General features: G+C 36.8%; 2 protein-coding genes and 1 long non-coding RNA gene across 6 annotated transcripts; 2 read left to right on the top strand and 1 right to left on the bottom strand.

Moving 5' to 3' along the window:
- Positions 1–21,849: 21,849 nt before the first annotated feature.
- On the top strand, positions 21,850–33,121 carry LOC110878727 (probable WRKY transcription factor 13). Its single transcript, XM_022127083.2, has 3 exons — positions 21,850–22,292; positions 22,662–22,889; positions 32,798–33,121. Exons 1-3 carry the CDS (start codon positions 22,078–22,080, stop codon positions 32,973–32,975), a joined length of 621 nt encoding a protein of 206 aa, XP_021982775.1. The 5' UTR covers positions 21,850–22,077; the 3' UTR covers positions 32,976–33,121.
- On the bottom strand, positions 25,517–28,808 carry LOC110878728. 4 transcript variants are annotated; one of them, XR_004867267.1, is made up of 4 exons: positions 28,595–28,808; positions 27,467–27,510; positions 26,810–27,095; positions 25,517–25,795 (listed from the first exon to the last, which is right to left on the bottom strand). It is a non-coding gene; the product is annotated as an uncharacterized LOC110878728 (long non-coding RNA). The 4 variants fall into 4 exon arrangements; XR_002558171.2 differs by lacking the exon at positions 28,595–28,808 and adding an exon at positions 28,262–28,335; XR_002558170.2 differs by lacking the exon at positions 28,595–28,808 and adding an exon at positions 28,262–28,335 and having other exon boundaries at positions 25,517–25,809.
- A 37,057-nt stretch (positions 33,122–70,178) lies between the features above and the next one.
- On the top strand, positions 70,179–71,635 carry LOC110876381. The gene is made up of 3 exons (XM_022124554.1): positions 70,179–70,302; positions 70,348–71,334; positions 71,538–71,635. Exons 1-3 carry the CDS (start codon positions 70,179–70,181, stop codon positions 71,633–71,635), a joined length of 1,209 nt encoding a protein of 402 aa, XP_021980246.1.
- Positions 71,636–72,089: the final 454 nt, after the last annotated feature.

Genomic DNA, 72,089 nt, shown 5'->3' on the forward strand with positions numbered 1-72,089 from the left:
TTGCCTTTAAATCCTGGTACATCTTATCAGCTCCAAGATGGACGGAATACATGGAACTGTGGGCTTCCTTGAGGATAACATCACGAAGTCCTCCATATACAGGAACCCATATTCGTCCATTTAACCTCAACATTCCATCCTTATCGTAGGACAACTGTTCTTCAGTCACTCCTAATTTTTCCTCAGGATAGTTAGCTTCCAACACAGCTTCCTTTTGTGCAGCTAACAACCTTTCATTCAAACTATTCTTAATTTCAATGCTCTTGGCATTGATCCTTATCGGCTTCACCCTTTCCTTCCTGCTCAAGGCATCTGCGACTACATTGGCCTTGCCTGGATGGTATCTTATTTCACAATCATAATCGTTCAAGGTTTCCATCCATCGTCGCTGCCTCATGTTCAAATCCTTCTGATTGAACAGGTGTTGAAGGCTATTGTGATCAGAGTAGATCACACATTTAGTCCCATACAGGTAATGCCTCCAGAGCTTAAGTGCAAATACAACGGCACCCAATTCCAAGTCGTGGGTGGTGTAATTCTTCTCGTGCACCTTTAGTTGACGTGAAGCATAGGCAATGACCTTGCCCTTTTGCATTAACACACAACCCATTCCGGTGTGTGATGCATCACAATACACCACAAATTCTTCAATGCCTTCAGGTAGAGTCAGCACTGGAGCGTTACTCAACTTCTGCTTCAAGATGTTAAAAGATTCTTGCTGCTTAGGCCCCCAATTAAACTTAATGTTCTTACGTGTTAACGAAGTTAAGGGTGCAGCAATTCTTGAGAAGTTTTCAATAAAACGCCTATAGTATCCAGCCAAACCTAGGAAGCTACGAATCTCTGAAGGCGTCTTTGGCTCTTTCCAGTTCATAATAGCTTCTATCTTTGCGGGATCCACTTGAATTCCACGTTCGCTCACAACATGTCTGAGAAACTGGACTTCGCGAAGCCAAAATTCACACTTTGAAAACTTGGCATAGAGCTTCTCTTGATGGAGCAGCTTAAGAATGCACCGAAGATGCTTTTCATGGTCAGCTTGGTTCTTCGAGTAGATGAGGATGTCGTCGATGAAGACAATGACAAATTTATCCAGATAAGGCTTGCACACGCGATTCATGAGATCCATGAATGCGGCAGGTGCGTTAGTGAGCCCAAAAGGCATCACTAGGAACTCGTAATGACCATAACGAGTCCTAAACGCGGTCTTATGTACATCCTCCTCTTTGACCTTCAGTTGATGATAGCCTGACCTGAGATCTATCTTGGAGAAGTAACTCGCTCCCTGTAGCTGATCGAATAGATCATCGATTCTAGGCAAAGGATATCTGTTCTTGATAGTAACCTTGTTTAGCTCACGGTAATCAATGCATAGACGCATTGATCCATCCTTCTTTTTAACGAACAGAATTGGTGCTCCCCATGGAGACGAACTAGGTCTAATAAAACCTTTAGCTAGTAAATCATCTAGCTGTGTCCTTAATTCCTTCATCTCCATCGGTGCTAATCTATATGGTGCTCTGGCCACTGGTGCAGCTCCGGGGATGATGTCAATCCTAAATTCCACCTGCCTATCTGGTGGCAACCCAGGTAGTTCTTCCGGAAATACCTCGGGATAATCAGAAATGACTGGTATGTCTTCGATCCTGGGCTTCTTCTCGTCAATGGTCACTTGTGCCATATAAATGACACAACCCTTACTCATGCATCTAGATGCCTTAAGCATGGCCACTTGTTCTGGCAATCCATGTTGAGTATCTCCCTGAATTGTGAGTGGCTCACCAGATGGGGTCTTGATTACTATCTGCTTCTTGTTGCACATTATCTGGGCTTGGTTATGCGATAACCAATCCATTCCTATTACTATATCAAAGCCTGCTAGTTTAAAGGGTAACAAGGACAAAGGAAAAGAGTGGTTCCTAATGGATAGGACACATCCATCTAATACAGTCGAAACTGTTTCTATTGTTCCATCAGCTAATTCCACATCATATTTCATACTTAAAACCTTAACAGGTAATTTCAATAATTCACAGAACTTATTATCTACAAAGGATCTATCCGCCCCAGAGTCAAATAATATCCTGGCATAGACATTATTAATGAGAAAAGTACCTGTTATGACATTATCATCCTGAATGGCTTCCTTTGCATCCATGCGGAAAACCCTTGCATTAGTCTTCTTTCCCTCCTCTGCTTTCTTGGCAAGCTTCGGGCAGTTGGGTCTAATATGCCCCTTCTCATTACAATGGAAGCATGTGGCATCCTTTAGTTTCTTACAATCTATTGCCTTGTGATCCGGGGACTTACAGATTCCACATACTTTTGGTTGGGACTGCGACCTTGACTCTTGCCTGCACTTCCCAAAGTGGTGCTTCTTACAAACCTTGCACCGGGTTTTTTCACTTGACTGATGGTCACCCTTTTTAGTTTCCGACCCTTTCTTCTGGTCGTTGTTTCCCTTACGCTTCTTATCTGAGCGTCGCGAACCATCATCTTCGCGTTTTCGTTTCTCGGCATCTGCAGCTCTCAGAGATCTCTGTCTAACTGCGTCTAGTGTAAGGGACAGAGAAATGTCAGCCACTGATCGAAAAGTAGTGGGCCGAGAGGCCTTGACGCTTGCTTTAATTTCTGGGGCCAGACCCCCAATGAAACGGGCTATCCTCTTTGGTTCAGGTGTTACAAGATAAGAAACTAGCCTTGACAAGGTGTTGAAGGTTGTGAGGTAAGCCTGGCAGTCCAGGTTCTTCATCACCAGAGACAGGAAATCGGACTCTATTCTTTCGACCTCGTGCTGAGGGCAATAATTCTCCTTGATCAGGGCAACAAATTGTTCCCAAGACATGTTGTATAGAGGTACCTTTCCGGTGGCTTGAATCAACGACTTCCACCATGATAGGGCATCACCCTTGAAAGATTGTGACACAAACTTCACAATATCTCTTTCAGCACATCCACTTATATCTACCACCGTTTCCATTTCATCAAGCCAAGTCATACAGTCCACTGCCCCCTTCTCCCCAGTAAAATCCCAGGGTTTACAAGACACGAAGTATTTATACGTGCAACCCTTGGCACGTGGGGTATCATCAAACATGATCTTCTTGGAATGATCACCATTCTCATTCGAAGAATGTCTATCATCATCCTTCTTAGTTTCTTCCTTTTTAGACTTGGGTTGGACAGAAGGTGGCTTGCTGTGAGACTCTGAATGAGTCTTGGGTCTGTTATGCGGTGTAGACAAGGTCCTACTATGAGTCCCACTGTACTCACTGTACTGTCTTTCTAATGCCTTTGTAACCGCATCATCAACAAGTGTTTTCAGCTCTGCGCCAGTTAACTGTATTTTTGCATTATCGTGATTCTCTACCGGACGACTGTTCACTTCGTCCGACCCCGCCATGTAGCTTCAATTGCTACATATAGACAATAATAGGCAAGGTTTTATTTAGAAGTTATTACAGCATTTTATGTATTTTATTAACCATATTTTTTTTTAAATAGCCATTGCAGGTTAATTTATTAATCAAGTATTAATTCAGGATCTATATCATAATCCTATATTATAGTTAAGAATTAACATATAACTTAGTCACAAGGACAGTGTTAGTTTATAACCCGGATTCTTACAGAATCTAGGTATTAGGGTCTGAACCAAGGTTCATTACCCTATTCTAGACAGTGAGTCGCAGACTCTAACTGTCTCTTAGCCCCAGAGGACATTTAGTCATTACCCGCAGGCAGTTCATCCCCAAGGAATGGTTATTTAAATACAGGGAATTTTAAAAATTAACCCAATTTAAAGATGGCTTATGTGATTTATAACGTATCACAATTCGCCTGATATAGTAACATACATACAGATGTCAACAGAATTTGGAATCTTTTAGACAGGTTCTACCATTTTGGCCATGTCTGCGATGACACGTGGCTAGGTTTTACCCCTAAGATTCTCTTTATAACGCAGATCAATCCTAAGTTGAGACGTTAATTACGGACCTGAATCTAATTATGGAGATACCATCTTGGCCTTGTCTTATAATGACATGTGGCTAGGTCTTGTCCCTTTTTAGATTTTGCCATTCTATATTAATGGTAGGTCTTCTTTATTTTAGGAAATGTTATTTTCATTTTTACCTTTTTATTTTAAGTTTTATTCATATACTTATTTATAACAATAATTATAAAAATTTAAATGCAACATTTTACTAAATAAAGATTTAACAGTACAATACTTGCCCTAAACGGGACTTCTACAAATAACATGCCCACGCAGGGGCGAATTACAATAAACAACAAACAAACAAACCCACGCAGGGGTCAACTGAAAGACATGCCCACGCAGGGGCAGAATACAAAAAGACAAGCTCGCGCAGGAGCTGAATACTGAAACAACAAGTCCACGCAGGGACTGACTACAACAAAGTAAATAAAGATCTTCACTAATCCCTTCTTTTGGACTTTCCTTTGATCAAATCTGATAGTCCTTTGAAGAAACCTCTGTTGTGTCTACGCTCAGTTTGGATTTCCCGTTCACAACGGTCCAGTCTCTCAAGGACCTCCTGCTGGCGCTCTGGTGGGATAAGCTGCTGCTGCGGCGGTTGGTACAATGGTTGAGGAGGTGGTGGCTGCTGGTACACATATGGAGGGTACCCGGTAGTCCCAGGACCACCATAGGGCCCTTCAGGGTGTCGAGCGTTGTAATCCCACGCCTCCTGATATGGGTCCACGTTAGCATAGTTAAAGCTGTTGTGGCCCGGCATTTCAAACGGGTTGTATGCCGCGGAACCGGCATAAGCAGGGATTGGGTTGTCAAAACCCGACGGAGGTGCCACAGGTACTGAGTTGACCTCTGGAATGGGGTTTGATGGACCCCCCATTTGTGGTTCTTCTTCTTCCTCTTGGAGTGGCGGATAATGGCTGCCACTTGATGGTTGGGGAGTGCTGATGCGGACACCACCTCGCACGGACATCCGTGCGTTTGACCTCCTCCGCCTCGGTGGCTCCGGAGGCGGCTGCTGTTCCACTGGTAGTGGTGGTGGTGGTGGCGGAGTGACTGCCACAAATCGTTGATCCTCACAAGGATCCTCTGCTGCTGATGCTGCTGTTGCTGATATGGGGACGAGTGCTCAGAGGGCGTGAAGTAACAGTCCCACTACTTGAACCTCTCCTGGTAACTATCCGGACCGCGGTACGGTGATCCGTGGAAAGATGACCCATCCGAGATTTCGATGGGGTGGTTCGGCGTTCCTGTAGCAGGCTCCATGGGATCAGTATCCTCGTCCATGTCATTTTCCCCAGAGAAGTGGTCTTCCGGTCTGAGTGCGTTAAAACCCCCGGGTTCTGGAAAAATGTTGGCCGGGTTGAACCGGCTTTGGAAGACTGGGGTTGGGTCACCAAAGGAATGGTGAGAGTTGGATCTCTGCAACGGTATGAAAGAGGGTGGTTGCTCGTTGGGCTCATTTTCCGATTGAGGCCCAAAGGAATGCTGGTAAGAAGGTGAAGAGCTGAGGGAGACTGACCGCCTCCCGGGTTCAACATAGAGCCTCCACGGCTCTTGTGGGCTCGTGCTCATGGTAATGGATGGGGTACGCCGGTGCGAAGGCCCGGCTTCGTGATCGTGACCCGTGACTGGTCCTTTGCCTCGACCGCGGAGAAATCTTGGTGGCATTTTGACATGCATACAAGTTTTAGATAACAATAACAATATATAATAATAAGACCCAAAAATAAAACAACACAGAGTTTGTCCTATGTTCTTTGTCTAGACTCGGAACTCGTGGAATGTGCATTTATTTAACTGAGATTAAACACAGAAGGCTAGTGTTTAATTCACTCAGCGTTGGCTCTGATACCAACCTGTCACATCCCTAAATTCCACGTGTCACCGGTGGGCCCGGTGGGGGTTCCATGACGTAGTTGATATCGTCATAGTCAACCATACAATAATATAAATGCACAGCGGAAGCAAAAGAAAGATTTATTTCAACATAAATTATTGTAATATTCAAGTATCACAAAATGTCGAAATAGATCCACAGGCAGATTCAAATAAAAAGGAGACTTCATTTCAACAGACATCATGCATCCTAAGCTTGCAAGACTTCTACGGATGCTTAAGGAGTGACCAGCCTATTACGCGTAGTACCTGCACTTAGCCTTTTTGGAAAATACGTCAGTTTACACTAGTAAATACAATTTAACTGACTCATTTTGAAAATGTTTAAAATTGATTTAAATGCCCGTGGCATAAAACTTTTTATAACTTGGGATAATTATTTTGCTTAATAATCTTGTAAAAGAATTACATGTTCGTTATGCGTTCAGTGGCCCGGGTCGTGCCGGGTTAAAGTTCAATAGACACACCACTTAATATAATTCCGTCGCAAGACTTCTCTCGGCCGACGATTATACAATAATGAAATGCACAACGGGTGTACGCCTACACCCGTGTACTAAGGTCGTGGCCATTCTTCGAATGATGCCAGGGATATCCGGGACATGGTCATTAAACCCCCAAAGGCGTTAAACAAACAAAACAGCATTTTTAAACGGGTTAATATGACAACACTTAGCCATCAACTGGTTAAGGTCAATTCCCCGACCAAGCGGTATTTTATATACCGTACCCCAAGCCCGTATAGGGAAAATAAGTTAAACGTATTTACCTGAGCAAAGTATAAATCAAAAACAGTGAGTGCACGTAGCTTTTACTGGGCTCCTAGATCTGGAAATTAAGGTTTTAATAACCTATTAGAATTCTAACGGGTCTTAAACTTAGACCGGTTAGTTAAAAAGGAAGATTACGGTTTTAAACGCACAATAAGGCGAAGACCGTTTTAGAATGTGGTTTTGACCCAACAAGCTTGCATACTTGTTTAATATGGGTAATATAATCACATTCTGGATTTGAGACCGAAAAAGATATGGTTTGACCCGTTTCGGCTAAAATGGCCAAACTAGTCACATAAGCCGATCCGAACGCATACAGTGCGTAACGAGTAACCATAAGAGTCAAATACAAGTTTCTGAAGTCAATATGCTTAAAATATGTTGTGATATCAGAATGATACCTTCCATTATGCCCCAAATGATTTTAAACCAAAACTATGCCTCATAAGGGCGTTTTGGTCATTTTATAAGGTGTAAAAAGGGGTAAAATAATAACCTGAGTTACAGGTCTGATTAAATTAGTAAATATACTTAATTTACTAAGTTATAACAGTAGGGTAGCAAGTCTATGTGAATTTTATTATCTTTAACCTTACTATGCACCGTAGGGGCATTTTGGTAAATTCACATGTGCCTAAAAGGTCAATTCTGGAACTAGGAGTTCAAAACATTTGCCTACTGTTTAAAATATAAAAAAATTCACTAATTACATCAGTAGGTTCAATCCCTTAAGCTTAATAAGGTTCTAGAGCACACTTATGCGTTAAAAATGCCTAAAAAGGCGATTTGGGGCCATTTCCGGGTTTTCTGTAAAAAGCCGATATTTTTAATATTCCAGAAGGCTCAAAATAATTTATTTATCATAAAAAATCAGTAGAAATTGGTTTGAGGTCAAAAGGTTTTGTAAAACTCATTTTATGGCTAAAAAGGGTAAAACTGGCATAAACCGAATTAATCTTAGAACACTAAGTTATGCTCAGCCTAAAAATAAATAAAAATCACCAAAAATCCCAAAATATTATTTTATAACAGTGGGTAAAGAGTTTGGTATAAAAATTTGGGTTTTGATAGGCTATACGTAATTTACGCCATTTAATTAATAAAGAAGCTCTTAATTACGCTATTGAGCATAACTCCTAATCTAGACCTCAAACTGACTTCAAATTTTGGGTGCAAGTTTATAAATCAGTAGCTAAGGTGCCTACCCTTTTACATTTTCAAAAATCACGTTTTAAGGTCAAATGGGCATAATGGTCAACTTATAAGCGATTAACGGAAACATGCATGTGAATAGGATATCTAATGAACCAAGTTGTATAATCTCAGAGAGTTATACTAACATGTAAATAGGTTCAAAAGAAGCTCTAAGGAAATCCTAAACTTGGCTTAAACGGGTCAGAACTGATAGTCAAAGCAATAGTCAAACTTTGCGACTTTCGGTTCCAAACCGAGCCTAAACTAAAAATTGTCGAGTTGAACATGTTGGAACATGTTCTTACATTAATTACCAAGTTATTTTAATGATCAAACAGGTTGCATGTACCCTACATTGCTAATTATGCATTAATTCGTAAATAAGTATTCTGTTGACTTTTTATAATAAGCTTTGACTCGACAATTAGCATAGTTAGAGTGGGAATCTGGAAATAACCTTTTAAGGGTTTGTTACCCACACAATTACCTACTTAAAGGTACTTTTAATTCGTGATTTGACAGAGCACAATTTAATTAATCATGAAGTCAAACCTTAATTACGACGGTTTGACTTTTAGCTAATTAACTAAGCTAAAACGAATTAAGGGGACACTTACAAGAGTCCTAAGAAGGATTAGAGGCTTAAGGGAATCTTGGTTGATGTCCAGAGAAGCTCCAAGAGTGCCTTGAGTGTAATGTGAATGAGCAAGTCCAAATGGTCACCACTCAAGTCCCTTTTATAGTGAACCAAGAGGCTCAAGATCATGCCAAGGTAGTCTAGGATAGTTACAAGATCATCCCAGATGTCCCAAGAGGGCTAAATACTGCCTAGCAAGGCCATTGTTTCGAAAACCACCTTTCTAAGTCGGTGTAACAGGCTGAACAGGCAGCTGTCCAAATCCTGCTGTCAGCGACAGGCTTACGGACCGTAAGCCTAAACTCTTGCGGTCAGTATGCAGCCTTTGCGGACCGTATGCTCAGATTGTTGCGGTCCGTAACCGACCTTTGCTGAAAACGCCCAGGTACCCTCCTTACGGACCGTAAGCCTAGGGTCTTGCGGTCCGTAACCGGTGGCCAGAGGACAAAAATTTGTAAACTTTCCAAGTCTTGACCATGCAATCAACAAACCCGAATCCAAGCCATCTTTTTCAGTTGTGGGACCATCTGTTCAGCCATTGCATGCTTGCATGGTTCTTACATGTCCCCTTTTCAAATTGGATTCTTGTAGGACTTGCAAAGTGACGGAAGTTACAAGGAAAGATTGAATTCTCATCAACTCCCAATTCTCACTATATTAGGATTTAAAATCGGAATTTATTGTAGTAACACTTATTAATAGTCCAACTTCCATATAAAAGATGGAATTTTTATTTATTTAGAATCAACCGGTAAAAATATATAAGATGTTTATCAAATAATTTATGGATCTTGGGATTTAAAAATTCGGGTCGCTCAGAGGTGTTTTAATAACATGTCGCCCTTGGGTCGTTCAGAGGTATTTTGATAACATGACGCCCTCTTAAAAATCCTACCACGCATCTCTATTTTTTTTACCCGGTTTCTTACACATTTGTCCCACATGACACGTGTCTTTATTTCGTTGGACAGGAATTTTCAAGGTGTTACACATTGAAACATAGCCGTTGGGCCATCTTCTCCAGTGAATTCCTTTGGACCGCAAGCCTTGAACTGCTTGAAGCTGAAAGCAGTCTTGGTAGCAACTTTAGGAGCTTCGGTTCTAGACTCCTCAGACGACTTGCTAACGTTCTCGTAAATTTCACTCACGATCTGGGGCACAACCTTGGCCACTTGTTTAGCGAGGATGGACCAGTCGACATTGTCCGCAACAGACATCGTCATAGGTCTCAGACACGTCATAATCGAATCTCACCTCACATGTCTACTACTAAAGCTTAGGAACACGTTCAAGCATGTAAGCATATAATCACGTAATCACAGATTCACATAGAGACACGTAAGCACATAAAAACGTGAACACGTAGGGCACAGAAACACAGAAGCACATACACATGTAGTCACAGAGGCAGTCAGAATATAGAAACTTATCATTTAAAGTCCGCGATTGTCGAATATAGCGATCGCGTTTGGCATAGCGATTAGTATAGCATATGCGTGTGGTATAGCAAGCTTCGTACAGTGGTTCCTTATAGTAGCAGCGATTTGTTAGCGTTTTGAGGTAAAAAAAAAAAAGCAATGTGGGTCATGTGTGTTGATCGAAGTGAAAGCAAAAATCGAATAAGACACCAAAATTTAAACAATAAGCAGGTAAATACACATATAAACACATAAAATCGACGAATCATCAGAGTCAGCAGTCATAATCGAAACACATAAAATCGAGAAATAGATCGTCTGCGGCTATTAGACATTGACTATCCAAAGTGGTTCGACTATCCTCAAGGACTTGTCGTACACATTTTGACTTTCAGGATCGTGCTTCTGCCTCGATTCTTGGGCGTTCAGCACGCATCCTTTTTGTCATTTAGTGTCTTCAGGTCGTTGGAGTCCGTCGAGACTTTGGTGAGAGTTTTGGAAAAACAAGTAAAAGTCGGAACAAGTCGTCAATGTTAGGGTTTCACCCCTAGCTTAACAACTTCTTTCCTATTTTAACAAAATAGCGACGAAAATCCGCACTAAAGTATGGATTTCACTCCTGGTTAAACGCGAATTCTCGCGTTTTATAGATAAATACAGATCAAATAAGCAATTTAATCGAGAGTTTGCGGTTTTCACACCTAATCTCGACTTAATCGCCTATCCAAAATTGAAATTTCGCATGAAGTGATCGTGTAGCGTAGGTGAGAATAGCGAGAGATAGCAGTAAGTAGTTCGAGTTTTTCTCCCAAACTAGTGTTGCTGGAAAAAACTATTTACCAAAATGGTGTTCCTAGAAAACAATTTACCAAAGTAGTGTTCCTTGTTTATTTTGTATTTCCCTTCTCTTTTTTAACGAACATATTAAACTTTTTTTTATATTTCTATTAAATTAATCTGAATGATTTATATTTTTTTCATTTCAATATTTTTTAAAAATTTAATCAAGTATATAAATTTAATATAAATTAACAAAATAAATAAGTAACCACAAATTTGATATGTATGATTAAAATTTTTACCCCAAATCAATTCTAAAGATAAAAAGAAGAAATTCACAAAAGCTTAGTAATTAGCATACTATTATATTAGTACCTTTATAAGTTTTATTAAACATGGATTTCTTTTGTCCAACAATTTTTTTTATTAAATCAAAAGTTGACTTGCAGGTATCTAGCCCAGGAACAATACACAAAAGCAAACAATGCACCAGCACAAACAAACAGAGCCTACACCATATTTCTACCATCACATCTTTTATAAATTAACGTCTTCACTTCTCCAATAACATAATTTAAGAATAAAATATAAAAATCATTCAAGAATCAAAGAATAGATATGTCACACCCCGAAAATACCACATGCGGAAACCCCGCAGGAAGTGTGACGTTCCAGAATCCAGCCACCAATCACATTGAACTATAAAGAGATAGTAAATAAAAGTTTCCATTTATTACTTAACGTATTTCCAAAACATAGCATGAAACCAATACGTTCAGCGGAAGCATAAAGTAAACTGTTATTCAATTGTTTCAAACCAATGTACTAAACCAATAAACATATCATGTGTAACCAAGAGACTAGACCTATGACCACTCCAGCACTCCCAGATAGCAACTTCCAAGTCCATGTACCTAACTGTCACACCCCAACCGATGGCGGAAACATCAGGGCGCGGCAGTGTGCGAAACAGATTGTCCAGAAGTTTCCATAACAATTACATTTACCAAATATTTGAAGTAACACTTCCCATACCATGTCATATAAGATAATATAATTATTACAGTACAAATATACGCAAATTGTTCTGTTCCGACAACTCAGGTTTCATTAGTATAGACAACTATTTGTTGGTCTCTAAGACTCTTTCCTAGCCTTGATTTCCAAGCAAATAGACACCTTAAGCACCTGTCACATACGTTAAAATAAAAGTCAATACACATAGTGTAAAGGCGAGCATACAAGTTTGATAATAGCATATAGAGTTCGAAATAGTTTACGCATAACTAGCACGTACACTGAGTAAAATGAAGCATGTTAGTTATCGACATGAAACTATCGATACCAATGACTGCGGGTTGACTGCCCAAGGCAGTTCGTAATACATGATCACCACTGTAATCCATGCAAATAATTGTCCTTAACAAACCCCGTGTGAACGGGTGCTGAGTCCAAACTATAGTACTATCGTTGCTAAGGCAGGTAGACAGCATTCCATGTGTAAACATAGCAAACAAGCATTCATTAAGTCATGTATAACATGCGGTAACGGTTAGCGTTAAAAGTATTGCGTAGTGTGTTCGATGTGATTTCGTATAAGTAACGTATGTAACACCCAAAAGTTCGTAAAGCAAAAAAAAGGGGATCGAGTATACTCACAGCGGTTGATGGATTAAAGGGAGCGCTTGGGAGTAAGGTTAGCCTGAATAGTTTGATAGCATAATGATAAGTGACGCGTAAAACGAAAACAAGTGTTGGTGGGTCGAACAGCTGGTCGATCGGATGGTAGTCTGATTGGACAGCTGATCGTGCGGGTGACAGTCCGTTCGGACGGCGGCCAGGTCGGTTGGTCGTTCGAGTGGATTGTTTCTTTCTTTAGGAAGGATGTGTTTGTGTATGATGGTTTGACTTTTGAAGTTTTTGTTGTAGCATTTTAAAACATTGAAATATCTCTACCTTTCTGGTCGGTCGATCGGACGGTCGTTCGATCGGCCAGCAACCCGTTTGGTTGGGTACTTCAGTGAGAGCAAGTTCGCAGCAGGTTGTCACTCGATCGGACAGCAGTTCGATCGGGTGGCATTCCTAGTGCATTGAACATGTTGAAAATTGTTTAAGTGTTGAAGTTTAATTGTCACATGTTCGAGCGGTTAACCCGATCGGATGGTAGTTCGATCGGACAACAACTCGTTCAACAATCAGACTTCAAATGTTGGTGAATAGTTTAAGTGTGGGACCCAAGATGTAAGTCGTTCGGTTTGGCCAGTCGATCGGATTGGCTGTTCGATCGGACAGCAGTCCGATCGGACGGCACTCCGTCCTGGTCGACCTATTCGTCTTACACTTGGTTGTTTTTTATTGTTTGTCGTTTTTTCTATCGAGACGTTTAACGTGTTAAGCAACAGAAACCTTGTCAATACTTGGTACCCCTGATCGGACAGGAATCACCCAAACCGGTCAGTTAACGGTTCGAGACAGTGTTCCATGTTTAACCTGGAATCGGTGGTCTCTAGGATAGAATCCAGATCTTGAATCAACATAACCACAAGAATGAGTAGTGAGTCGGCACAAGCTCTGATTCTATCGATTTTGAGTGCATTGAGTGTAAAAGAGTTGAAAGAAAATTTTAAAACCATCTTTCAATCCTTTTTATTGTGAATATGTTTAGATCTATGAAAGATCTTTCTTAGTTTATGTGGAAATCGGTTAGATCTAAGTTGTTCTTGGTGGATTGTGGCCAAAACATGAAGTTCTTCAAGAACACATGATGACGTCATCCTAGAACACCTTGAATCTTGGTGATTTCACGGTTAAAAGTTAAGATTTAAAAGATAGAATGGTGTAGGAGTGCGTGTAGATCAAGGAAGTACAAGATTTAGGACGAGATCTTACCAGAATTGAGAGAAATCTGAAGAAAAGTGAGGAGAATGCGCTGGTCGGACAGAGAGTTGCCAAAAGTAGAAAGTGTGAAAGTGACAGGAGGTATTTATAGAGTTCCCAAAGAGGAAAGGGCTGGTCGATCGGCCAGGCAGCTCAATCGGACAGCCTATCCGATCGGACGGTAGTCCGATCAAACGGCTGGTCGATCGGCTGGTTGCCTGATCGATCGGTCGCTTAGTTTGAGCGTTCGGTGCGACGAGTATTGCCGTTTCGATTTCGATTTGCGAGCGTTGCGATGCGATAGAGTTTCCTAGTCAAATTACTTTTAATCCCAACTACTCATATCTCGCGCTATCTCTTCTCCACCAATTATCATACTATATCTACATACAAGCATCCTTATTTCGTATTCGTTTAGCGTTTGCGATTCGATTGCGATTGAGTTCGATTGCGTTTCGATTGATTACCACACATAACATAAGTTAAACATGCACAAGTAACACGTAAGGCACACACACACCTATAACAATAACCAAAATGCGAATTTCGAGTTGCGAGTGCGATGTTGATTAGATTAGTTCGATTAGCATTTAGTTGACTTTATCGCATTGTTACTTTCTATTGTTCACAGTCGTAAGGCGATTCATAGCGATAAGTATACATCGATTACTGCGATTCTTTATAGATACTCCCCATAATACAACTAAAACGAAAATAAAATAGACTAATCTACGAGTCAAAGAAGTCAAAACATGAATTGAGCAAGGAGAGACAGATTGCAATTAACAATCTTTTCTTCCTTTGACTTCAATTTTGACTTTGACTTTAACTTTCGAAACACGGGGTGTTACACTAACATTCTGCAAGCATGCAGACACTGTATCAGCTTAACGCTGGCGAGTTCAGAGTTTGTTAAAACGTTTAGTTACCCAGTATGAGTTTAAAGCATTTCAAAAATACAATGTTGTTAATAACTCGAGTACCGCAAGATGGCTCCAGATTGCTTGCCCTTCCCCAATGCTCTATCAAACATTGGTCGAGTGGTTAAGGTAATTAGTTCACGCTCGTCCTCCCCGGTACGGTGTGAGGGTGCCAAACCTAATAGCGCTATCAACTAATAACCCCGTTGCCTCCCCGACAACTAATTTGGTATATGATGGGACTTAAGTTATAGATATGAGTGTATTAACCAACATCCCAAGTTTAACATTCCAGTTAAACCCCTTTACCCAGTATTCCTCCCCGGAATATTTACCAGATGACCCTTCCCGGGACGCATGCTTGAAAAAGAGCAGTGAACTCACCTTAGATTGCTCGGTAAGACAAATTATGCGTTCAAGTTAATCAATCAGAGCCTATAACGTTTACACATACTCAATCAGTTTGTATGCAAATTACTTATCCATGCACGTATTCTAGTATTTTACACCAAGTATACATGATTCACAATCCATACGCATATAAGCAAACAGTATTCCAATCGTACACTCCCTACGGTGCAATCCCATAGCATGTAATCCAATTCCTAACATTGTGCGGCCCATTTGATTTAACAGGCCCGCGTAACATAAGGAAAAAAGGACTTGTGCGATCAGCCTAACTTGTGCGATCAGACCCTGAACCGCGGCCCAAGACCATTCAGGCCCAATGCACTTGTGCGATTGGCCTGAACTTGTGCGATCAGGCCCTGATCCGTGGCCCAAGACCATTCAGGCCCAATGCACTTGTGCGACTCCTCTACAGTTGTGCGATCCGGAACCGCTTGTGCGATTGGGTTTGGGCAATGCGTTTGGTGTGCGGCCCAAACAACTCGTGATGCCCAACTGTTTGTGCGATCAGGCCCAAACTCAGGTGTGGCCCGGTTATGTTGTGCGATTGGGCTCGAAATGTGCGATCCCACTCCCCTTGTGCGACTACAGATTTGTGTGATCCAAGCTTTCGGCAATTATCCATCCTCATTTACGACACAGTAGTTACCCTAATTTATGTTTTCCATATTCAACACAATTCTTATGACCGTTTCTTCACATAAAAAAATCATTAATCGCCGATGGAATATCATACAGGGTTCATTGGTTCGCACAAGCACAGATCATTATTCCTAGATTTGTTTGTAATTACACTACATTAAGCTACATGTTCCTGCTCGACTTAATTTGAACACATAACATCAATTAATCATGCAACTCATTTGAACATATAACAATTTCCAACCCATTAAACCCTAATAACATGCAAGAACCATCAGCCCTCCATCGAGCCCCTTAACATCGAACAACACAGGTTTCATACCATATCATTCCATATTGAATTAAACTTATATTTTGGTTCCCAAAGAAAACCCTACATCATTCCTATAACCCATTCATATCATATTAGAGAAACACCCAAGAGCAAGTTCATCTAATAATTGAAAACAACAAGGAATACATGTTAATAAGGGTGATATAGGTAGAGTGCCTATAACAAGAGACTGAAGTGCTTCAAAGGTGATGATGATGGCTGCCGTCGAACCCAAGAGAAGAAGAAAGGATACTAGGGTTTGATATTACGATTTGTGTGGTGATAATGATTGAGATTTACACACAAATCATGTGTGTATTCTCTAAGTGTGGGCCAAACCTATTTTCGGGTTTCTTTGGGCCGTGGGCTAGTCCACAACACAAAAGAAAGTGCGGCCATGAGTGAGAGTGTGCGATTCGGGGAACCATGTGCGACTAGCCTTAACGTATTCATTCATACACATTTTCAATTATTCATATAACGCATAAACTCATAATCGTTCACATTTAATCAAACACTTCAATTAGCGTAAATACATCAAAGCACCACACATAATAAAAACCAGTACAAGGAAGAATTCTTGAAATTACGGGTTGTCACATCATCCCCAACTTGAAAGAAATTTCGTCCCGAGATTTGGATAGCAGTCGCATAGAAGTGAAGTGATAGCTCAGGATGACTGTGGATTTTCCTCAGGTGCCACAAGATACTTTATTAATTTAACACAAATATAAAAAAAGTTTAATATGTTGGTTAAAAAAGAAAAGGCAAATATAAAATAAATAAGAAACACCATTTTGGTAAATAGTTTTCAAGGAACACCATTTTAGTAAATAGTTTTTTTTTCACCAACACTAGTTTGGGAAAAAAAACTCTAAGGGGTTGTTTGTTTAGCTCGTAATGAGGCTCTTAATGGTTCAGACCTCTTACTGGTTTAGCACTTAATGGTTTAGACTGTTTGTTTCACGAGCAGATGTCCGAATGGTTCAGACATTTGCCTCTGAATGGTTAAGCATTATACAAAGTCTGAATGGTTAAGACCTCTAATCTAAATTGGTCCGACATTTGTCTCTGAACGATTAAGCATTATACAAGCTATTAATGGTTCAGACCTCTTACTAGTTCAACACTTAATGGTTCAAACATCTTACTAGTTCAGCACTTAACCATTCAGATATTGCCAAACAGCTTCTAAGTAGTTCTAAACCTATGACAACCTATCCAAATCAAATACCTCAATCTAGCAATCAGCAACAGGTTTACCATTCTTCCCAGATACCCCTAGACCTAGTGTTCAAAACACTGCAAATTTTGCTCAAGCCTTACACCATGTCCCTGTGTAATATGTCCAAACCACTGTTCTTCAAGTCTAATATGTTCAAGTACCTGTTTCAGAGGTTCAAGCACCTCCGGCTACTCCAGCCCCTACACCTGTAGAGGCCAAACAACAAAGTTTCTAAATTTACTCAAGGCTTTGTTGACTGGGGTAGTTTTCCTGAAGAACTCTCAGATGAAAATTTTGCTCCTTTGGCAAAACTTGTGGAGGAACCTATGAATTTTTGTTTCATTGCACTTGAATCTATTGAAGAAGAAGAAGAAAATGAACTTGAAGAAGAAATGATTAAGACTGAAGATTTAATTGGTGATGTTGAGAAGGCAGTCAACTTGGTACAAACACTTGTTTATGAAAAAGTTGATGTAGCAGTTGTGACAAACAATGATCCCCGGAATTCCATTGATTGTGTAATGATGGCTGCTACTAAGGTATCTACTCAGATTCTTAAAGAATTATGTCTTAATATATATATCATTGCATTTGCTAACATTAAAGAGGTGAATGAAATCTTAGGAAAAAGGTCTTAGATGGTAAAAATCAATTTGAAAAGATAACTAAAGAGTTTATGTCTAAAATTACTGAAAAAGACTAGGAAATTAGCAAACTCAAACATGAAGCAACCATTAACAAAGACCAGCTTCAGACCATGATAGAAAAATATCAAGATTGTAAAAAGGAGCTTGAGTCTATCGAAATCACTTATGAAAATGGATAGAATCATGTGCTGGGTTTGAGATGCTTCTCAACCAAAATGAATAAAGTCATACCAACAAATTCAAGTGAAAAAGAAATTAAAATCATTAAACCAAGTAATAAAAAAGATTATTCTTGAAAAACGTCAAAGCTCATCAACAAGTTCTGAAACAGAAAAATATGGATTTTAACTAACTTGGTTTGATGAGTGTGATGTTCTTGAAAATTTTAAACCAATTGAATTCACAACCATTGATGGTGTCAAAGATTCATTGGTATAAATCATTCCTATTACTCAAATGTTCAAACTTGAACATCTGTCACTTGAACATCTGTTTCAACAAAAAAAGACAAAAGTAAAAAAGAAAGATAAGATCACCAACCTATTTTGTGAGTTTTGTGAAAAGTAAAATCATGTGATTATATATATTTTTTCTTTTAAAAGCATATATTATAAACAAAGTTAATAGTGTTCGTGAAGCAAAATTAATGTGTACCATCTATGGAAAGAAAAACCATTCAACTCAAAAATGTTATTTTCTTAAAAATTATGACATCAAAAGAAATGAATCCAAAGTTAAACCATCTATTTTTCAAGGAATAAAAAAAACACAACCAACTCCTGAAAATTTTGAATCTGTCCAAACACATGTTACCAGGGCATTGAATCAAGCCCTATTTATAGGGAGGTTCAAGGTCACTGATGCTCCTCCCTCAAACAAATATCCAAATGGCTATGTGCAACCAACTTGTCACAAAATACCTCAAAGGTATGAAGAGCCTGCCAAAATGCCTCAAAAGCCAAGGGTAAATAGGCACCCTCATGGATATAATTAACTCATTGGAAATGGTCAAACCGCTATTGACCCAAGTGTTAACATTCAAGCACTTGCAACTGGCCAACAACAATTGATGGAGATGGTTCAAAGACTAATCCTCACAAAAGATCATTCTCAAAGGATTGATTCTGAGGAAGGAATGATCACAACCAAAACCAATATGGCTTTGGACCCTCACCAGAACTAATTCATTAGTGTGCAGGAAATTTCTACATGCTTTGATAGTTTGTGGTATATAGACAGTGGAGTCTCCAGACACATGACAGGATGTAAAGCCCTACTCTTAAACTTTTTTGCTCATGGATGGGATGATATATCATTTGGTAATGGTTCAAAAAGTAATATGTTAGGTTCAAGAATTGTCCAAACTGATAAGTTAAAATTTGAAAATATCGATCTTGTTGACAATATGAAGTTTAATTTGCTTAGTGTTTCATAAATGAGTAACAAAAGGATTACACAAAAATTATAGCTACAACACTGTTCTTTTCTATTGCAAGTGTGAAAAGAATCTATTCAGTGAAAATTACGAATCTGTTGGTTGACCAAGAGGGTTTTCAATTTTGTCACTCTCATGCGTCCTTGGAAGGACCACTGAGCTTCGGAAGAGTCTGCATGTTATGTTGATGCGTCCATATCCCTAGAAGCTGTCACGTGTCGGACGCGTGTCCCACATGTTTATGCGTCCTTGGAAGGACCATTCCGGTGCGTCGGCCTGACTCATTAATTATTTATTTTTTTTGAGTTTTTTTACTATTAAACAAATATATTTTACTAATATAATTTTAAAACTTTTATTAAAATTTTGTCAGGTATACATACCGGTGTCAAGAGACGAAGAATATTGGACCATTATTAAGATTGAAATGCCGTCACTAACTATTACTGTAGGTTATACAAACAATTACGATGCAATTAATTGTGGTGATTCGTTTTGCGTCCACCGGAGAATATACCAAACTCTTATTGAATTCGAATCGGCATTCCTATGGTTTCTAGAACGTATAGGTTACTGGGAAAATATTGGACTCAGCGAGCCTGACACATTAGAATATGCTGGGGATGTTGTATAGCCTACGTGTGTTCGTCACGTTCGACGAAATTCTGGGGTTATCGTATGTATATTACTACAAAATCTAGTTCAAAACCGTTCACTCAAATGGGAAGAAGGAAACATTAAAGACAAAATTTCAATCTTAATAACGGTCCAATATTCTTCGTCTCTTAATAACGATATGTATACCTGACAAAATTTTAATAAAAGTTTTAAAATTATATTAGTAAAATATATTTGTTTAATAGTAAAAAAAGTTCAAAAAATATAAATAATTAATGAGTCAGGCCGACGCACTAGAATGGTCCTTTCAAGGACACACCGGAATGGTCCTTCCCAGGACGCATAAACATATGGGACACGTGTCGGATACGTGTCAGCTTCTAGGGACATGGACGCATCAACATAACATGCGGACTCTTCCGAAGCTCAGTGGCCCTTCCAAAAACGCAGGAGAGTGACAAAATTGAAAACCCTCTTGATCAACCAACAATTTCGTAATTTTCCCATCTATTTATTCCATAATCATTTTTTACTTTCGAAATAAATCTTTTTTCACGGATTACACAAATTAATTCTAATTTATTCTAGTTGCAACAACTAACAATAATGATTATTCATAAAATGTAACAAGCAAAAGCTCCATTTGTATGTTTTTTTCTTGGTTTTTACGATAACATAATATAAATTATTTTTGTTTTCCCATAAAATAGAAATGATGTCAACCCGAAAAGGTAAAATGCTTTTTTTTTTGTATTTCTTGTTTGAACCTTTAGGTGAAATCCTTTTAGTTGCTCCTTTTCCATGTATACCGCTTTGATTTTAACTTTTCGAAACCAAGTGGAAGCAACCATAATATATATATATATATATATATATATATATATATATATATATATATATATATATATATATATATATATTTATATTGGAGAGTTCAAATGAGAAGAATTTTTTTGTAAGAAGAAATTTCAACCAATAAGAATCTTTTATTTTACTTCATTTAATATAAGTATTTAATGTTACTATAAAGGTACATTGGTAAATCTACATATGTCATTCATTTGTAGTCTTCCTCTTTAATAACTAACTACATTAAATAATTTGTAACTTATCTTCAAAATATATATTTTTTCAAAAAAATAAAATAAAGTAATATAAAGTGTAGGATAAATTACGAATTATGTAAGATAAATTACGATTTATGTAGGATAAATTTCAACGTGTAGGATGAATTTCGAAATATGTAGGATAACTTTTGATGTGTGTAGGCAAAAAAAGTTAGTGTGGGGGATAATAGTCTTTATAACTAATTAATTAGTTAAAAATGATAATAAATGAGATAAGTGAAAAAACTATTTAATGTTTTACAAAATTACCCTTTGTTCTTTTTCTTCTCAATTAAATTTTCTTCTCAAATGAATCTTCCCCTATATATATATACTATATGAAATGATCCTGACCCTATATATATGTGTGTACTGGTTTTCATACAATGTCCGTATTTTTATCATAAAAAGTGTAAGATCAAAGCCATACGAGTGGGGAATTTGTACTTGCAAGAGGTTTATGGGTGATAGGCATTTAGGTCCATGTATGTATACATGTTTTTGACACATTACACCGATTGATCTGAGGTCAATACGGATCTTTCACTAAAATTGTGAAGAATACATGATCACATGTATATAAGTGGCCTACATTTCCATATTGCCTTGTTATACATATGAACGATCTAATTTCTGAAACCACCAAATCCAACAAAGTGTCACACAACATTTGCACATATGGCAAACTATATTTTCGAAACGAGCTATTCCAACATTAATCAACCACCACTTGAAGAAAATGCGCGTGTAGACCAAGTGACCACCCTTATTCCTTTCGCACCTGTATGAGCGAGTGCTGGAACATGCGTTCACACACAAGTAAACTTATGTTGTATAGAAACTGGGGAGAGAGTCGCAATTATTTTCAACCGACAACGACTGAACATATCAATTTTTATATGACACAACTACGACTGTATATATCATTAGGGTTGTCCCTCTTAAACTTTCATATGTTGATACCTAAGATGTATATATCAATTTTAAAAGTATTTATATCAAATTTTGTCATAAATATATTTACAAAATTATTTTGATGGGAATAAAAGATTATTAAACGGTTTTCTAGAAGTCAGTCTGTGTACCCATGCTTTCTTCATAAAGCATCAAACAACCAACCTTTTTCTTTGATAAATTCGATCTTTTTACAGCATTTTTTTCCTTTGCAATTCTAAAGCTATAACCATGCTCAACCAAGGGTTTTTAGAAGATCATGAAATGGGTTTGTTTCCATTTCCTGCAAACATGATCTCCTTTCCCTTAGATTCCAGCAGTCAAACCCTAAAATCCCTGTCCCCTTCTAACCCACTTCCACAACACTCTAAACCAGAACAAGATTGCACTTCTCACTTTCAAGCTTCTCATCTTCTTCCTTTGCAAACTTCAAATACAAACTACTGGTAAAGATCACATCTTTTCGGTTTAAAATAAAAAAAGATTTTGATCAAACGTTAAAGGGTGTGTGAAGAGATCCTCTTTTCTATTATTTAATACATAGAAAATATTATTCACCAATACAATTTTCACAATCTTTTGAATCATTTCATGGTATCATAGTATTATTGCTTGCTTCTGAGAACCTAATCATTTTGCAATTTTTTCACTTCTTTCATCTCTGATATTTCCATATCATTCTGCAAAGATCTTGGAGATCATAGGTGAAAGGATTTAGGTCTAGTTGATGGTATTTTTTTTGGTTATATTATAACTTTGTAACCATAACTTTTGGTTCTAGTTTAATGGTTTTGTTGGTCTGGTTTTGTTGTTAGGGCATGGGGTGAAGTGAGTGAACTAATAAGCAATAAGATATTAGGGATGAGTAGAGATGATCATCATCTAGGGGTTTCAGGAATGAAGATGAAGAAGTTCAAATCAAGAAGAAAGGTAAGAGAGCCAAGGTTTTGCTTCAAAACCATGAGTGATGTTGATGTACTGGATGATGGTTACAGATGGAGGAAATATGGCCAAAAAGTTGTCAAGAACACACAACATCCCAGGTACATGTGCTGCTTCTATCCTTCATAAACTTACAATATATGCATATACATATACATATACATCCAATATACACACACATATAACAGAATGATCATTCAAATTGTGTAGATCTTAACATTAGCTGATTACTTAATTATCACAGAATAAAAAGAAACATGTAACTATTTTAATCATTGGCATAAAGAACACATTATGATGCCATTTACGGTGATTTTTTTTAATATAAAAAGATGTCAAGATATAATATACTTTTTGGGCTAAGATCATCATCATACCTACCAGTAAATCTCAACGATAGCAAAGCTAAAGTAGGGTTTAAGAAAGGTAAGATGTAGACAACCTTACTTCTACCCCGTAGGAATAGAGAGGCTGCCTCCGGTGACACCCCAGCTCGATAGTAGCTTTGCATCAAGTCATGGACATAAGACACATGACATCAGCAACCGAGACAAAGGCCGATTAGTACATGTGGATGTCTTTCGGCTATCAACACCACCACACGATGCATTATTAACCGCATGTCATTTTTAACGTTATTTTCACTAAATTAGTAAAATAACGTTAAAATTAGTGTAATTTCACTTTTGTCACGAGCGCCCCCACAAATATAAATTTCACTTTTTGGGCTAAGATGCCATTTCTAATTTCTGTAGAAAGCTGATAATGGGTGTTTCATTAGATGATAAACAGCTCGAGTGATTATAAATAGTTTCATCGCATATATATATTTTCTATATAAATTTAAATAAACTAAGGTAACTTTTGTTTAAACAACAATCATACCTAGTGAATCTAATAATTAACAAAAGTATCCGTAGGATCTAAGGATGACTTTTATTTAAAAAAAAATATGTGTTACAATTACTTCTTAATTGATATAATAAACGCATTTTATCGTTTTTCCTTTTTATTGATTTCTATCAATAAATTTATAAAAAAATCATATTAATTATATATATTTAGGAAGGGTGCTACTTTGTACCAGTACTCATTGCTCGATATGTAATCAAAACTTGTGTTAATTATTAACTGAAAAAGCTTACACTTATGCAATTCAAATGGTAAAAAGGACTGTATTGAACTCAAATCAAATCATACCAATAAATAATTTTACAATTGCTCAAACACTTTTGAATTAGTGTCATGATTAACTTTTTAAGATATACAAAACATTGAGACATATTTTATTTTTTAAGGGCCAATATCATTGCGAACTAGTAAAAAGTTAGATTAACAGGATTATATATCTTTTTTAATTTACAAATTATCTTGCAATAAACACCGCTTCTAGAAACTGATTTTACACAGAACAGCCACTAGTAATGTTTCCACTATAGGGGAGTCAAATAAGCTGACTTTCCTCAAACTTCAAAAAAATAGATAAATTGATACCTCCTATCAAATTTATAAAATACATTTTTTTAATAGCAATGTTTAGTTACTCTTACTTACTCCTAATTTACATCAATTTAATATTAAACTACTCTTTGCTTAGGATTGAACCCAAGACCTTCATTAAAAGACAAAAGTCTCTACTAAACGGGTTGGGCCCACATTGGCATTTATAAGATACATAGTTACGTAAATGGGTGTACACAGTAAGCATAAAAACACAATCAAGCAACCGGTTGTACCTAGAATTCTGAGCCTTCTAGGTCAAATTTGCTACTTGATGATGCGTGGCGAAATGACACAAACTAACTAACAATTAATTGCATCTGCAAGGCATAAGCATCTTCATGTAAGAGCATTCACAGCCACTCCACCATATTTTCACCCTAAATTACATTAAAAAAACATTACATTTTTTCTCTTATTTTCAATTAAATAATATTTTTTATACCTTTATCATTACCTTTTCTCTCTCCTTCACTCACAACCACTTTCAAAATATATTAAAAAATTATAGGGGGTGAACAGTATCCCCCCAAATATACAGATAAACAGTAACATTTTCTCTCTCCTCTACTCACAACCACTTTTTATACTTTTTATATTTTAAAAACACCACACACACAATTTGATTATTTGGATGCACTACCAGAAAATTGGGTTATTGCCACCACATTTTCGGTCACAAATTGGTCACAACTGCCATCTTGACACCGTTTTGCAACCGAAAATGCGGTGGCAAAAACACCCGTGTCAATTGCCCTAATGCCACCAAATTGCCACCATTTTATATTTTGCCACCAGATTTTTGCCACCACAAAAACCGTCAAAATAATTTGTGACCGCTCATTGTTCACCACATGACCGGGACTTTTTGCTACCAAGTTGCTACGGTTTTTTCAATGGTTTTGGTACCATTTAGCCACCAATATTGCTACCATTTAGCCACCATTTTCATAAAAAAATTGCTACCATTTAGCCGTGGTATTGAACATTTGCTACCAATTAGCTACCGCTTGCATTGACTATTTGTTACCATTTAGCGACCATATTGAGTATTTGCTACCATACCAGTTTCCACATTTCCTATTTTTTTCCCTGCTTTTTTCATCACAATTATAATTATAATTCAATAAAATTGCAAATTATACAAATACTCCAATCAAATTACAAAAACCCAAAACTAAATAAAACATTTCTGTCATAGTTTTTCCTGTTTCAAAATCATATAAAGTATTCTTATAAAAAAAATACCAACTAAAATATCAAATAACTGAAATTATCCTAATATGATAAACATAGAAACATTAAAAACCAAGTGTTTATAGCCTATCTTAGAACAATAGCTGTTAACAAAGCTTCAATTTATGACATTCTATTGAGCATCGTATGTTTATCCACGTTATCTTTTTCTTTTTCAGCCAATAGCCCCGTAATAATTCCACATAACCTTTCATTTTCTTCATCCTTTTCCTTAACGAGCTCTCCTTGATAACCAAGTTTACATTTCAATCTACAAAACAACCACTAAATAGAATCAAGAGTCAGAATTAAAAAAAAGTAAAACTGATAACGAGTCAGGTAGGTTGTTGGTTGAGGAAGAACACAATCCAGTCATAGTTATACACTTCTCTCTCAGAGTCTGTATAACTAGTTTATCAAATTAAACTACTTATTCCTACAGGGAATAAAGAATAAAGAGAAGTACAAAGTATTTATTTTATTTATTTTAAGGCAACTCAACAACCCATATAACATACCCTATTGATCACCTACAATATTTTTCTATCATTTAGCATGCGAGAAACTGAGTAGCACATATTGAAATAAAAAAATTCTGTCTTTTCTTCCACAACAAAGAAACTAACATACCCATTATTAGACCATGTGTAGTGGTAGTGGGTTATAATACCCCCACCATGGGGCATTATCCGACACGTGGCGTCCTAGTCAGCGTTGGGGCATTATAGCAAAAGTGGCGTAGTCGGGCATTATGCCAATAACGCCCATATTATTTTTAATGAAAAAAAAAAAGAAAAGGGATGTAGGTTGAAAAGTAAAGTGGCATGTGTTTTGTCATAATGTGTCAGCCATATTGGTCCCTTCCTATTGGTAAGTCAAAGTCCCTTTACACTTGGACCCCTTTGATTGGCCACATGCAAAATTCCTTTTCCTCACTTGAGCGTTTTATTTAAAACGCCAGAATGCAAAATTGTGATTTATAACGCCCAAAAACGCCTGGTGTAGGGGGGGGGGGGGGGACGGCATTTTGGGCCGTTTTTTTTGAATTTTTTTTTAAAAAACACGCCCCACTACGGGTGGTCTTATAGTTATAACGAATGTTTTTGTCCTAAATATAATTAGCAAAACAAATAAACAAACATACGTGTTATTTTAGTTATAACTAACTAGATGGAAACTTTGACATACCAATTATCTTCTTGTAATCTACAAAAACATTAAAAAAAATTCAACATTACCATTTGCAATGGTTTTTTAAGTTTGTCTCAAAGCAATAAAAACTTACTATTGACCTATGGATCGACTACGAGGCTGCTCGCAGCACCGTTGCCATCCACCATTGCAGCCATCGCAGCATGTTGCCATCCACCATCCCATCTTTAGTTGTAAAAGTAATAAATAACTCAACATTATCATTCGCTAATTATATCGACTATGTGGCTGCTCGGGCATGGCTGCTTCTTTTGGTTGACCAACAAAACTTCTCATCCATTTATCTATTTTTATATATAGTTAATTAACTAGAGTGTTCCAATAGCTTTTGAGAGACCCCAATGATAAGAACTCAGTGACTTGATCAAACATGCAAAAACAATAATATTAGTTTATTACTATGAATATTTGAATGAATGCCTTTAGAAGATCGTAATATTTAATTGCTATTTATATTAAAAAAAATCCCTATTATCGCTACAACCCTAATAGCGAGCCTAGACTATACGCTATGTAGCGTGCTATAGCGATCGCTACGCTAGCTATTGACAACTATGGTTTATCTAGCTTATTTTCTCAGATTTGGAAATACCTATCAAACTTATAATTTCCTATTAGGATTATATCTTATGTTATACTTTCGCTCAGCGTCATAGATGCTATCAGTCTATTAGTCAAAGAAAATATAGCTGCAAATTATATAACATGAAGTATAGAACCAATACCGTACCTGCAAGCAAATGGCAATGATATGTTCTATGCTTCAGTTGTGTCCTGCAAAATTTACCAATAAACAAGACCTTCAAAAAACAAAAAACTTCTACCTCCATACAATAATAATATAAAAACCTTAATTTTACACAATCATAACCAAAACAATTGACAGATCAAAAACAATATTCCTAGTCCAAATTCATACATAAACAAAAGTAACTGTTTCAATACTTTCTAATATCAAATTTAGGGATGAGAATGGTACAGGTACCAAACCGTTACCATACCGCATAGTACCAATACCAAAATTTAGCTAAAACCAAAACCGAATGGTATGGTACCGATAAAAATCTCAAACCCGTACCATACGGCGTAGCTCTGCCACCAAAATTGAGCTAAATTAAAAAACTGAATATCATATCGTATGTTTGGGTCGGTTCTAGTATGGTAAAATACCCTTTAAAAGTCCCAAACCTGCGCCATACTGCATAGTGATGTTACCAAAACTGAAGTAAATTCAAAATCTAATACCATACCCATTATGTTTGGTAGGCCATGGTACCGTACCGTTAAAAGTACCGGTACTGTACTGCATAGCGCAGACAACCGAAATTGAGCTAAAGTCAAAACCAAACACGGGTATCTTTAGTCGGTATGGTACCATTAAAAGTACCAATACCATTAAAAGAACATATAACACTGTTTTTCTAAAAGAATGTTGAAGATGTAATCTGAAAACCAATTTTGAATGTAAGATAGATATATAAAAAGGAAATATGATTGATTAAAATATAATGTGTTGAGTATATACCTCTTGCTCCTTTGAGGGCATGGGAATGCCATCGTATGTTTCAGATATTTGTTCCATACTATGTTTGACTAAAAAACAATCGCATAATAATTCAGAAGTTGGAGTCTTTAAGTGGATTGAGTCGCTATTAATTCAATAATCGCATAATAATTCCAATATCTAGGGTTTATCTAAGTAGCAATTATAAATCCACACAAGAAATCTTGAAAAGAGCAAGATTTAATTCATTTGATTAACTGTTAAATTTAGGCTTATTGAAGTGTACGTCATTTGAAATTAAATTTTTGAAAAGGCATAGGATAAAAAAAGTCAAAGGGAAATCAAGAATCATACCATGGAATGGTGAAGTAACAAAACCCTAATATATGGAGCAGACATGGTCGATGGTTGTGCTCTTTGATTTAGACCTGGAATGGTGTACAGGGAGGTTAATATCTTTCTTTAAGTAAAATTGGATTGAAACCCTAATTTGGGGAGAGGTCGGTTATGTGAAACGTGGATAATGTATGATGGCGCGCCGGATAAAAAATTAGAAATAACCCGCTCAAATTTCACCGGTGGCAAATACGGTGGCAATTCAGCCACATCGGTTTTTTTTTTCAGATGATTTGGCGACATTATTTTATAAATTATCATTTATCTCACGAATTTGCAACCGAAAATAAATGGTCACAGATTTTTTGACCACTTAGCCACCATGCCATGTCAAATACGCTTAATTTACTTCGTCGTGGGAAATTGGTGGCTAAATTTACTACGGTTTTTTTTTGTCGCAAATTTTGGTAACAATTGCCCAATTTTGTAGTAGTGATGTGAATGCTCTAATACGCTATATATATAGTACACACGTTATGAAATTATGGTAAAAGAAGATCATAAGATTTAAACTCAATAACTCTATATATCATCATCATCATACTCACTAAATCTCACAAATAGCAAAGCTAAAACAGGGTATGAGGAGGATAGATGTAGACAACATTATCTCTACCCTGTTAGCGAGGTTGCTTCCAGTGAGACCCCCGACTCGATTGTAGTTTTGTATCAAGCCTTGGACCTAAGGCACATAACACTCAAACCATCGGGACAGAGACCGATTAGTCCATGTACCCCCATGTCTTTCAACTATCAACGCCACCACATGATGCATGATTAATCATCCGCCGCTTTTAATGTTATTTTCACGAAATTAGTAAAATAACGTTAAAGTTTGTACCATTTCACTTTTGCCTCCCGAGCGCCGACACATATATACATTATATGTGCACACTGCAAGCAAGGGCAACTCAATAACTCTATATATGGTTTTTAGATATTTAGAATGATGAAAAACCTTTAATTCATGATGCGCATTATGTGCCTATAGTAGAAACCACCATAGGTCTATGGTTCTCATGTCATCAACTTGAACTCTAATATGGGTAAACAATTTGCGACACTACACATGCAAAACATGAAAATAAATAGGCTACGAGTCATCTAAATAAATAAGCTACAAGTCATCTAAACATGACTTGTTTAATAAATTGGTTAACTCGATTAATGCAAACATGTTTCATAAGTGTAAGAGTTTTATTAAAGTTTATATTTAGTGCATGTACCCAAGTTTTGAGCAAGTTATAGATAAGTTTGTTAGTTTTAGTACATATAACGAGATAGAATTTAATTTGCCTAGTTGTATAAGTAGACGAGTCAGCAAGTAAAATATGGTAAGTCTAAAATTGCTTAATCCCACAAGATCTAGAGTTACATTATTACATTGATGTCTAGAAATTGGGGAGGTAGATGAAGTAGAGGATAGTGCATGCATGAGTGGCTAAAGGAGTTAACTATGCATAATAACATCGTAAGAACTGCCAACATATAGCTGTGTGATTTCATGTATATTAATGTAGGTTACATAATCTGCATGCCTCGTTGTAACCAACCCTATTGTTGTGTTTTTCTCACATCCATAATGTTGTCTGTTGCGACTATATAAATATATGAGTACCAGTGGTAAGGTTACTTGGAAAGTACGTTATGGTTAGGTGATTGTTTTGGTGGAGTCAGAAGTTATTACCTCTATATAGATAAAGTGCTAACACTAACTGCCTGAAGCCCTGAAAGGTTGGTTGAATTGTCTGAAACAAAAGAACCCGAGCAATAATCGAGGATGGTGAAGCACGAGTTGCTACAACATCGACCACTAGATAAGTAGTCGAGGCTAAGAAGGTCTGAGGTGTGGTAATCTGATCCCTCACATGGATATAATCCTGTTGTGATAGAATTCAGAAAGCTGAACAAAATGGTTCAGTTCTATACAACTCAGTATTATAGTCAAGAGTTCCTTGTATTCATCACGAATACCTATAAAGGTGGCGGATTTGTTGCTGATTTCAGATGTGCAAGAGAGAGCGCACGTTTGTTAAGACTACCCGGCGTAGGAGTTATTTAGTGGCGTTTTAGCCTTTCCACGTTGGACACACCATCCCGGCGATGGCGTGGAAGGCGGCGTTGAGGTTGGGGTGAGAGGATTTCCACCGGCGTGGAGGTAAAGAGTGGGTCGACGTGGCGTTGGCTCATTGGTGTGACATGTAACCGTTGGACCCCAACGGCACAATTTTTTTTTTAAGAAAAAAGATTTTTCAATTAAAAGTGAGTGTCACATGTCGAATAACGCCACTCTTCCACGCCACGTCCCCTCCCCCCCCCCCCCTTTTCACCACACCACTTTTCTGATGCGTGTTGACGTGTCGTCCACATGTCTCATAACGCCTCATTTTCATGCCTCTCCACACCGTATAGTCTAAGATAGATGTTTAGCACATAACAAAACATGTAGGGGAGGATCTTAGTTGCCCATTTTTTCGCTTCTAAGTGTAAATGTTATCATAAGTATCCGACAATTTTATATTTATTGAGTCTGGTCCCCCACCTCTATTTCTTTTCTTTAAAACTCCTCACCCCCTGTTTAAAAGTTCAAGATCCGTCACCTAAGAGATGTCTAGCTATCTCCTTTAGTGTAGAATGTTTCAACATACACCGATAATGAGCTTGTCATGATACATCTACCGATACATATTGATAGAAACCCGTTGAGTGGGTCAAACTCTAAAGATAGATAACCCTTTTAGAGAGAGTCAGGCTCCAAAAATATAACACAAAGAAGAGACTATTTTGCTTCGCTGCTTAATTTCTTTGATGCAATACATGAGATATAAATAGAAAAAATGCTCCAAGACTCACTGCTCCACTACTCCCACTTTCAAGGACATGCATGCAACACTAATTTAAACATGGCTACCTGAATAACAAATGTTGTAAATTAACTACTCCTAGTTTAACATATGCAGTAAATAAAAGAACAATTGAGAGATAGATGGAGCATGGGTGACGTGGCAAATTGGTGCGACTTTGCACGTATCACACATCCACATAATATGTTTACAAAATAACACATTTTGCACCCGTTATGATGGGCTATTAGAGACGAATAAACTCTTATCGAGTTACCCTTGCAAATTTTTCATTAGTGCTTAAATGTCGATAAGCGCATTGGTCTTCATCGATAACCATCTTTGAGGAATAGTCAAAACTCGTTCACCGTTAGGGGAGTGGGGGTGGTATCACTTGCAAAATTTCTATCACTCACAAACATCCAATCAAGTTCCGCCATGTCATCAACCACTATTCTATCACTCACAAGCCTTTTTTAGTGGCGGTGGTCGGAATTCCATCACTCACACTATTCTATCAAAAAAGCAGCCCCAACGTTCAAATTTTGCAACATTATAACGCGTGAAGATTTCCACACGTTTTAATTTCACGCGTGGAACTAATAGGTGGCGGCGGTGTTCTAAGGTTCATCACTCGTGATGGAGGGGCCATCACGGACCACCCCCAGTCCCCTTAGCCTTCACTATTTAACACGTTACAAACTTCCATTTTCTTTTAACATCATGATCGATAATTACTTTATTTGATTATAATTAATATTTTGTTAGCACCGTTTCACTTTTTACTTATACTCTTACCTAATTATACTTGTTCAACATAATCTTTGAATATTAGTTAATTGGTTTTGATTATGAAATAGTTAAAACCATACTTAACACAGATGATATATGCTAATTATTTATGTTTATGGCATGGACTTTAGTCTGTTTATGGTTTAGACTTTAGTCTTTATACCTAAGTAGCAATCTATATAGCATAAAATTTATTATGATTACATTTTCAACATAAAAAAAATTAATTCCAAATAGTTTTTTTTTTTTAATATTAGATTTGGCCAAGGCATCTAAGTAGCAATCTATATAGCATAAAATTTATTATGATTACATTTTCAACATATAAAAAATTAATTCCAAATAGTTTTTTTTTTTTTTAATATTAGATTTGGCCAAGGCATGCTTATTTTTTAGTAGAAAAATTAACACGCCTTGTTAACTTATATTATATGATCATAACCCTTTATAAATATTGTTTTATCTTCATATTCTTCCTTTGAAATAAGTTGAAAATAAACAATATCTATGTTTAAATGAAATGCAGAAGTTACTACCGATGCACACAAGACAGTTGTCGTGTAAAGAAACGAGTAGAGAGATTAGCCGAGGATCCAAGAATGGTGATAACAACTTATGAAGGCAGACATGCACATTCACCATCACTAAACGAGGAAGATGTAGAAGTTAATCCTTCGAAGTTTAACAGTTTCTTCTGGCTCTAGATAATCTTTGTGTTCATTATCGAAAGTAAGAAACTAATTAATAATGGTTCGTGTGTGTGATATCGTTGCATTCATATATTATGTCTTGTTTTTTGTTCGACAAATGTGAATGAATGCTTTTTTTAATATAAATGATGTGTTTTCTATACTAGTCGATGTGATCATGTTGTTTCATGAATGGTTTGAGTAGATGTAGGAAGGATGGGGGGAGGGTATGGGGAAGAAGAGACGAGTTGAGAAGTTGGGTTTGCGCTTATTGGACTATCAAGTATTTATACTTTATTTGTCTAGTTTGACATATTCGTGTGAATCCATCATTTATAACAGTCAAACTTTATTCTTTATTTAACTCCTCCAACCTCGAAATAGTTGAACATCCCTATCGAAATTCGGTTTGCAAAATTTTATTATTCTTTTAGTCATAACTCATAAATCTGAGTCTTTTGACTTTCTAATCCGCGTTCCCGTCTCTTGGGTTACGCATATACTCAAAATCCCACCCATCTATTGGGTATCTTATCGAAGTCATCGTCAAAGCAACCATTCCGGTATGCGTTTAGACTTTGTTTTAATTCGTTTGGTCGTCTTAGCGAATTCCATCGCTTTTATTCGACCAAATCCTTTGTTCTTTATTCAATCCGTTTGACTTGTCCGTGTGAATTTCATCACTTATGACAGTCAAACTTTATCCCCATGCCTTAGAATTCTTATTAGTCGGTTTGTATTTTCATTTACTTTAATTCTCGTCCCTTCCCTCGGGCTCATTATTTTAATGTAATATGCTTCCGTTACTCGGCTTGCGTTTTCATTTATTATCAAATGTTTTACTTATTTGGTCCGTTTTGGATACCTTTTTAATTCGTCCCATTCACCCCGTCCTTACTACATCGGACGTGAATGCGTCCATCATAAGAAGTTCATGGTATCATGTGTTCACTACTTACTTGGCCAGAGTAAGTGATCAACACACGATACACATGTCCTTTTATAATTTTCACATTACACTCCATGTAAGTAACACCTTTATTCTTTCTATATCTTTGATTCCATTCAGTAAAACTTTATTTAATTGCTAAACAACAATCATTAGTTTTACTCGTTTTGCACTTGAACATATAAAAACTTTTTCTTTTCTATCAAACTATTATATAATCACACTAGCCTAAGACCCCGCGAGCTTCGCCGGTGGCTAAACACCAACTAAACACATAAAATAATTTAAACGTAGAAGCGTTAAAGTGTGATTTGTTAAGCCTAATATTTTGAGACAGTTGAGCACGTCCCAATAGTACATCTACATAATGTTCGTTACAAATTAAGTTTTTGTCAACTAAACCTTCATGATGTATTCTTTAACTCCACTATCGCATTCATCCTCTGACATTATCAATTCCAATCAGGACGACTTAGAATTTAAATCTCTATTGCTAGATTATTTAAAAGAGTTAATTACTGTTTTCGTCCCTGTGGTTTGTCAAAAATCACTATTTCAGTCCATTAGTTTAAAAATTGCGATTTCAGTCCTTGTAGTTTCACTTTCGTAACCATTTCAGTCCACATCGTAACCATTTCAGTCCCTGTACTTACAGAATAAATGGATCGAAATGGTTACGAAAGTGAAACCACAGGGACTGAAATGGTTACGAAAGTGAAACCACACGGACTGAAGTCGCAATTTTTAAACTAATGGACTGAAATAGTGATTTTTAACAAACCACAGCTGTTTTATATACATGAAATTAATTTAAAAAAATAGATTCTTACTTAAGTGTAACAACAACTCAAACGGGTTCTTAGAGATATCAACTGGTTAGCTACCCTCCAACACTTGATTTGCTATAAATCCCTTTTACTGTTATAGAAAAAAATAAGGTTATAACCTGAAAATTTTCCGGGTAGGAAAATTTAATTTATAACAAATAAAAGTATAAAAATAACACTTTAACATCTAAAGTATCCTCTTTTCCTTTTCTCCATCATAAATTTTTAATTGGTTTCTTAAACTTTTTCTTGTTGTAAAGAGCCATAAAAACATACAAAAGCAAGAATGTAAAGTAAACGTCTATATTTAGAGCATTTACATTGGAACCTCTATTCTATATTATATAGAGAAAATAATAGAGGAAACAACAAAAATACCATCACATTGGAATTTCTATAATAGAAAAAAATTAAAGTAAAGTACACCTCTATATTTATAGGGTCACATACATTCAACCCTCAATATTATTATTCTGAGTGTGTAATATCTAATATGATTTTGAAAAGCTTCATTTATACCACAGCCTCACCAATTTTGAAAAGACTCATTTTAAAAAAAAAAGACTCATTTCATCACAACCTGTTTTCATCGAGTTAATCACAGGTTATCCTCTAAATATCTTTTGACATCTATACATAAAATAAATACAAACTAACTAATCATAAGTCCGTCTTTAAACAATTTTTCAAAGTTTACCTACTTGAGCAATTAGAGATAAATATAAAGCAAATCACCCGTTAGGTAAAAACGGTTGAAATTGCGTTTTTTTTTTTCAGTAAACAAAACTTTATTAATCACCAAAAGAGGCATACAAACAACAATTAAGCTTCCAAAAAACACACTAAGATACATCCAAAATACTCTTACCCCATTACACATCCAATCACTTTAAAAAAATTATCTATACACATACACTAACCAAAGTCTAAACCAGAGAAAGTGGACCAGATTGAGAGATTGACGCCTATCGATCTGTTAATCATCCACCAGAGAGTAGCCTCCTTAATGTCTTGCACTATTTTAGTTTGAAAAGCATCGAGCCCTTTGAAGATCTTATCATTTATCCTTAACCATAGCCTTCATACTGTCATGAGAAATACAATATAAATCGGCATTTTTTTTTCGTGGGCGTATCCAGACTAATTCTACATACACAAACCTTCCAACATATTGATTTAGCGAAGATACGTGAAGCGAACAAAAGACAGGAAGAGCAACTTTTATATTTTTTTATCATACATGTAATCATTTTATAAATAATGCTATACAAAATTACAGGAAGAGAAACTGTTATAGTTATTTTTTTTATAATATCAATCATAATGCTATACACACCTTGTCGTAGCTTAAACACATTTCTTCAGACTATGACCCAATTTGATCAGATTCTAAAAAACAAAGAAAGATTATCATGAGATACTGTAAAACTGGGGTTTAGGATGCAAACCGCAAAAATAACAAATTAATTTAGATGATTAGCCTTGCAGAAAACCCAAATCAGGAAAGTTTACCTGAATCGTTAACGAAAAAATCAGACTCGGATTGGGTTACTCAAGCGGATATTAATCACTGGAATAAGATCGGGTATCAAACATAAGAGCACACATGAGTTGATTAATGGAACAAAATGGTGAGGAGAAGAATATACATCAGTGAATCGAATAGAGATCAATTTCCCATAGGATCCCATTTAAGATATATAGATATAGATAAAGAACGGTGCAAGATATACATTTCCTTCAACTTCTCATAGGATCCCATTCAAGAGTTCCTTGTAGGGGAAGGAGTCTGAAAGAAGCTCATCACCTAAAATTACAAAACACAATTTGAATTAGATATGCAACTCGAGTACAAAAACAATAGTCGAAGAAGACTCGGAGCATCCCTAAAATTACAAATAATATAGTCAAAGCATCTCATAAAAAACATCAAGATTTCAAAGCATTCAAAATTTAAAATCAAACATAATAATGGTTTACTTCAAAATTTAAATTTAAAATAATGATTGACTTCAAAATTTAAAATTTAAAATCTGAAAATCAAATCACTAATATCCAATCCCGTAAATCAAGCAAACTTATTAGGAAAGTCTAACCTTTCAAATTTAAATTCAATTTACAGATTCGAAATTTAAAATCAAACACATTAATGACAAACTTTCAAATTTAAATTTAAAATAATAATTGACTTCAAAATTGAAAATTTAAAATCAAACACAATAATGGTTTACTTCAAAATTTAAATTTAAAATAATGATTGAATTCAAAAGTTAAAATTTAAAATCTAAAAATCAAATCACTAATATCCAATCCCGTAAATCAAGCAAACTTATTAGGAAAGTCTAACATTGTCAAGCAAAACCAACCGACATAGAAACAAACTCATAAGAGAGGGAAAAAATATAAATCAAACAAAAGGAGGGGTTTCAAAAAACGTAAATGAATTTATTTATAGAAACACTACAAATTTTTCGGAAATTAATACAATATCAAATTTATTAGTAACTAAAAAATACAGCCAAAATTAAATGAGCATAAAGGATGAAACCAAACATTATACCGGATAAAAAATAGGAAAAAAAAACAATAAAACTAAAATTTTTGATTAACATGTCCGACGAAGTTTAATAGTCCGGCAATGGCATAAAATTTAGGGTTAACCATGAAAAAATAAAAAAACAAAACAAAAGAATCATTAATACATATTAATACAATACAAAATTTGTTAGTAAAAAAACAAAGATTCTCAAATTTCAAAAAATATCATAGTTAGATTTGTCAAAAAAAAAAATAACTTAAAAATTATAGAGATTAGCATAAATGATGAAAACTATCATTATACCGGATCAAAAAACACCAAAAAAACGATAACATTAAACTTACCTCTTGTGTTCGAAGAAGATTCAGACTCCTGCAATTGCATAAAAATTAGGGTTTATCATGAAAAATCAAAAAATAAAATAAAAAAAATCAGTAAGAGCATCACTCTTTCAAAGACATCAAGAATAGATCCATTAATAAGATTAGATTCGAAAAATTTAAATCATCATCAGTAACACAAAAAATACAGAAAAATGATTAAAAAGTGCGATTAAGCATTTAAAATACATAATAATCTAATCTAGTTTATATACCTGCAGAATAAGTGGAATGATCTACAAAAACAGAAGAAGAACAAATTCTGAGAAACTTGAAAATTAATGTGATTGTCGAAAATTATGGAAACTAACACAAAATTTGGAAGCAATTAAAACTTTAATATAAGTTATCTTGATAAATTTGGAAATACGTTACAATTTAGACAACTTTGATAATTATCCATAATTGATATAAATTTCAAAAATTCAAATTTTGAAATAATCAGTCAAAACAATTTACCTAAATAGTTAAATATTATTCAAACTTAAATTCAAAACCAATGAGGTTAATATATTCATAATATAATCAATATCTAAATGATTGTGAAAAAAAAAAATCAATCACAAAAAATACAGAAAAATGATTAAAAAAGTGCGATTAAGCATTTAAAATACATAACAATCTAATCTAGTTTACATATCTGCAGAATAAGTGGAATGATCTACAAAAAAAAAAAGAAGAAGAACAAACTCTGAGAAACTTGAAAATTAATGTGATTGTTGAAAATTATTGAAACTAACACAAAATTTGGAAGCAATTAAAACTTTAATATAAGTTATCTTGATAAATTTGGAAATATGTTACAATTTAGACAACTTTGATAAGTATCCATAATTGATATAAATTTCAAAAATTCAAATTTTGAAATAATCAGTCAAAACAAAGGACCTGCTTGCAATCGATTGGAAGAATGATCAGCTCTCTAAAGGACCTGTTGTCAACAAAGACATCACAATTTTAAGGATTTAAATAGAGAATGATGGATGAAACATTGCTTAAGCTTAAACAATAATCTGTACTATAACCTTTCTGGTATGCCAAATCATCACTCCCAATTGTTGAACTGTAATAGTGTCAGCAAACAACGTCACCTCTGACAATTGCTCAAAATCTACTTCAATACGTGAATTTAATCGGAAAACCTAAAGATGAACATATGATAGAGAACATCAAACAGGAATCGACATTATCAAACATGAATCGATATTTGAAGAATTGTTACCTATTTGTTGGATCGTTTGAAGAAGACAGTGATGGATCCCATCTTTCAAAAAGCACCAAATCTTGAAAAATATCACAGAAGCGCTCAAGAAATGAAAACACTGAAACCCCAAGAAGAGGCGGCGGCTAGGTCTTCCAGACACCAACAACACCGCAAAAAGAAAATTGAAAACACGGATACATACCTTATACGCCGTATAATAAGGACTGGTTGCTTCCACTCGCGATCGAAGATGAAGAAATCTAGGGTTCAGGAGATTGCAAATAACATATTAAAGATCGATAGATGATGTCTAGGGTTTAAGGAAGAAATAGATAGTGTTTAACAATGACAAAGAAAAATCAAAGAGGGAAAAGAAAAATAACATACCTATGTTTTTCGAAGATCAATCGATGAAGAAGGAAGAACCGGATGCAGGAGATGGGTATTAGGGTTTTGGAGTGAAGTGAAGTGTATTAAAGAAGCTGAGGATGGTTTTGGCGGAAAAAGCAAAAAAAAGTGGTCTAACCAAATGCCACGTGGCAAGTAATGGCTTAAGCTAATGCCATGTGGCTTAAGCTTGTTTTGCTTTATTAGAAGTAGTAGATTTGTTAGTGTGATCGTTACTCTTCTCAATAGTATCCGTATTGAGAATATACACTTTGATAGTTACTTCCGTCAAAGTTTCCACATAAACTAGTTTCGTTATTGTTTTGTTATTAATCATCGTGAATAACACTTATTTCTACTTAATTTCTCTTGGAAACTTCATCCTGAATAGATATCCTATTCAGGTTTTCCAAGTTTTATCCTATATATGCAACCGTCATTTTCTACGTGTTTGTTGCATATTACTATTTGTGCGATTAATTTAAAACGTGTACCTGGTAATGCTTTCTCTAACGGGCTTTCCATGCCGTTAACCTTGTTCGCGATCATTACGCGATTTAGGTCCTTGATGAGTATGCTCTGCTCTTCATACTTCGGATTGTTCCTCCGTCATGTCTGCAATTCTTCAACTCTCGTCATCTTCAGATGCGAGTGTCCTTCAGCTAAAATATTCACACAATTAGTAGTGTCGACATCAATAATTGCACGTATTATAATACAAGGCTTTCTAATACATGTGTCAACGCACGTGATTTCGTTAACTATACCAATCATTTTAATTAGGGTAACGTGTGTTACACGATGACCCTATGTGTTGTTTACAACACTCTAACATGCTAAACCATTAATATAAATATACTTACCAGATTTGCGATCAAGTCTCGAACCGAACACACTTTACTCTTTAACCATGAGCTCTGATTACCAACTTGTAAGACCCGTCTCTATTAATTAATATTATAATATTAAACACGCATTTTATACGAAAATGCAAGCTCACAAAAATTTTTCCAAGTTAAACTTCTTACATAATTTAAAACATTCCACAATATAATTTCAAGTGTATACAATATCCACTTTTTAAACTAGAACAAAATAAGATTGTTGCGGAAGCTTCGAGACATGTGTTCAGTTCTCCTTTCTTGCTTGATCCTCATCCGAAGTTCCATAAGACATTCCTAAAATCAAAACCAACATAAAAGTTAGTTTTGACAGTTTCACAACAAGTTATAAACATATTTTCATCCAATTCATTCATCCATTATTCAAAATTCTTGTTTCCTTCGAATTCAAATTTCCGGTTCTTAAACCGAATTATTTGACCCGTTATGGGTATTTATGTCAAACTATAATTTTATCAACTCTTATTTCCTCCAACCATAATCCATATTATGGTTGGTACATGTACCCTTCACGAGAGTATCATTCCTTGTGCGTACCTGGCACGGGTCAACACTGACTCGTTTTTAATACATTGCATAACCTTTCGCCAACTTTGGCAAAACATGCTCATACTTTCCGCTTGCCTGTATTTATAACACTTAACAATACATAATATTACCAATCGTCATTTATATTATTATACAACTTCTGACCAAGTATTGATCAAAACTAAGTGTTTAATACCCCGAAACAATTTCTGCAAGTACGGACCTGCTTGCTGTCAACAACTATTTTGTTGACAAAATGTCCGCGAAAACCATGTTAAACAACTTCCGAAAAATTTATAAAAATTACCAATCATCATTTATATTGTTATACCACTTCTGACCAAATATTGAGTCAAAACTAAGTGTTTAAGGTCTCGAAACAATTTCTGCAAATACGGACCTGCTTGCTGTCAACAACTATTTTGTTGACAAAACATCCGCGAAAACCACGTTAAACAACTTCCGAAAAGTTTATAAAAATTGCCAATCATCATTTATATTGTTATACCACTTCTAGCCAAATATTGAATCAAAACTAAGTGTTTAAGGCCTCGAAACAATTTCTGCAAATACGGACCTGCTTGCTGTCAACAACTATTTTGTTGACAAAACGTCCACGAAAACCATGTTAAACAACTTCCGAAAAGTTTATAGAAATTACCAATCATCATTTGTATTGTTATACCACTTCTGACCAAATATTGAGTCAAACTAAGTGTTTAAGGCCTCGAAATAATTTCTGCAAATACGGATCTGCTTGCTGTCAACAACTATTTTGTTGACAAAACGTCCGCGAAAACCACGTTAAACAACTTCCGAAAAGTTTATAAAAATTACAAATCATCAGTTATATTGTTATACCACTTATGACCAAATATTGAGTCAAAACTAAGTGTTTAAGGCCTCGAAACAATTTCTGCAAATACAGACCTGCTTGCTGTCAACAACTATTTTGTTGACAAAACGTCCGCGAAAACCATGTTAAACAACTTCCGAAAAATTTATAAAAATTACCAATCATCATTTTTGTTGTTATACAACTTCTTACCACATATGGAGTCAAAACTAAGTGTTTAAGACCCCGAAACAGTTTTGCAAATAACGGACCTGTTTGCTGTCAATAACTATTTTATTGACAAAATGCCCGCGAAAACCATGTCCTTTTTATTATTCACAATGCTATCCATTATACAATTAAGTATTCTATTCTAGAAGGTGTAAGCTTTATTTACCTTACATCCGGTTATGCTTTTCTGCGTTCTCAATCTGTTTGACTCGCTTCCTTCCCAAGCTTCCATCTAGCTTGTTAAGCGTCAAACTATCATTATAATTCGTAAGACAGTTAGATTAGTCATTATCAATTATGACTATTCCACCTTACGTATTTCATATAAAAATTATCATTCATCATATTGTAGCTCGATTTGACTTTTACAAAGTCAAATGCCCATTAGTATATAAAATGCACATTCAAGTTTATCAACTAGTTTAGGCATTTCTCAAATCACCCGGTAGGCGTTCTTTTAAGCCACCGTTTAACAAATCTTTTAACCCGGTTCATTATATTTCCAATACTTCAACTAGTTCAAGTGATTATTAAATCTAACATATTTATTTATTTTCACAAGAACTAAGGGTTCTCCTCTATTAGTGAGACCCGTTTCATCATACCACTAGCATTCATTCGAACACCTTATCTAATCAAGTTCTTCATATAAACTAGTATATAACATAATTACATACATCTATTTACATGGATGAATTTACCGATTTCATCATAACATATAAAAACCCGTTTCAATTATTGTATGAACATACACTCAACTTATAATTTGTTCAATTACCTTTCTTCTACTATCCAATATGATGATTCTAACATGATTATATCATAAATTTCATCATATTAGTAAAAACCCACTTATCTAAATGTGGTAATTCATCTAGGCATTCAAATCATGGAAACATATGTATAATTCACACTTAGGGTTTTGTTCCTAAGCAAGTACACATCACAATTTAGCCATAACCTCTATGATTCACACCTAATTCGCAGATTATGATGTTTCTTCATATTTCACAACTTCACAAATCATCGAAATTCTACATACCTTATGATCCCCAAGCTTAGGTGATCACGAATTTGTGTTCATGCATTTGATTTGGGCTAGATTTGACCTTCAGTTTGTTGATTTTGGGTGAACTAGGGTTTGAGCTCTTGTTCTTGCTCCTGATGTTCGATCCATACACACACTACGTGTGTGTTGTGTGTAAAATTTTTGTTTATAAAACACAAGTTTCTTTTGTTACAACTTTGGTCTCTTTTGTTCCAACCTTTTATGAAAGGTTCACTAGTTCTTATTTTTCTTTCTAGTTTTTACTTAATTACTCGTTACTAACTAGGTTAATTATTCCTAGTTAGTTTAATGGGTTTCGAGAGTTATAACCCGTTTTATTTTTAAGTCCCGTTAGCTCGAGCTCTTATGAACTTTATTTCCTCAAAAACATTTATTCTCTTTTATTTAATATTAGGTTTATTTATTTAAATCCTAATATTTACCGGGTTACTTTTTACCACTAACGGTATTTTACCCGTTCATTAATATTAACGTGGTTTGACTATCAAACTCGTTTTCGGGGTGTTACAAGCATAAAAGTTTGATTTAATAGCATACGTATAAAACTTTAACAGAATCCACATTGCAAAATCGTATACTAAGGCATAACTTAACATAGGCTAGCATTTTCCACTACCGTAATCTCGTCACCACGGCGACGAGACCGTTTACCATTGAATACTTAATAATGACCCATCAACGGGTGGTGTGCTACTCTTTTAGCGCTATACATGTTAAGGTTGGCTTATGAAGTTAATGATAAGTAGTTGTGCAAGAAAGGATTCTAGCATGCAAGTATCCTAGTTTATAACGTATTAAGCATGTATGTATGGATTTGCATGTTTGAATCATGTGAATGTTTGTTTACATGTAAGTTTGATATGTATGTATATTTCACCCCAAAAGTGTACTTAAAGTAAAAGGGGGGGGGGGACATGTATACTCACGGTTTACAAAAGCTTCAAAAAACGTGAGTGTAGAGTCTTGAGAATTCGGGAACTCTGAGGTTATCCTACAAGGATGAACGAGGCGTATAAATTATGAAGTTCAGTGTTGAGTTAGATTAGGGGTTCTAAATAGTATGAAAGTATGTATATTGCAAGAAAATGCATCTTGTCTAAAAGTACTCATATGGACACTATGCTGGTCATGTTTTCGTGGGTACCGATTCACCCATTAGAATCCATAGTTTGAGAAACTTAGGTCAAGATGAAAATTACCTCAATTCATAACATTCAACCATGAGTTTGGTTGGTGTTATGATTCAGTTATATGTATATACACATATATATATAAGTATTTAGTCCAAGTCATATATTGTCATGCATGGATGTGATAACCCGCAACTTCAGGTTACTACTTTAACTTAACCACAGTTAATTTAGACATACATTCATAGCACTACATTTAACTAGGGTTAGTTAAATGAGTCTACTTTGGTAATTCGGGAAATTACCGGAACACACACATGATAATTCTCGAACATTGGTGACTAACGCGAATAATAATTATAAATGGATGGTTTATATGAAACTTATGTGCTGCATAACAAATACGTGAACTACATGCTTTAATTGTAAATTACATGTGATTATGTGCTTCTTGTGTGAAAGTTGTATAGATAGGGGGTGTTTAGAGTATTTGTGGAACTCTAATAAACCACTCCTAACCCTTAAACCACCCATAATCACTGTACGGCAGTTCATTTTTCTCAAATCATTCTCTAATCATTTTGGCTTTGCAACACAATTCTCATTCCTCAATCTCGATCTCTTCAACCTTTCTAGAACAAACCCTACATCAATCTAAGGTAAGTGCTTTGTGTTACTTTGTTATTTGTTCTTACGATTCATGCAAACCATAGACATCCAAACAATATGTGATTAGTTTTTCATGCCCTGATGAATACGTGCTTGTGTTAGAATAAACGAATGCATGATTACTACTGAACGTTGGTGTTGCGATTGACATATTAGGAATGCTCTTGTTATGATAAAACTGCTGATGTGATTGATTACACTGTTGAAATTAGGGTTCTGATCGTACTTTTGTTGCGGTCATTATGCAAGGACTAAGATAAGCTCCATCTGATGTGTAATGCAAGGATAAATTCTTGATACAGAGCACAATAGATGCTGGGACAAAGGAATAAGATGCAACTCTTGAATTGGTATGTATTTTGATTTACACTTAAAAAAATCTCTATTAATGCTAATGGTTTGGTGAATTGCTTATGATCAAACCTTTTGTTTATTATGGTCCATCAATTAGTGATTTATACAAGTTATATGTTTGTTGTCACACCCCGACCGCGTATAAATGCAACCGCGGCGGAAACGTCGGGGAGTGTTGGGACAGAATTAATTGTTTCATAACCATGGAAATTAAAGTTACATTTTATTTATCAAACAAGCGTATTACATTATCTTTAAACAGAAAATAAAGAGTTTATAACATAATTAAACTAGTCTATCTTCGATTTATGTCTCTAAGGCACAGGTCCGCCCTAGTATCACAATCATCATCCTAAGCAACAGCTCCTGAAAACACATGTGAAAGTAGGTACGTCAGCATAAAAATGCCTGTGAGATACATAGGTTTTGTGAAAATGGGATTCATGACTTGAGTTTAAAGAAAACGTTTAATAACAGTCAGTCATGAACCTTGTAAATTGTTTAGTCTTGAAAATCATATGAGAAACGATAAGATCAGGTGATATGTATAAATAAAATGTAAGGTTAAAGGAGAGTAAAAATGAGTTTGTATAAGATAAGTTTGTTTGTAAAACAATGTCCTGTGAAGAATATGTTATTTATGAAAAAGGTAACATGTCTATACTGAAATGATTTAAATAATGCTACGATAGGTAATATTATGCAAACATTTATATATAGGAAGTAACAGCGGCGTATCCACCATGTTTGTATCATATTACATACGCCACGTTACTCAAATCATTTACCCAAACCAACCACCATGTAAATTGTTCATGTATAAATCAGTTGTCAAGTGTTATTGTGTAAACCATATCGAAATGTCTATGTTCAATGTAAACCACCAAATGTGTATATTAATGTCAAAATGTTTATGTTTAATGTAGATCATGTAATGTGTACCCAAAAGATATCATGTATGGTGAGTGAAATATATCAACTAAACCATATGTAAAATGCACAAAAACAAGGTATTGAAGTAAAACATGGTTTAAATCAAAGTTATGTTTTGTGGAACAAATGCATGCTATACTGATACAAACATTTATGCGATATTGTGAAAATGCATACATCCAAGCCTTGAGACTATGGCGATAAACCCTTAAACAAATTAAAGGTTTATCTAAGTTATGTGTATCAAATTCGGTCATTCCTTTCATCCAAACCAACCTAGGATGTCCGGAACGGGGGTTGTCAATTCCTATGGTACCACTACCTACTAACGAACGGCGTAGCTAATGTTAATGAATGTATTGTTCCATGTTAAACAAACCAAATGTCATACCAAAATGAAGGCATGTGATGTAAACAATTGTACTAAGTATGCACACAATGGGCATAAATAGCATGAAATGTAATGTGAAACAATGTACTAAGTACGCACACAACGGGCATACATAGCATGAAATGTAATGAAATCATGTACTATAATGTACTGACGAACATAGCAGGTATATGATGTGAAAACATGGAAAGCATGAAAGTAACAAGTAGGCACATGTGTTTCACCCCAAAATGTTTGGAAAACAGTAAAAGATGGGATTCTATGTACTCACCTGAGATTGCTTTGAAGTTCTTGTGTAATATTCACACAATGCTAGAGACCACGGAATATCAAACGGCACCTAATAGATAGCTATATTAATATACCGGACCAAAATCGGAAGATTGGATAGAATGAGGGTTCGTAAACCAAACGAGTATAGAGACTCGTGTAATATGGTTTAACAAAGCCTACATTCTAAAAGGAAACCTAACCTAAGTGCTTACGACCCGTTTAGGTAGCTTATGCTACCTTAACGCGTCGTTCGCGTAAAACGCGTTTGGAACGCCTAACATCGTGACCATAAGGTATAACCTCGGAAGGTTATTCCCTATACAGCTATGGTCACCTAATGTGTTTGCTCGGATCCTAATGATCGACCAAATGGGTCGGGTTCGAAAGTGTAAGCGATTGTTTAGATCGCTTACCTTACGACCCTATATAAGCACTAAACTAAAAGTGACGAGCTAAGCATGTTAGAACATGCTTAACTAAGTTTAGAAAACATGTTTGGTATCAAAACAAACGGTTTTGATACCTATGAGTAGTTTGGTTACAAAATACGCAAGAATGCGCATTTTGGCCGAAACTACGACTCGTCACTGAGCCTAGATAACGTGGTAATCAGTAGGTATAGTCACTACGGACTATAACCATCGTGATCACGCTCACGTTATGAAGTTCCAACGAACTTCGTGTTGACCATAAGCTGGTCAACGCAGAAAGTCAAACAAAGTTTGACTTTAGCACTAGAAAGCGATTAAAAGAACGAAAGAACACTTACGAAGGGTCCCCGAAAGCTAAACTTGATCCAGGAGCTCAGGTATGAAGCAATGGCATCAACTTAGAGCTCTTTGATCAGTTTTGTGGGTTTTAACACAAATGGGGGGGGGGTATTTATAGGAAAAGCAAGACCGTTAGGATCGTTTCTTGAATATCGTGCCACGATCTAATCCGTACACTTGTCAAGATGTTGTGGTATCATATAATGACCCTAACTCTAGAGATTGTGAAAGGGCATTGCCCTTTGGAGTGATTGAAAGGCCAAAATCAGCAAAAAAACGAGTTTCTGCATCTGCAGGGCTGACGCGGCCCGCGTCAGGATACACACAAGACTCAGGCGGGCCGCCTGGCCTTGTCTGATCAGCACAACTTTCAGAAATGACAGTTTTAGTCCCTGTTGCATATTTAAGCCATTTCCAACACTTCTAAGGCCCGTAAAGCCAATTTTAAGGCCCTAAAATGATGCCTAAACATTGTGGACATGAAACATGCTCAAAAATATGTCGGATGTTAGTTCGTTTGGTCGTACGAATGCGATGTTCGCTTAATTACGACGGAATGCGCATAAGCGCAAAAAACGATCCAAATGACGCGACGAATGGATTTTTCTCATGCCAAACACTAAGGCATAATATAAGGATGCTTACATAAATTTTTGGATGTCCGGATGTATTCAGAACGTAAGTTATGCGCGAAAGTGCAAACTTGTGCACTTTTTGACACTTTTAGTCCCTGAATGACCCAAAAGTTTATTTTAGCACACCGAACCTCTCAAAGCCTATTTCTAAGCTATGTAAAGGATATTTAAGGTGCGTTTAACTTATGGACATGTTCCGGAATGTCTGTTTTGGTTCAAATTGGCATACTTTCGTAGTTTGTCAAGTTTAGTCCCTGTAAGCGAATTAACTTGTTTTTGCCATACCAAAGCCTTCAAAACATATTTCTAAGTTATGTAAAGGTTATTTAAGGTATGTTAAGTATATGTTGATGTTCCGGAGTATTTGTCGCATTAAACTGAGTACGTTTACGCACCAGTTTGCGTATAATTCTCCAGAAAGCGATGTGGAGTTTGAAATCGAACAAAAGTCAAAACATGAAAAATGTAAAACACAACCAAACAAACATTGGGATCAAATAACATTGTTTTATTGATAATTGAAACTGTTCATAATGATTTCGAGCACAAATGTTACAGTCTCCCCTACTTGTGGAAATTTCGTCCCGAAATTTATTGAGAGGAAACTCGTGGAAAAAGATGCGGATATTTTGCCTTCATTTGATCTTCGCGTTCCCAAGTAAACTCAGGTCTACGCTTAGATTCCCAGCGAACCTTGACCAAAGGAATGCGCTTGCGTTTAAGCCACTTGACTTCACGTTCCATGATTTCCATTGGTTTCTCAACAAATTTCAGTGTTTTATCAACACGAATTTCGTCAAGCGGTATGTGGAGGTTCTCATCAGCTAAACACCTCTTGAGATTGGACACGTGAAAGGTTGGATGAGCATTTCCAAGTTCAGGAGGTAACTCAAGTCTGTAGGCTACCTTACCGATTCTTTCGACGATCTTGAATGGTCCAACGTATCTAGGTGCAAGTTTTCCTTTCTTTCCAAATCTGATCACACCTTTCCAAGGTGAGACCTTATGTAATACACGATCACCGACTTAAAAATCCAAGGGCTTGCGTTTTAGGTCCGCGTAACTCTTTTGACGGCTTCTAGCTGTCTGAAGGTTATCACGAACTTTCTTTACCTTATCAGTTGTCTCTAAAATGAGGGCAGGTCCAGTAAGTTGAGCCTCGCCGATCTCATTCCAGCAGACTGGTGAACGACATTTTCGACCATAGAGAGCCTCGAAAGGAGCCATGTTGATGCTGGAGTGATAACTGTTGTTGTAGGAGAATTCAATCAACGGAAGATGTGAATCCCAACTACCACCAAAATCGATCACACAAGCTCTAAGCATATCCTCCAGTGTCTGGATTGTTCTTTCAGACTGACCATCCGTTTGTGGATGATAAGCTGTGCTCAGATTAAGTTGGGACCCCATAGCAGATTGCATGGTTCTCCAAAAATGAGAAGTGAAACGAGCATCTCGGTCAGAAATGATGTTCAAAGGAACACCATGTCGAGCTACAATTTCATCCACGTAGATTTGAGCAAGTTTGTCAGCCGAAAAATCCTCACGGATTGGCAAGAAATGCGCTGACTTGGTAAGACGATCAACGACTACCCATATGGCATCATGACCTTTCTTCGTGCGCGGGAGTTTGGTAATGAGATCCATGGTAATGTTTTCCCATTTCCAAACTGGGATCTCTAGTTGCTCCAATAAACTAGAAGGACGCTGATGTTCAGCCTTAACCTTAAGACAAGTAAGGCATTTTGATACGTATTAGGCAATGTCTTTCTTCATACCAGGCCACCAATACTGAATACAAAGATCCTTATACATCTTATCTGAGCCAGGACGAATAGAATAACGAGACTTATGGGCTTCATCCATAAGCAAGGTACGAAGGTTATCTTGGCTCGGGACCCACAAACGGTCCATGAATTAATACGATCCATTGTTCTTCAATTCAAGAGCAGGTGTTATGTGATAAGGAAATTCCTTATCCATCAAACCTTGTGAAACACAAGATTGTTGAGCCTGAGAAATACGGGCTTGGATATCGGATTGAGCTTAAATAACAGATTGGACACGAACACAATGAAGCTTAGTACGTTCCTTGCGACTCAAAGCATCGGCCACGACATTCGCCTTACCAGGATGGTAGCGAATTTCGCAGTCATAGTCGTTTAGAAGCTCCACCCAGGGTCGCTGCCTCATGTTGAGTTCTTTCTGATTGAAGATATGTTTAAGACTTTTGTGGTCTGTGAAAACCACACATTTTGTACCGTACAAATAGTGTCTCCAAATCTTAAGAGCGAAGACAACTGCACCCAACTCAAGATCATGAGTGGTGTAGTTCTTCTCATGTATCTTCAACTGTCTCGATGCCTATGCTATGACTTTGTTCCTTTGCATTAGGACGCAGCCAAGACCCAATTTAGATGCATTATCGCAATAAACGATGAAATCATCATTGCCCTCAGGCAAAGTTAGGATAGGCGCGTCGCAAAGTTTTTGTTTCAAAGTCAGAAACGCTTCCTCTTGCTTGAATCCCCAATCAAAGGGTTTGTTCTTCTGAGTTAGAGCAGTTAGAGGAACTGCAATCTTCGAGAAATTTTCTATGAAGCGGCGATAATAACCCGCTAGACCAAGAAAAGAACGAACTTCAGTAGGAGTAGTAGGTGTATCCCAATCCTTAATCGCAATGATCTTGGAGGGATCTACATGAATACTTTGTTTGTTGACAATATGTCCTAAGAATTGAACCTCTTTAAGCCAGAATTCACACTTGGAGAATTTGGCGAAAAGTTGCTCTTTCTTTAGGAGTTCCAAAGTAAGACGGAGATGTTGCTCATGGTCGGCTTGCGTCTTAGAATATATCAAAATGTCATCAATGAAAACGATGATGAACTTATCCAAATAAGGCTTGCAGACCCTATTCATCAAGTCCATGAAAACAGCAGGAGCATTAGTCAGACCGAATGGCATGACTGTGAACTCATAATGTCCATAACGAGTGCGGAACGCTGTCTTGGGAATATCTTCTTCATGCACACGAAGCTGATGATATCCAGATCGAAGATCAATCTTTGAAAAATAAGAAGCGCCTTGCAATTGATCAAAGAGATCATCGATGCGAGGTAGGGGATATCGATTCTTGATGGTAAGCTTGTTAAGCTCACGATAATCGATACACATCCTAAAAGATCCATCCTTCTTCTTGACAAAGAGAACGGGAGCACCCCAAAGTGAAAAGCTAGGACGGATAAAACCTTTGTCCGAGAGTTCCTGTAGCTGCTTAGACAACTCTTGCATCTCAGATGGTGCAAGACGATATGGAGCTCTGGCAATGGGATTTGCACCAGGTACGAGATCAATACGGAACTCGACTTGGCGTGCTGGGGGTAGACCAGGTAACTCTTCAGGGAAAACCTCTGAATAATCCCGAACGACAGGAATCTCTTGAAAAGACTTACATTTGCCCTTATCTGCTACAACATGTGCCAAAAAGGCCACATAGTTCTTCCGCAGATACTTCCGAGCTTTAAAACAAGACATAAGTTTGAGACCACCAGCAGGTTTCTCACCACGAACCTGTAGGATCTCACCTGACGAAAGCGGCATGCGTATGATCTTCTCAAAACAAACTATCTCTGCGCGATACTTGGCTAACCAATCCATACCCACAATAACGTCGAAGCTTCCAAGTTGCATAGGCGTGAGGTCAATAGGAAAAAGATGGTTGTTAAGGTTCAACTGGCAGTTGCGGAGAACAGAATCAAGAACAATGGGTTCACCGCTCGCCACTTCTACTGTCAATGGTTTACCTAGTTTTGTTCTAGACACTCGAAGCAATGGTTCAAAAGATAACGACACAAAACTCTTATCGGCACCCGAATCAAAAAGAACAGATGCTGGCTGATTATTAATAAAGAACGTACCGTTCACCACATTATCATCTGCTTGTGCCTCTTGTGCGTTCATGTTGAAGACTCGACCTCGATCCTGAGCCTGATTCTGATTGGCATTCTGATTCTGGTTGGCTAGCCTTGGGCACCGATTTCTGTAATGGGTCAGATCCCCACAGTTATAACAAGCACCTGGTGGGTAGTGTGGTCGTACAGCTTGACCCTGTTGCTGAGCAGGAGGCTGAGCAACTTGTTGAGCCGGGTTCTGAACTGCGCGATTTTGAGCAAACCGAAAAACATCGGCAAGATGACCTGACTTCCCACAGTTAGTACAGAAACGGCACTGATGTTGCGGCTGATGGTGACTGTTGCACCTATTGCACAAAGGTGCATTCCCTGAATAGGGCTTCTTTGCTGGAGGCTGTGCGGGTTGGTTGGGAGCTGCCTGGTTAGCTTGGGCAGTGACAGCATAGTTTTGGGAAGCCTTACGCTTCCTTGCTCTTTTCGATGAACCAGAATCCTTTCCGTTTTTGTTTTGACCTTTCTTGCTATCTTCCTTGTCAGACGACTGTTTCTTGCCCTTGTCACCCTTCCTATGTAATTTATTCTTCCGAATCTGCGACTCAGTCAATGTCGCTGATAACTCGATCGCCTGACGGAGTGTGGTAGGGTTACTACCAGTAATGATGTCTTGTACTGAGTCAGGCAGGCCGTCGATGTACCTTTCGATAGCCTTGTCGAGTGGGGTAACCATAGTCGGGCAAAGCAGACTCAACTCCTCAAACCTATTAGTATATGCCCTGTGCTCGCCACTATCTTGCTTCAAAACATCAAACTCTTTCTCCAACGCTCGTTGTTCATGACGAGGACAAAACTCCCTCATCATAAGAGCTCTAAGTTCAGCCCATGTCTGTGCTAGAGCAACTTCTGCACCACGGTCTCTCATTACCCCATTCCACCATGTAAGAGCCCTCTTCTGAAACACGCTCGAAGAAAACTCGACCTTGCGATTATCCGGACACTGAACGTGGCGAAAAATATTCTCAATGCTCTCGAACCATTGAAGAAGCCCAGTTGCTCCCTCAGAACCACTAAACTTGAGTGGTTTAGCCGAGTTAAAATTCTTGAAATTGCATGGAGCATTGTTGTTGTTGTTGGCTTGGTTCCATTGAGCAAAGAGATTTGGGAATTGAGCAGCCATCTGCTGTGCAATAATTTCTGCCAGCTCAGTAGTAGCTATCTGGTTTTCGCGTCGAGCAGGCATTCTAGAAGAGGAAAACATGAAAGGAAACGAGTGAGATGATTGGATGGAGAGAATGAGATGAAGCAAAATCAACAAAAGCAAAGATGGTGGTTACGCATCGCAAAGCAAACAAGCGACACGCAATGTCTAGTCAAAGTAAATGAGTCAAAAATAATGTATCGCAAAGACATGTTCGCCTATAAGTGAACACTCACCCCAAGAGTTCCCAGGTAAGAGTGACTGGTCCGATTATGTGGATTTGTACGAACACTCTAGCCTTAGACAGAAAACTTAGGGTACAGGCATTCACTCTTCCAGTTCGCACGTGTTCACACTATTAAAACCCGAAAACCTTGACGAGATTTTTGAAAATCCAAAGGGGTTCAAAACCTTATAACAGAGGGTTCAAAACCTAGTAATCAATCGTCCTCGAACAGACGATTAATTTTCAAAGCGGATTAGGAATCGAAGTTCCCGTTGTGGTTATCACCTAAGGATAGGTGAAGTGCATGTTTTAAAATCTAAACACAAGATAACTTGTGTTAGGGTCCTAGAAAGTTATAGTCTAGGTCAAAGCATTACTAATAACCTAATTCCCTATAACCATTGGCTCTGATACCAACTCTTCTGTCACACCCCGACCGCGTATAACATGCAACCGCGGCGGAAACGTCGGGGAGTGTTGGGACAGAATTAATTGTTTCATAACCATGGAAATTAAAGTTACATTTTATTTATCAAACAAGCGTATTACATTGTCTTTAAAAAGGAAATAAAGAGTTTATAACATAATTAAACTAGTCTATCTTCGTTTTATGTCTCTAAGGCACAGGTCCGCCCTAGTATCACAATCATCATCCTAAGCAACAGCTCCTGAAAACACATGTGAAAGTAGGTACGTCAGCATAAAAATGCCTGTGAGATACATAGGTTTTGTGAAAATGGGATTCATGACTTGAGTTTAAAGAAAACGTTTAATAACAGTCAGTCATGAACCTTGTAAATTGTTTAGTCTTGAAAATCATATGAGAAACGATAAGATCAGGTGATATGTATAAATAAAATGTAAGGTTAAAGGAGAGTAAAAATGAGTTTGTATAAGATAAGTTTGTTTGTAAAACAATGTCCTGTGAAGAATATGTTATTTATGAAAAAGGTAACATGTCTATACTGAAATGATTTAAATAATGCTACGATAGGTAATATTATGCAAACATTTATATATAGGAAGTAACAGCGGCGTATCCACCATGTTTGTATCATATTACATACGCCACGTTACTCAAATCATTTACCCAAACCAACCACCATGTAAATTGTTCATGTATAAATCAGTTGTCAAGTGTTATTGTGTAAACCATATCGAAATGTCTATGTTCAATGTAAACCACCAAATGTGTATATTAATGTCAAAATGTTTATGTTTAATGTAGATCATGTAATGTGTACCCAAAAGATATCATGTATGGTAAGTGAAATATATCAACTAAACCATATGTAAAATGCACAAAAACAAGGTATTGAAGTAAAACATGGTTTAAATCAAAGTTATGTTTTGTGGAACAAATGCATGCTATACTGATACAAACATTTATGCGGTATTGTGAAAATGCATACATCCAAGCCTTGAGACTGTGGCGATAAACCCTTAAACAAATTAAAGGTTTATCTAAGTTATGTGTATCGAATTCTGTCATTCCTTTCATCCAAACCAACCTAGGATGTCCGGAACGGGAGTTGTCAATTCCTATGGTACCACTACCTACTAACGAACGGCGTAGCTAATGTTAATGAATGTATTGTTCCATGTTAAACAAACCAAATGTCATACTAAAATGAAGGCATGTGATGTAAACAATTGTACTAAGTATGCACACAATGGGCATAAATAGCATGAAATGTAATGTGAAACAATGTACTAAGTACGCACACAATGGGCATACATAGCATGAAATGTAATGTAAAGCAAGGTACTAAGTATGCACACAATGGGCATATATAGCATGAAATGTAATGTAAAACAATGTACTAAGTACGCACACAACGGGCATACATAGCATGAAATGTAGTGAAATCATGTACTATAATGTACTAACGTACATAGCAGGTATATGATGTGAAAACATGGAAAGCATGAAAGTAACAAGTAGGCACATGTGTTTCACCCCAAAATGTTTGGAAAACAGTAAAAGATGGGGTTCTATGTACTCACCTGAGATTGCTTTGAAGTTCTTGTGTAATATTCGCACAATGCTAGAGATCACGGAATATCAAATGGCACCTAATAGGTAGCTATATTAATATACCGGACGAAAATCGGAAGATTGGATAGAATGAGGGTTCGTAAACCAAACGAGTATAGAGACTCGTGTAATATGGTTTAACAAAGCCTACATTCTAAAATGAAACCTAACCTAAGTGCTTACGACCCATTACGACCCGTTTAGGTAGCTTATGCTTCCTTAACGCGTCGTTCGCGTAAAACGCGTTTGGAACGCCTAACATCGTGACCATAAGGTATAACCTCGGAAGGTTATTCCCTATACAGCTATGGTCACCTAATGTGTTTGGTCGGATCCTAATGATCGACCAAATGGATCGGGTTCGAAAGTGTAAGCGATTGTTTAGATCGCTTACCTTACGACCCTATATAAGCACTAAACTAAAAGTGACGAGCTAAGCATGTTAGAACATGCTTAACTAAGTTTAGAAAACAGGTTTGGTATCAAAACAAACGGTTTTGATACCTATGAGTAGTTTGGTTACAAAATACGCAAGAATGCGCATTTTGGCCGAAACTACGACTCGTCACTGAGCCTAGATAACGTGGTAATCAGTAGGTATAGTCACTACGGACTATAACCATCGTGATCACGCTCACGTTATGAAGTTCCAACGAACTTCGTGTTGACCATAAGCTGGTCAACGCAGAAAGTCAAACAAAGTTTGACTTTAGCACTAGAAAGCGATTAAAAGAACGAAAGAACACTTACGAAGGGTCCCCGAAAGCTAAACTTGATCCAGGAGCTCAGGTATGAAGCAATGGCATCAACTTAGAGCTCTTTGATCAGTTTTGTGGGTTTTAACACAAATGGGGGGGTATTTATAGGAAAAGCAAGACCGTTAGGATCGTTTCTTGAATATCGTGCCACGATCTAATCCGTACACTTGTCAAGATGTTGTGGTATCATATAATGACCTTAACTCCAGAGATTGTGAAAGGGCATTGCCCTTTGGAGTGATTGAAAGGCCAAAATCAGCAAAAAAAACGAGTTTCTGCATCTGCAGGGCTGACGCGGCCCGCGTCAGGATACACACAAGACTCAGGCGGGCCGCCTGGCCTTGTCTGATCAGCACAACTTTCAGAAATGACAGTTTTAGTCCCTGTTGCATATTTAAGCCATTTCCAACACTTCTAAGGCCCGTAAAGCCAGTTTTAAGGCCCTAAAATGATGCCTAATCATTGTGGACATGAAACATGCTCAAAAATATGTCGGATGTTAGTTCGTTTGGTCGTACGAACGCGATGTTCGCTTAATTACGACGGAATGCGCATAAGCGCGAAAAACGATCCAAATGACGCGACGAATGGATTTTTCTCATGCCAAAAACTAAGGCATAATATAAGGATGCTTACATAAATTTTTGGATGTCCGGATGTATTCAGAACGTAAGTTATGCGCGAAAGTGCAAACTTGTGCACTTTTTGACACTTTTAGTCCCTGAATGACCCAAAAGTTTATTTTAGCACACCAAACCTCTCAAAGCCTATTTCTAAGCTATGTAAAGGATATTTAAGGTGTGTTTAACTTATGGACATGTTCCGGAATGTCTGTTTTAGTTCAAATTGGCATACTTTCGCAGTTTGTCAAGTTTAGTCCCTGTAAGCGAATTAACTTGTTTTTACCATACCAAAGCCTTCAAAACATATTTCTAAGTTATGTAAAGGTTATTTAAGGTATGTTAAGTATATGTTGATGTTCCGGAGTATTTGTCGCATTAAACTGAGTACGTTTACGCACCAGTTTGCGTATAATTCTCCAGAAAGCGATGTGGAGTTTGAAATCGAACAAAAGTCAAAACATGAAAAATGTAAAACACAACCAAACAAACATTGGGATCAAATAACATTGTTTTATTGATAATTGAAACTGTTCATAATGATTTCCAGCACAAATGTTACATTTGTAGTCTTTTTAAGAAATTCTTTATACAACTTTCTCTTACAAGCTTTTTGGTAAAGATACTTTTTTGTGATTGTGTGTATATGTGTATATGTGTTATGTTTTGTATGGTGTAGGTTGAAGGGTTGTAGTTTGAGGCGAAGCTACAGATACAGTGTTCCATGGTGGTTTGATGATTGTGGTTTAAGGCGGGGTTGCATAGGCGGTGTTCCATGGCGGCGATTTTAATACGTTTGATGGCGGCGCAAGTGAACCGACCGTAAGGGTTCCAGTAGAATTCATGTTTCCCAAATTCTGTAACCGTAGAATTCATTCGTTTTGACTTATTATGTTTAAATAAATTTACTTAGGTTGAGACGAAGCGCAATCTTCATAGTAGGTCTATTGATTAAATATTTATTATGATAATTCAATAACTATTTCTTTATAATCCATTTTCGATTAAACCTTAAAAATGTATAATGATTCGTTGTTTAATAATATGTGGTATGTCTAATTTCTAAAAACTACCCGTGTTTTTACAGGGTTGAGACTAAAGTGTTGCGGGATAGGTGATTCGTTGAAAGTCTAATCCTTTTATTGTTAAGAAATCTTTTCATATTTTGATACAAAATGGCTTATGTAAGTGATATATAATCATTCGTCGTTTAATAAAATGTGGTATGTATGGTTTTCTAAAAACCACATGTGTTTGCACATGGGTTTTACTACTAGTATATAATAGAGGAGAGTCCTCGATGCATCAAGGAACACGAAACTTAAAGGTTGTTAACGAGTCAAACCAAGACTAGCTTGAGCTCAACTGAACTACATAGCGAGCCAGTTCGGTTGGGCTCAAAACTAAAATCAAGCCAGATTCTTAAACTCAAGCTTGACTTGATTAAAAAAACTAGTTGACTCGCTCGATTAAATTTCGCTCTACTTTAAAACCTATTTTATCCTAAAGGCCAAACATATAACTTATTCTAGCAAAGGGCTAAAAATAACATTTTACTTAACCCAAGGGCTAAATATGTAAGTTATACATCGGATTGGATGAATTCTTTACCAAAACAAGGGGCTCTTTCATCCAAAGTTGTTTTCTGATGGGCAAACATACAAAAAAAAATTAAGAGATTTAGGGTTTTGATGGGTTTGAAGGCTTTAAAGGACTTTATATTGTGTTTTTAATAATTGTAATTATTTAAACCTGAAAATTACTTTTTCGTCAATATATGTGTATATATGGTGGGGTTCTAGAGTGAATACTAGTGTATTTGTAAATTGAGTGAACAAATCCTGACCATTATAATTTACATCATCAAATCGTAAAATACACTAGCGTACTTTCATCATCAAATCCTGGCCATTGATTCAAACTTGTGTATTGATAATTAAGGGCTAGGATTAGTTCACTGGTGTTCACAATCAAGGGGATTGTTCACAAATGAACCTAACCCTATATATATATATATAGGCCAGTTAACGTACAATACAGCTTAACGTACATCACGTACAACAGATAATTACGCACGTTCATTTGAAAATCAAGCACGTTATAAACTAAAAACCCTAAATCACGCATGTTGGAAAATATTAATCACGCACGTTATACACATAATCACGCACGTTGTCGTATGTGATGTACATTAAGCCGTATTGTATTTCACACTTTTCCTATATATATATATATAATCTTAAACAGGTTCTGAAAAAAAAAACGCCTTAAAGTGTGAAAAACGGTGAAAACGATTCTCAGCCACAAGATCTTTGTGATTTGTGGCTGAGATTGATGCGGTGACGTTTTTGTAAGCACCGGGAACTTTAGAACTACAAGAAAGAGTAAAATGGGAAGATCCAAACAAGGTGCACATGCTAATCACATGTCATTTCCCCCATCATATTTAAACATCCATAACTTTTTTATACGTGATTATTTTTTTTAAATACACCATAAAATCCAGTTTTTTTATCTTTTCAATAAGTATACTATTGATATACTTTTTTAAAACAAATGAACTGGGTTTTTATGGCGTTTTCAACCGAGTTTTATGACGTTTCTCTGAAGTGGGTGTGGTTATGGTATTTTCAACTAGTTTTTAATGGTCATTTTCTGATCTGGGTATTTATGGCATTTTCAACTGGGCATTTATTGGCGTTTTTCATGATGTTTTTTGAACTAGGTGTGTTTATGGTGTTTACTTTGGACATTTTTCATGGCGTTTTCCGAAAACTCCATAAAAACACTCACTTTCACGAATACCCAGTTCATTTCTTTTTTTTTTTCAAAAGTATAATAATAGTATACTCGTTGGAAGATAATAAAATACTAGATTTTATGGTGTAATTGTTTTTAAAAAATAACCACGTATAAAAAATTATGGTAGTTTAAAAAAGACGGTGGAATATGCATATGATTTACATGTGCATGGTCTTTGTCATGTGAGTGACATGTGGATGAATTTTTTTTGCCAATATTGCCCTTAGTTTAAGTTAGCAACAACGCCAAATGTCAACACCAAAACCATTTTTACCGTTTTCACACTTTTAGACGTTTTCTGTAACGCCCCAAAACTCGGGTCTAAATATTTTATTTGGACATTTTATTTGGTTGGCATAAGTAAGTAGGATTTATTAGTTAAGTGGGATATTTCACAAATAACCAAGCTATCTAACTTGGTTAGATAGTGTTGGCTATCAATTGAGAATGGAAAATAATGGGGGTTAAATAAATAAGAGAGAACATGAGGGACTAAGGTTGCCAAATATGAATCTGAATTTAATTAAAAACAAAATCTCACACACACTAGATGGGTGTGTGCGTGAGAACAATCAGGGAGAAGAAAAAAGGGGTGAAACCCTAGTTCTCAAGAAAGCTTCAAATTGACAAGGAAATTAGGCTCAAATCCGATGCATGAACTCGTTTTCTTGATGATCTAGCCCTAACAAACATGTGGTAAGTTGTATTTTATGATTTGATGATCTTGCTATGAAGTGGGTTATGGTCAATCCATGAAATTGTATGAAATTGATCATGTAGATGTGTTAGAATCACATTATAGAACATGAACTATGCAAGATTCTAAGTAATTTGATGATTTTGGATGAAACCCACTTGTGGTAGTGAAGATGATGATATGGATAATCATGCATGTTCATTTGTTGTGTAAGATTGATGTATGATGTTGTATGTAATGAGTGATGGTCAGTTAATTTGGGTATAGTATGAAAATTACATGATTCTAGTGGAATTTGATGATCTTGATATGAGTTAGTAAGAATTTGCAAAGAATGCTTGTACATAATGTTTTGTTAGTAGTACATCCGCCAAGTGTTCGATGAAATGCCTAAGAGAGCAAAATTTGTGAAATTGTATGAAAGTTATGGGTAATTATGTATAGAAGGTGCTTATGGTGTAGCCATTAGCAAAATAATAAGTTAAGTATGCTTAAGGTGGAGTCATTATGAGAATTCGGATTTGAATGTATGGTTTGGTAAAATTATGCATTAGGAACTTGTACCTTATGTCCCAATGATGTAATGCTCTCCATATACTTTATGCATTTGATTCATGGTGATTGAGAGCAAATGTGTACGAATATGTGATGTGTAGTTTATTGATAAGTGATAATGTTGGAATTATGTCGTGTACATATGTAAGATGATAATTTGATTGTGCGAATGTCGAACAATGCGGTTGTCGAATGTAGAGTTAAGAAAGCATAAGTATGTGTATATTGTGTAAGCGACTAGGCGATCATATAGTTGTATGTGTTATACGACATTATGTATGAAATTAATATGATGTCATTAATATGATCTAAGTGGTTGACAAATCATGTCGTATGCGTGTTAGTGGAAGTCAATGTAGATAAGAGTTGGAAAAATGTATGTTAATATGAATAAGTATAAATACTAACATTATTATGGCATGACGGCATGAAAGAATAGGAACCACACTAGCATGGACCAAGCATGGAAGGCCAACGGGTCAAGATGAGGCAAGGAAGCGGTTATGAACACGGATGCACAAGGTAAGTGATTTCCGTAATCACTTCGTAGTACAAGTAAGTAATAAAGTGTTGTAATGAATTAAATATGATGTTTGAGGTCAAATATGTGTTAAAGTCTTTCGTCGTAAACGATGGGTTTAAGGTTGACCAAAATGCCCATGATGGGTATTTTGGGGTAAACGAACTTAAAAGTGGTTTAGAAGCAAGTTATTCGATTAGAGTAATGTTTTGGACAAGTATGGAAGTGGGGATGATGGTTTGGTCAGTCATAGACCAATTAATGCGCGAATACCCTTAACGGGTCAAATAGTTAGAAAATAGTTAAGTCGAATGTATGTAAGTTAAGGATTTCCGTAATCCGGAGGTAATATTTTAAGTTCATATGATAGAATGTGAATTTACAAGCATGTAGGAAGAAACGGGAGGTCAAACGGGTAAACGGTTCAAAAGTTACGTGCGTTTTAGTGCGTACGGACGACGAAACGAACCTGCAGAAAAACTGCAAAAACTAGAGGGCGTCGCCGACGGGTAGGGGGCCTAAATGTGGGATCCTAAAGAATATGTAGTAATATGGTACCCAAAGGTGGGATCCTAAAGAATATGTAGTAATATGGTACCCAAAGGTGGGATCCTAAAGAATATGTAGAAATATGGTACCCAAAGGTGGGATCCTAAAGAATATGTAGTAATATGGTACCCAAAGGTGGGATCCTAAAGAATATGTAGTAATATGGTACCCAAAGGTGGGATCCTAAAGAATATGTAGTAATATGGTACCCAAAGGTGGGATCCTAAAGAATATGTAGTAATATGGTACCCAAAGGTGGGATCCTAAAGAATATGTAGTAATATGGTACCCAAAGGTGGGATCCTAAAGAATATGTAGTAATATGGTACCCAAAGGTGGGATCCTAAAGAATATGTAGTAATATGGTACCCAAAGGTGGGATCCTAAAGAATATGTAGTAATATGGTACCCAAAGGTGGGATCCTAAAGAATATGTAGTAATATGGTACCCAAAGGTGGGATCCTAAAGAATATGTAGAAATATGGTACCCAAAGGTGGGATCCTAAAGAATATGTAGTAATATGGTACCCAAAGGTGGGATCCTAAAGAATATGTAGAAATATGGTACCCAAAGGTGGGATCCTAAAGAATATGTAGTAATATGGTACCCAAAGGTGGGATCCTAAAGAATATGTAGTAATATGGTACCCAAAGGTGGGATCCTAAAGAATATGTAGTAATATGGTACCCAAAGGTGGGATCCTAAAGAATATGTAGTAATATGGTACCCAAAGGTGGGATCCTAAAGAATACGTAGTAATATGGTACCCAAAGGTGGGATCCTAAAGAATATGTAGTAATATGGTACCTAAATGTGGGATTCTAAGTTAAGAATTTCCTTAAGTAGATACGTATGAAGGTATGTATGTATGTATGTATGTGTGAATATAAGTGGTATGTATGAATGAATGTATGTATGTATGTATGTAGGTATGCACGTATGTAGGAACGTACGTATGAATGTAGGTACGTAGGTTTGTAAGTAGTTATGTGTGAACGGATGCACATATGTAAGTATGTATGAAAGTATATACGCATGTATTCAATGAAATTGAGTATTGACGATAATAATAGTGTGCCTTGTGAACGAAGTGTAACGCAGGTACAATGAGAAAGTCTCACCACGGAATGTACGATCAGATGGAAAGCTGGGATGTAAAGAATTAACGGAACAAGAAGTAAACGTGAATAAATCTTGTATGTTTATAATGCGTACTAATGTTATGAATTTAATGTGGTGAGCGCAGGTAGTACGAGTCATGAGGATCATCAAGGAACAGAGATCGAGGATCGATTCACTAGTGAGATTGTACGGGAACGTTGATGTATATAATGTAGTAAACATAAGCTATGTTTTTACTTAGTAAATAAGTCGATTGATGGATTTATGTGAAAGAGTTATGTTAAAGTTAATTTTTAAATAAGTTAAGGTGTTTATAATGAAAGAAAGTTTATGGCTTGAACTTCCGCTGCGACTTTTAGTCAAATACGTATTAGGGTCTTACAAGTTGGTATCAGAGCCCTGGTTTGAGGGAATCAAGTACGAGAAGGTAGGTACTTGAACTCAAACCTATGTGCTCTTGTGATAAGGAACCTGTACAATCCATGACTCGATCAAGATCCAAAGGTAGAAATGGAATGAAAACGTGTATGTATGTATTCATATGAAGAAGCTAACGGTTTGCTATGTGCAAGGTAAGCTTAAAAGTTTGGAGAGGATGATCCGTGAATGCAGTCTAAGGTGGATGCTAAGGCAGTCAAGGATGCGAATGGACAGACGGACCCCAGGTACACAATGTTGATATGTATGGGTACCGTTGTTAAAAGAAAAAGGAAGAAGTCTCCTTGGGAGGGTAAGTACTAAACGGAAGACAATGATATTGTCTTGGTAAAATTTAAAAAAAAAATGTAGCACGAACTGAGACCCACTAATGCGGACATAAGGCGATGATTACCTGATGGCACGGAATTAGTATGTGAATTGCGCACCTGGCCAGTACGCAAGAAGCATATGACATTCGTGAGACCGTGGTAATTATCGCAGGTGTGTCCGTTAGAATTGGGTAGCAGGTGGGCGTGCGGGTGAAGTGGGTAGTAAGGCTCTCGGGAAATTGAGAGTACTATGTAGGAATGAAAAGTATGAGTGATAAAAATGAAGAATGTTGAATCCGTAAGAAAGTACGGATCAACAGGGTATAAATGAAATGTTTGAATCCGCGAGACGGATTCAAAGAATGAAAGGTGTAAAATGCAATGTTTGAATCCGCAAGATGGATTCAAGGAATGAAATGCAGAAAATGATATGTTTGAATCTGTGAGACGGATTCAGCACGTGTAATGAATGAAAGATGTGAATGGATGATGTAAGTGAAATGTTTAAATCCGCGAAAAGGATCTAAAGTACGAAAGGAAGAAAATGTATGAATGGTATGTTTGGAACCGCTAGACGGATTCAAAACATGAAAGCAATAAAAGGCATGAAGGTGACGTTTGAGTTCGCGGGACGGATTTAAAAGATAAAAAGGATGAAATTAGTCCACATCACAATGTGTCGACAGTTTGACCGTGGTTGTGTCAAACGAGTCATACGGGTAAATGTAAAGTAATAAACAAAAGAATGATCGTAGTGGGCATGCAAACCTAAATTTTAAAGCGAAAGAAAGAAGTTCGAACAAGTTATGTGTTAAATGTGTTAGTAATTGACTCTTAGGAGTCATAATGAATTACGGGCTACGACCCGGATAATGATTTAAGTACGAACAAGAAGGGTAAGTTTTGTTAAGAATACCGAAATGATGTAATGAATGTCTTTGCAGGTAAGCATGAATGGAAAGAAGTATGAAGAGTACCTCAATACATCTATGGTAAGTAAGAAATGACAGTCCGACCTGGAAAGGTCAAACTGCAAAGGTTGATGAAATGAGGAACCAGAATAAAAGAATTGCATGTAAGGAATGAATTGCGAAATGTGTTAAAGTTTGTACGTAGGACGTTGAAAAAAAAAAGGAAATATAGGTGAGTAATCACCTAGTATAATGAATGCCCGAATGAAATGTGCTAACCGCTAAAATTGTAGATTATAATGTTAGGAACTATTGATGTGATGAAACCAAATGAATTGGTGGAAGGATGTGCACGGGCGAAAGCGCATTACGCGGATGAATGAAATCTAGCCTGGTATGGCTAGTACTCGGGAAGAATGCGGATCGGTCTGGGTTGCGGATCGTCGATTGATGATATGAGATGAGGTCAGTAAAAAGTTTAACTTATGTTAGATGAGTAAGAATTGGTATATCGAAAGTCTATGATATGCGTATAATGATACGTCGACCCTTCTATGAAGGTGAAATGTAAGTAGAAAGGACTTTAGTAACGGGATGATAGGATTTGCTCGTGGTGAGCAGAATGAAACAAGGTATATGATACAATAATAGAATGAAATAAATCACAAAAGTGAAAATGACACCAGTAAGGGCTCTGGATAAGTTTCTGACCGTTCCTGTGTTTGTGAAGGTAAAGTTTGCTTAATTTAAGAAAGTAGGGACAAAGCGTACAAGTATACTCAATTATGAGTAAAATTTTAGCCAAGATCGTGAATATATTCGTATTGTATTACGCACTCTAAATGAGTACAAAGAAAGGAGGGTAAGAGTAAGAATGAGCAAGGTTTCGGGGACGAAACCTCTTTTAAGGAGGGTAGATTTGTAACGCCCCAAAACTCGGGTCTAAATATTTTATTTGGACATTTTATTTGGTTGGCATAAGTAAGTAGGATTTATTAGTTAAGTGGGATATTTCACAAATAACCAAGCTATCTAACTTGGTTAGATAGTGTTGGCTATCAATTGAGAATGGAAAATAATGGGGGTTAAATAAATAAGAGAGAACATGAGGGACTAAGGTTGCCAAATATGAATCTGAATTTAATTAAAAACAAAATCTCACACACACTAGATGGGTGTGTGCGTGAGAACGATCAGGGAGAAGAAAAAAGGGGTGAAACCCTAGTTCTCAAGAAAGCTTCAAATTGACAAGGAAATTAGGCTCAAATCCGATGCATGAACTCGTTTTCTTGATGATCTAGCCCTAACAAACATGTGGTAAGTTGTATTTTATGATTTGATGATCTTGCTATGAAGTGGGTTATGGTCAATCCATGAAATTGTATGAAATTGATCATGTAGATGTGTTAGAATCACATTATAGAACATGAACTATGCAAGATTCTAAGTAATTTGATGATTTTGGATGAAACCCACTTGTGGTAGTGAAGATGATGATATGGATAATCATGCATGTTCATTTGTTGTGTAAGATTGATGTATGATGTTGTATGTAATGAGTGATGGTCAGTTAATTTGGGTATAGTATGAAAATTACATGATTCTAGTGGAATTTGATGATCTTGATATGAGTTAGTAAGAATTTGCAAAGAATGCTTGTACATAATGTTTTGTTAGTAGTACATCCGCCAAGTGTTCGATGAAATGCCTAAGAGAGCAAAATTTGTGAAATTGTATGAAAGTTATGGGTAATTATGTATAGAAGGTGCTTATGGTGTAGCCATTAGCAAAATAATAAGTTAAGTATGCTTAAGGTGGAGTCATTATGAGAATTCGGATTTGAATGTATGGTTTGGTAAAATTATGCATTAGGAACTTGTACCTTATGTCCCAATGATGTAATGCTCGCCATATACTTTATGCATTTGATTCATGGTGATTGAGAGCAAATGTGTACGAATATGTGATGTGTAGTTTATTGATAAGTGATAATGTTGGAATTATGTCGTGTACATATGTAAGATGATAATTTGATTGTGCGAATGTCGAACAATGCGGTTGTCGAATGTAGAGTTAAGAAAGCATAAGTATGTGTATATTGTGTAAGCGACTAGGCGATCATATAGTTGTATGTGTTATACGACATTATGTATGAAATTAATATGATGTCATTAATATGATCTAAGTGGTTGACAAATCATGTCGTATGCGTGTTAGTGGAAGTCAATGTAGATAAGAGTTGGAAAAATGTATGTTAATATGAATAAGTATAAATACTAACATTATTATGGCATGACGGCATGAAAGAATAGGAACCACACTAGCATGGACCAAGCATGGAAGGCCAACGGGTCAAGATGAGGCAAGGAAGCGGTTATGAACACGGATGCACAAGGTAAGTGATTTCCGTAATCACTTCGTAGTACAAGTAAGTAATAAAGTGTTGTAATGAATTAAATATGATGTTTGAGGTCAAATATGTGTTAAAGTCTTTCGTCGTAAACGATGGGTTTAAGGTTGACCAAAATGCCCATGATGGGTATTTTGGGGTAAACGAACTTAAAAGTGGTTTAGAAGCAAGTTATTCGATTAGAGTAATGTTTTGGACAAGTATGGAAGTGGGGATGATGGTTTGGTCAGTCATAGACCAATTAATGCGCGAATACCCTTAACGGGTCAAATAGTTAGAAAATAGTTAAGTCGAATGTATGTAAGTTAAGGATTTCCGTAATCCGGAGGTAATATTTTAAGTTCATATGATAGAATGTGAATTTACAAGCATGTAGGAAGAAACGGGAGGTCAAACGGGTAAACGGTTCAAAAGTTACGTGCGTTTTAGTGCGTACGGACGACGAAACGAACCTGCAGAAAAACTGCAAAAACTAGAGGGCGTCGCCGACGGGTAGGGGGCCTAAATGTGGGATCCTAAAGAATATGTAGTAATATGGTACCCAAAGGTGGGATCCTAAAGAATATGTAGTAATATGGTACCCAAAGGTGGGATAAAGAATATGTAGAAATATGGTACCCAAAGGTGGGATCCTAAAGAATATGTAGTAATATGGTACCCAAAGGTGGGATCCTAAAGAATATGTAGTAATATGGTACCCAAAGGTGGGATCCTAAAGAATATGTAGTAATATGGTACCCAAAGGTGGGATCCTAAAGAATATGTAGTAATATGGTACCCAAAGGTGGGATCCTAAAGAATATGTAGTAATATGGTACCCAAAGGTGGGATCCTAAAGAATATGTAGTAATATGGTACCCAAAGGTGGGATCCTAAAGAATATGTAGTAATATGGTACCCAAAGGTGGGATCCTAAAGAATATGTAGTAATATGGTACCCAAAGGTGGGATCCTAAAGAATATGTAGTAATATGGTACCCAAAGGTGGGATCCTAAAGAATATGTAGAAATATGGTACCCAAAGGTGGGATCCTAAAGAATATGTAGTAATATGGTACCCAAAGGTGGGATCCTAAAGAATATGTAGAAATATGGTACCCAAAGGTGGGATCCTAAAGAATATGTAGTAATATGGTACCCAAAGGTGGGATCCTAAAAATATGTAGTAATATGGTACCCAAAGGTGGGATCCTAAAGAATATGTAGTAATATGGTACCCAAAGGTGGGATCCTAAAGAATATGTAGTAATATGGTACCCAAAGGTGGGATCCTAAAGAATACGTAGTAATATGGTACCCAAAGGTGGGATCCTAAAGAATATGTAGTAATATGGTACCTAAATGTGGGATTCTAAGTTAAGAATTTCCTTAAGTAGATACGTATGAAGGTATGTATGTATGTATGTATGTGTGAATATAAGTGGTATGTTTGAATGAATGTATGTATGTATGTATGTAGGTATGCACGTATGTAGGAACGTACGTATGAATGTAGGTACGTAGGTTTGTAAGTAGTTATGTGTGAACGGATGCACATATGTAAGTATGTATGAAAGTATATACGCATGTATTCAATGAAATTGAGTATTGACGATAATAATAGTGTGCCTTGTGAACGAAGTGTAACGCAGGTACAATGAGAAAGTCTCACCACGGAATGTACGATCAGATGGAAAGCTGGGATGTAAAGAATTAACGGAACAAGAAGTAAACGTGAATAAATCTTGTATGTTTATAATGCGTACTAATGTTATGAATTTAATGTGGTGAGCGCAGGTAGTACGAGTCATGAGGATCATCAAGGAACAGAGATCGAGGATCGAGTCACTAGTGAGATTGTACGGGAACGTTGATGTATATAATGTAGTAAACATAAGCTATGTTTTTACTTAGTAAATAAGTCGATTGATGGATTTATGTGAAAGAGTTATGTTAAAGTTAATTTTTAAATAAGTTAAGGTGTTTATAATGAAAGAAAGTTTATGGCTTGAACTTCCGCTGCGACTTTTAGTCAAATACGTATTAGGGTCTTACATTTTCTATAACCTAACCCTATATAATCTTACACAACCTACACTTTAAAGAATTTTGGACGAATCACATAACTTTTTTATTTTAAAAAAATAGACGTATCACGAGTTGTCTACGGGTTAGAGTATTTAAAGTTAAGTCCCCTCACAATGTTGGTCAACATCGGAGTGTTCTTTCTTTGGTCTAACATGTTCAAAGCCAAACTATTTATTAAAAAAATAGACGAATCACGAGTTGTCTACGGGTTACAGTATTTAAAATAAGTCCCCTTACAATGTTTGTTAGTCAACATCGGAGTGTTCTTTCTTTGGTCTAACATGTTCAAAGCCAAAAGGAATTGTCAACCAAAGGCTGTAATCTTTCTCTTTAAGGAACACTTTAAACTTAAAATTATGGTATATTATATTTAGATTGAATAAAATATTGTTTTATTTACCAGATAATTATTGAAATGAAGTATAAGTCATCCATATATGATTTAATAGTCAAATATTTATACATACGATATTGGTTAAAGTGTTCTTGTTTATAAAAACTTTAATCACTATTAAACGATAGTTATGTATAATAGTGTGAGTTTCATTGTGGCACACTAAAAAAGTGGGGAACAGTGGGGAACCGACTCAAACGAACTCTGATTGTACTCATTCTAGCGGCGTTGGAACAGGCTCGTCGAACCCTAACTAGGACCTCTTAACCCTAAACCCCAAATCATAACCCCTAAACCCTAAATATATTAGGCTTTGGCGTTTAGCATTTAGCTTTAGGGTTTAGGGTTTAGCTTCGGGGTTTAGCTTTAGGTTTAGTCTTTAGGGTATAGCTTTTAGGGTTTATAGTAATAGAATATTATTCGGTCAATATTGTATTTATTGTAGTGATTATCTTTCCGCATATACGAGATCCTAATTGATCTCACTTGTACTATTTATACAAATGAATGAGAATGAGAAAGGCAACCTTGATAACAAATTACGTCTTACATGGTATCAAGAGTTTTAACCTAACCTTTTCACCCACCACCCTTCACCGCCGGCACCAGCCTTCACAGCCGGCTACTTCTCCGCCGATGTACCTTCCTTTCTCTTCTTGTTCATCTTTCATCCCCACACCGACATCATGGTCGGCTCCACCCCTTCCACCCCACCTGCTTCTCCCACAAAATCGGACCCCAAACTACATCCAGCCTCTACCGTCACAAACATAAAGAACCTAATCCCCATTCTTCTTGATATGGAGACAGGTCAATACTCTACCTAGTCTGAACTGTTCCGTATCCAATGTCTAGCTTTCAAAGTCATCGACCATCTCAAACCTAAACCCGCTGCCTCCTCCTCCTCCACCGAAAAACCCCATGTCGATGAAGAGTGGGACCGGCTTGATGCCATTGTGCTACAATGGATATATAGCACCATCTCTAACGACATACTCAACACCATCATCCGCCCTGGAAACACTGCCTACGATGCCTGGTCAACATTGGAAGGACTCTTTCAGGACAATAAGAATGCCCGTGCGATTCACCTGATGCAGCGATTCACCACTACTCGTCTCGACAGTTTCCCCAACATGTCGGCATACTGTCATGCTATCAAGTCTCTTGCTGATCAACTGGCCAATGTCGGAGCACCGTTAGATAACAAACGACTCGTACTACACCTTCTTGCTGGTCTTACCGATCAGTACGAAGGCATATCAACCATTTTGCAACAAAAAGATCCCACACCAACCTTCTACGAGGCACGGTCCCAACTATGTCTGATCGAAAGTCAAAAGGCCGAAAAAGCACTATACGCTGCAACTGCCGCCAATCACGCCCTCACTGCCACTAACAGAAAACCGCCACCCCCTGCCAATCATGCTCAGCCGCCATTGCTCTCATCGCCGGCCTATCAGCCGGACTCCAATCAGGCTACTTCACGTGGCCGCGGCCGGTCTCGGGGTCGTGGCCGTGGCAGGTTTTCCGGGTCTCGCAGTCGCGGCCAGTCATACAGCTCTTGGAACTCTCCGACCGCCTACACATGGACCGCTCCCGCACCGCCGCCGTGGTTTCAATGGTCTGCTTCCCCTCCGTGCCACTATCCGACCACCGCAACACCTCAGTCACCCAACTCGGGCCAGGGAATTCTAGGACCGCGACCACATCAGGGACATCAGGCAACTTACTCCCCAACTGATATTCAGCAGGCCCTCTATACTATGTCTCTACACCCACCCGAGTATCAGCATGGTGTTATGGACACGGGAGCCACCATCAGCATGGACCCCAATTCAGGTAATTTCCGTACTATTGTTAATAATGGCATAAATGAAAATATCATTGTTGGAGATGGCAAAACCATCCCGGTACTTGGACATGGACCTCAGACTTTCCCATCACCCTACCCGCCCTTTGTCCTGAACCGTGTGCTTTACGCCCCCACCTTATTCGCAAACTTATTTCTGTTCGTCAATTCACTAAAGATAATTCTGTTTCAGTTGAATTTGACCAGTTTGGTTTTCTTGTGAAGGACTACAAGACCCGGACGCCTATATTCCGGTGCGACAGCAGCGGTGATCTCTACACCTTTTCCTAGGACTTTCATTGTTTCTCTACCTCCACCACTGCTGCTCAGTCCTCCACGCTCTGGCATCAATGGATTGGTCACCCTGGCCCAGCCCTACTTCAGTCTTTGAAAAACTCTAATTTGATTGCTTTTAAGAATTTTAATAAACATATTTGTGAACCTTGTGTGTTTGGCAAGAGCACTAAGCTCCCGTTTTATTCATCAACCAATAATACGTTACAACCTTTTGATATTGTGCATAGCGATGTATGGACCTCTCCAGTTTTAAGCTCGGGAGGTCACCGTTATTACGTTCTATTTTTGGATGACTACACAAACTTCTTATGCACCTTCCCCCTCTCTAACAAATCAGAAGTCTTTACCACATTTGAGTGTTTTACTAAACTCGTCCACACCCAATTTTAACGAACAATTAAGACTTTTCAATGTGACAATGGCACCGAATACGTTAATAAGTCATTCA

This window comes from Helianthus annuus, chromosome 9, assembly GCF_002127325.2.
Source record: "Helianthus annuus cultivar XRQ/B chromosome 9, HanXRQr2.0-SUNRISE, whole genome shotgun sequence".
In the NCBI taxonomy this organism is placed as follows: domain Eukaryota; kingdom Viridiplantae; phylum Streptophyta; class Magnoliopsida; order Asterales; family Asteraceae; genus Helianthus; species Helianthus annuus.

Bases quoted from the DNA above. Each gene is read 5' to 3' on its own strand.
- LOC110878727 (XM_022127083.2), top strand. From the start codon at position 22,078: ATGCTCAACCAAGGGTTTTTAGAAGATCATGAAATGGGTTTGTTTCCA. The intron at 22,293-22,661 runs GTAAAGATCACA...TTTTGTTGTTAG, and splicing joins ACTTCAAATACAAACTACTG to GGCATGGGGTGAAGTGAGTG. The intron at 22,890-32,797 runs GTACATGTGCTG...AATGAAATGCAG, and splicing joins AAGAACACACAACATCCCAG to AAGTTACTACCGATGCACAC.
- LOC110876381 (XM_022124554.1), top strand. From the start codon at position 70,179: ATGGTCGGCTCCACCCCTTCCACCCCACCTGCTTCTCCCACAAAATCG. The intron at 70,303-70,347 runs GTCAATACTCTA...TCCAATGTCTAG, and splicing joins TCTTCTTGATATGGAGACAG to CTTTCAAAGTCATCGACCAT. The intron at 71,335-71,537 runs GTAATTTCCGTA...ATTCTGTTTCAG, and splicing joins CAGCATGGACCCCAATTCAG to TTGAATTTGACCAGTTTGGT.